Source organism: Phytophthora cinnamomi (genome assembly GCF_018691715.1).
Source record: "Phytophthora cinnamomi strain GKB4 chromosome Unknown Contig14, whole genome shotgun sequence".
Classification (NCBI taxonomy): domain Eukaryota; phylum Oomycota; class Peronosporomycetes; order Peronosporales; family Peronosporaceae; genus Phytophthora; species Phytophthora cinnamomi.
The window spans coordinates 1,040,444-1,101,083 of record NW_027150947.1 but is presented as its reverse complement, the minus strand read 5'-3'; the positions used below and the strand labels follow the sequence as shown (position 1 = coordinate 1,101,083).

General features: G+C 53.6%; 13 protein-coding genes across 16 annotated transcripts; 4 read left to right on the top strand and 9 right to left on the bottom strand.

Annotated features, from left to right (window-relative positions):
* Nucleotides 1-12,684: 12,684 nt before the first annotated feature.
* IUM83_01227 (M96 mating-specific protein family) lies at nt 12,685-14,011 on the bottom strand (the record flags this gene model as incomplete). Its single annotated transcript, XM_067925069.1, has 2 exons — nt 12,685-13,338; nt 13,442-14,011. 2 exons carry the CDS (start codon nt 14,009-14,011, stop codon nt 12,685-12,687), a joined length of 1,224 nt encoding a protein of 407 aa, XP_067797178.1.
* A 1,231-nt stretch (nt 14,012-15,242) lies between these two features.
* Nucleotides 15,243-17,961, bottom strand: IUM83_01226 (putative crinkler (CRN) family protein; the record flags this gene model as incomplete). Of its 2 annotated transcripts, none has more annotated exons than XM_067925067.1 (2): nt 15,243-15,542; nt 17,743-17,961. In XM_067925067.1, the coding sequence occupies 2 exons, from the start codon at nt 17,959-17,961 to the stop codon at nt 15,243-15,245; spliced, it is 519 nt and encodes a 172-aa protein (XP_067797180.1). The 2 variants fall into 2 exon arrangements, with proteins under 2 accessions (XP_067797180.1, XP_067797179.1); XM_067925068.1 differs by lacking the exon at nt 17,743-17,961 and adding an exon at nt 15,638-15,655.
* A 3,075-nt stretch (nt 17,962-21,036) lies between these two features.
* Nucleotides 21,037-26,342, bottom strand: IUM83_01225 (uncharacterized protein; the record flags this gene model as incomplete). The annotated part of the gene is made up of 2 exons (XM_067925066.1): nt 21,037-21,143; nt 26,228-26,342. The coding sequence occupies 2 exons, from the start codon at nt 26,340-26,342 to the stop codon at nt 21,037-21,039; spliced, it is 222 nt and encodes a 73-aa protein (XP_067797744.1).
* A 69-nt stretch (nt 26,343-26,411) lies between these two features.
* IUM83_01224 (Catalase/peroxidase HPI) lies at nt 26,412-26,807 on the bottom strand (the record flags this gene model as incomplete). The annotated part of the gene is made up of 1 exon (XM_067925065.1): nt 26,412-26,807. One exon carries the CDS (start codon nt 26,805-26,807, stop codon nt 26,412-26,414), a length of 396 nt encoding a protein of 131 aa, XP_067797595.1.
* A 1,026-nt stretch (nt 26,808-27,833) lies between these two features.
* Nucleotides 27,834-31,232, top strand: IUM83_01223 (the record flags this gene model as incomplete). 2 transcript variants are annotated; one of them, XM_067925064.1, is made up of 3 exons in its annotated part: nt 27,834-28,757; nt 28,845-29,818; nt 29,866-29,908. In XM_067925064.1, the coding sequence occupies 3 exons, from the start codon at nt 27,834-27,836 to the stop codon at nt 29,906-29,908; spliced, it is 1,941 nt and encodes a 646-aa protein (XP_067797206.1). The 2 variants fall into 2 exon arrangements, with proteins under 2 accessions (XP_067797206.1, XP_067797205.1); XM_067925063.1 differs by having other exon boundaries at nt 27,834-31,232.
* Nucleotides 31,233-33,176: 1,944 nt separating this feature from the next.
* On the bottom strand, nt 33,177-33,551 carry IUM83_01222 (Catalase/peroxidase HPI; the record flags this gene model as incomplete). The annotated part of the gene is made up of 1 exon (XM_067925062.1): nt 33,177-33,551. One exon carries the CDS (start codon nt 33,549-33,551, stop codon nt 33,177-33,179), a length of 375 nt encoding a protein of 124 aa, XP_067797594.1.
* Nucleotides 33,552-34,608: 1,057 nt separating this feature from the next.
* Nucleotides 34,609-38,081, top strand: IUM83_01221 (TKL protein kinase; the record flags this gene model as incomplete). The annotated part of the gene is made up of 2 exons (XM_067925061.1): nt 34,609-34,868; nt 34,961-38,081. The coding sequence occupies 2 exons, from the start codon at nt 34,609-34,611 to the stop codon at nt 38,079-38,081; spliced, it is 3,381 nt and encodes a 1,126-aa protein (XP_067797587.1).
* A 1,861-nt stretch (nt 38,082-39,942) lies between these two features.
* On the bottom strand, nt 39,943-40,338 carry IUM83_01220 (Catalase/peroxidase HPI; the record flags this gene model as incomplete). Its single annotated transcript, XM_067925060.1, has 1 exon — nt 39,943-40,338. One exon carries the CDS (start codon nt 40,336-40,338, stop codon nt 39,943-39,945), a length of 396 nt encoding a protein of 131 aa, XP_067797177.1.
* Nucleotides 40,339-41,459: 1,121 nt separating this feature from the next.
* IUM83_01219 (TKL protein kinase) lies at nt 41,460-44,815 on the top strand (the record flags this gene model as incomplete). The annotated part of the gene is made up of 3 exons (XM_067925059.1): nt 41,460-41,623; nt 41,716-42,277; nt 42,365-44,815. The coding sequence occupies 3 exons, from the start codon at nt 41,460-41,462 to the stop codon at nt 44,813-44,815; spliced, it is 3,177 nt and encodes a 1,058-aa protein (XP_067797532.1).
* A 986-nt stretch (nt 44,816-45,801) lies between these two features.
* IUM83_01218 (TKL protein kinase) lies at nt 45,802-50,345 on the bottom strand (the record flags this gene model as incomplete). Its single annotated transcript, XM_067925058.1, has 5 exons — nt 45,802-45,806; nt 46,030-46,796; nt 48,394-49,299; nt 49,795-50,122; nt 50,198-50,345. 5 exons carry the CDS (start codon nt 50,343-50,345, stop codon nt 45,802-45,804), a joined length of 2,154 nt encoding a protein of 717 aa, XP_067797531.1.
* Nucleotides 50,346-50,695: 350 nt separating this feature from the next.
* IUM83_01217 (putative transmembrane protein) lies at nt 50,696-51,308 on the bottom strand (the record flags this gene model as incomplete). The annotated part of the gene is made up of 2 exons (XM_067925057.1): nt 50,696-51,090; nt 51,161-51,308. 2 exons carry the CDS (start codon nt 51,306-51,308, stop codon nt 50,696-50,698), a joined length of 543 nt encoding a protein of 180 aa, XP_067797525.1.
* A 94-nt stretch (nt 51,309-51,402) lies between these two features.
* Nucleotides 51,403-52,164, bottom strand: IUM83_01216 (putative transmembrane protein; the record flags this gene model as incomplete). The annotated part of the gene is made up of 4 exons (XM_067925056.1): nt 51,403-51,410; nt 51,548-51,563; nt 51,625-51,944; nt 52,026-52,164. 4 exons carry the CDS (start codon nt 52,162-52,164, stop codon nt 51,403-51,405), a joined length of 483 nt encoding a protein of 160 aa, XP_067797524.1.
* Nucleotides 52,165-54,018: 1,854 nt separating this feature from the next.
* IUM83_01215 (putative ferredoxin-dependent glutamate synthase) lies at nt 54,019-58,917 on the top strand (the record flags this gene model as incomplete). 2 transcript variants are annotated; one of them, XM_067925055.1, is made up of 2 exons in its annotated part: nt 54,019-54,132; nt 54,322-58,917. In XM_067925055.1, the coding sequence occupies 2 exons, from the start codon at nt 54,019-54,021 to the stop codon at nt 58,915-58,917; spliced, it is 4,710 nt and encodes a 1,569-aa protein (XP_067797522.1). The 2 variants fall into 2 exon arrangements, with proteins under 2 accessions (XP_067797522.1, XP_067797523.1); XM_067925054.1 differs by lacking the exon at nt 54,019-54,132 and having other exon boundaries at nt 54,202-56,040; nt 56,179-58,917.
* Between the last annotated feature and the right edge of the window lie 1,723 nt (nt 58,918-60,640).

The window sequence follows — 60,640 nt, the reverse complement described above, 5'->3', positions numbered from 1 at the left end:
CATGTCGGCCATGATGGAGCAAGTGACGCTGAAGCCGCCCCATCCAGCCACACCTCCAACGCTGCAATTGTGCCGGAAGTGGATGACCCAAGCGACTGAGCGACGGTATGTTGCATGTTATGCTGATTGATATACTGCATGTTATACTGAATAAGATGCAGCATTTTATACTGCATGCTATGTTGTATTTTATACTGCATTTTATCCTGACTGTATTGCTGCATACTAACATGCTGCCCGATTGTATTGCAGATGCCGAAGATATTCACGAAAATATACTGGGCAACGAGTTGCTAGCTGACAACAACGCGGACGACTTGACCGCGCCACCAGCAAACCAATGAGTTGGCACAGTTCATGAAGTAAAATTGGCTTCATTCCTTCCAAATCCTGCCGAATATCACGCCTGGTCTTCCTTGGTAGCTCTGAGCTGAGACGCTGCTTACGTCGGTAGCGTCGGTACGTGTCATCCACGCGCTGCAGCAGCATTTCGCGGTGGTACTCATTCGAGCAAGCCGCAATATGCTGCCAGAGCACGACCGGCATGAAATAGAAAAACAACGCGACGGGGGAGTCCCCTCGACGAAGTACTTCAGCCGTAGGTCCTGAATATTCTAGTCTCAAGCCGGGGTAGCTGGTTGCATTCTCGATTGGCTCATACGGAGCCATCATGTGCTCGTTGATGTCGGGCTCGGTGACGTCGTCCCAACTCGTGACCGTCATGCTGTGCGAGACAGCGTTTTTCACGTTCCCAGCGCTGCAGTATTGTCACAGCGTACTGCATTCGATAAGCTTTTTTGTCATTTCAACGTGTTAAGTTGCATTATGCAGTTTAATCTGACTACTGATACTTCACTTATGCTGAATAACAACATGTTTGGGTCTATTGCGGAAAAAGCAGCACGCAAGTGATGCCCACAAGCCAGATATGAAGTCAGGCCCCGCCGCCGTGGTTAAAAAACTTTATTGGAAGTATTTGGCCAGGATGCCCGAAAGGAAGGAATGCGGCTCGTGGTGGTCGACCGCTTCTACACTTCAGTGGTTTTAGCCATCCAGCTACTGCAAATGGCTTCTATTGTGTTGGGACAATTACGACAAATCGACTTGGTTATTGCAAACAATTCATTGAGAAGAAGAAGAGCCGGTCTGACTCCATTGCCCGAGGATCTTTCAAAATCGTCAAGTCTCGCTTAGTGCCGAATATGACAGCCATACGTTGATGGGATTTATGTCCCGTACACTTTCTGTGTACTGGTGGAAGTGTCGAGATTGATCGTGTCGTGCGGCAAGATGAGCCGAACCAAGTCGAGGTACCGTGCCCCAGGGTGGTCAAGGACAACCACGCCTTCATGGGAGGCGTGGACGTCCATGACCAGCTACGACTGCAACGATACTCTCTTCAGCGTGCACTAAGGTTTCGCAAGAACTACAAGTCGTTAGTGCTCGGATTGATAGACGTGACTATCGTGAATGGATACATTGTTCACAAGGCGTTTTACAAGAACATGGTGTCTCGACCGCTCACCCACGTGAAGTACATGAAGCAGTTGTACCTGCAGCTGTACCAGCTGCAGGCATCGGACTGAATGAAGGAAATACATTCGGAACACGGCGTTCACCGACCCAAACGGCGTATGAACCAATTTCGACCAGCGCCCAGGCGTCGACGCACACAGCACGTCAAAGTGATGAGTGGTGAAATGAAGGATCACAAGCAAAACGTCGACAGAGGACCTGCAAAGTCTGTTCCATCCTCCGCTCCGGTGCCCAACGCGCTTCTACCACTACCTACATCTGCAGTGACTGCAACAGCACATGGCCAATTTACCTGCGCGCCGCAAAGTTCGCGATGTGGCAATGGCGTGCTGGGATATATGGCACAAGGCGTTGATGAATGGAAACCGGGTCCCTGTCGACAATAGCAAAGTGATTCGGATTCGCATCAAGGCCGATGAAGCCTGGCAAGGTGCACCATCCACACCTGGAACGCCAGCAACGCTGGTAGTGCACAAGAGACGTCGGGCGAGTCAGTAGGGATTAAGCTGCATAATATCGTGTCGTTAATCTGAATACATCAGGATAAAGATGTTTACCTCTCATAGAGTAAAGGTCGACAGCAACCTGCGATTTAGACACGAGCAACCTGTACAAAATGCCACCAGCAACCACTTTTTGACTATAGACAATGTTTATCCCCAAGCGTCGAACTTACGTGCATAAGTACGGTGCCTTCGAACAGTCGTTCACCTCCAGTACAGCGATTGAGTAGTTCGCGGGTGTCCGGGGGCGGTGCTCTCGCGGCGATTGCTCGGCCGGCAGTCCCCGCGCCGTGGCGAAACTTGGCACAACGATTCGTAGTACGTATGCCTTGCTCGCGTTACGATCCAACGTCGAATCACTGTTTTTGACTGGCTTCGATGTGCTATTGTGTGATTGAATAGGATTTAGAGCAGAAGTGTCCGGGGGCGGTGCTCTCGCGGCGATTGCTCGGCCACTAGATGAAAGGAATAAGTGTAGGAGCCTGTATTTATTGGTAGCACATTAGCATGTACCGGTAACGTAGGTACTGTAATACATCTCGCTGAAGTCGACAAGGAGAGCTCGATCCCATGAGCAATTCGAAGGCGATGAGCACGAATACGCCGCGATTGTAGCTGCCAGTCTGGATGCGAAGCTCGGACGTATCGTACACTCGCACGTGATATCTGGCCCTGGTCTTGGGATCAACTGCGGTGTCGTACACTGGTGCAGTGTCATGGTCAACATCACGAGAGCGGATATCCGCATTTGCGCCTCGATGTGCAGCAACTACGTAGACGATGTCCGCGATGTCGCAAATATACTTGGAGACTTGCTGCCGCCTCCATCGGAAGCCGAATGACCCCTTCCGTCACGCCGATGGAGCGGGGAGCTAGCAACTTCGTGTCGACGCTGATATTTCCGTCGATTCTGACCGCTAGACTCGACGGCTCGATGCACAGAAGACCCGGTTGTCCCCTAAATAGCTTTTTCATCACCGTCTCGATGGTAACGGCACCGAGCGTATTTCCCGCAGCTAGTTCTAGGTATTCAAACTACCACAAAAAGTTAGCAAGTAAGATATCAATACTTCTAACTGACAAGACATTACCTGATGCGAGAATCAGAGCAGCGACTTCAATTTGATCTCAAAATGTCGGTCTCGTGACACACGAAACGCTGGGGCATTTGCCATTGAGAAGTCAATGCTGGATATCCATCGTAGTGCCATCGACACTAAACCGAACGTTTGGACGGCCACGTGCCATCGCAGCATTGTGCTCAGCACGTATGTAGCTAGAACCCCAAATCCGACAACGTCAACAGCAATATCCCCCTCCTTCAGACTTGATCTCCGCGTTTGCAGCGCGTGCACCCTGGAACTGCACGTTCTGATCACCGAAAGTGCAGGATTCTTGTAATTTGGGCGGGCGCAGCCGGAAACGTCTTTGCGGCACATGCCTGGATCTTGGGTGAGCCGGCAAAATTAAACAACAGGAAGATCTTGAAAATATTTACCACCTCGTAGGATGGATTTGATCAAAATAAGTATCCAATGACCGTAATGTTAACGCTAAGCGTGAGACCGGACGGATGCCGTCGCCGCCGCTGTTGCTGAGGTCGTCATCGTCTGGTGCCTCATCGAGAGCAACCTCTTCGTCGGTGGTCTCGCGGCGGGCGGTGTCTTCGTCGGCGGCCTCGCAGGTGGCAGTGGCCTCGTCAGCGGCCTCGTTGTGAGCAGAGTCGGGGTCGGTGGTCTCGTGGTGAGCAGACACGCCATCTACCCCGTCGTTACCACCACCTTCTCCGGCAGGTTGAATTGGCACTGCGGACGGTGCGCCTGTCACTGGCGCACGGTTTTCGGGTCAAAGCGATTCATAAAGCGCTTGACCCGGTAGCGTTGAGAACTCTGCTCCAATTTAGCGAATTCTGGTTTTGTTAGGGAATACGACATAATATCACTATAAGTTATGTTATCATCTTCCCGTAGACATGTGTCATAATACCCAGCAGTTCATATTCATACTCTCTCATCTTGTACCGACAACCGCACCCCCCGGCAAACGACAACGCTCTCCGATGTCGGGTGGTTGCGTGTCCATGTGCCAGTATTTTTTCTTCCAGTTCTGGAGTGTTGGTTTCAACACGTTAAGAGTGAGAACAGCGTCACACGTCTTCCAATGCGGGTTTCGCTTCCATTCTTGCATCATTTCCCACTGCACTCTGCTAGGCGTTTAACTCCCATGGGCAAGCTGGAGAAGAGAGGCGCGGGGGTGGGGGGACTGGAAATGAGAGCCTGGGAACCGCACAAGGATAGGTTGAAACCGGACCGTTATCGGTTGGACCGGTCCTACTATAGGGTAGATTTGAACCGAACCGTCCTCAGATGACGGTGGTTCACAATAGTCTGACCGCAACCGGTCCGTATCTGGAAATTATGAGTGCGAGCTGTGGGCTAATTCAGCGGGCGTTTTTGGTAGGTTACGTGGCAAGAGGGGAAGTGTGCTTCCAGGTTCTATCCAGTGGTCACACGATTTGATGGCCGCGGTGGCGTCAAGCTATCTGTACCACGACATTACAAACGGCACTGCAATATACAATCGGTGCCGCGCTTACGACAGCTCCCTGGATTCAAGCTGCGTGTAGTGTACCCCCACAACAAAAGCGTCACCATATTATTGCCAGTTTCATCGCACGATCAATATGGGGCAGCGCTCTAAGCAAGGCTTCGCCACAATTGTATGTTTCTACCGGTACCAGAAAAATGAAAGCAGATGATTGCTGCTCTACATTATTTGGTGATGAGGTATGCTGTTGCGTGTGGCTGCGCTGGTACATTTCAAGGTGAAGTTTGCGAACACCGGGAAATGGTATTTTGCACACAGAAAACTGTGCCATTCACAGCCAAGCATTTCGAGCGCGTCGCTCGGACCCCACCAGTTCTACTCCGACCAAGTTACCAGTAGCTAGAAATGCGGGGGGGGGGGGGGGGGGGGGGCTTTCTTCTTCACCAACATGAGCACCATCACTACACCCACGTCACCAAGCACCGCCTCAGCCAGCAACGGCGGTCCAACATGACGGCAGACGGGGAGCCGTGGATTGCCTCATCTGCCAGGTCCACGACGGATCCCCCGCCGCTGCGTGCGTCGACACGCGCCGCAAAGCGAAAGGCGCCTGCAGCGGAGCCAACTACGTCACGCAAGGGCAAGAAAAAGCTGGTGCGGAAGCCCGCAAGCAAGACCAGCCCGACGACTGCGGTGCAGGGCGAGCCAACTTGAACTCCGAGTGTCCGACCTGCCGCGCCGGGCCCTACCACTGACAGCGGCTTTGAGCCCGTCGTGAGCGCGCCGGCGCATGCCGCCAACGCCGAGCTAGGTGAAGACACTGCCAGTCACGTCATGAGCCAGACTCCGTTGATACTGCAGCCAGCCCAGCGGGCCCAACCGAGCGCGTTACAGCCGTCGGAGCGGCAGCGGTCGACACCGCTATAACCCTGAGCGCGTCCGCCCCGGCTGCACCGGTCGCTTCAACCCCTCGTCGCAGCGGCGGGCATCACCGCCCCGAGGCGACGCAACCTTCAGCGTTGTCACAAGCACCAACCCCAACCGCACCGCCAGCAGTGCTCCGTGAGCTGGAACTGCTTTGCCGCGAAGTCCAACGCCTGTCGAACCAGGTAACCAGCACGCACTCGGTCGGCATCCTGAAGTTTCCCTGTCTAGTCCAAGAAGGCCAAGGGGAACTATGAACCCCCTCGAGCTCATGTACTTGCTGCGAGCCGCATGCTCAACGGGTTGATCCCCGATCAAGGTAAGGCTATGTCTCCATTGTCATTTGTACTAAGTATGCGCGAAGCGGGGGGAGGGGGGGGGTATTTCCGTACGTCGCCAGCCGTGCTAATGGCTGTTTTCAGCGGCCTCGGCGCCCGAGGCCTCACAATAATGCATTTCAGGACGGAGAGTGAGTCTGCCATCCTGGAAACTGGTTCAACGAACGGGAATTTTGCCAGTGATTTCAGCCCATCCGCTGCTCTGCCCCGCACTGCCGTGACCTGCTCCACTTACGAGGAAATCCTGGATGGGATTCATGGTTTGTCCGTGATGGGTGATGCTCTGTGGTATGGCTACATGACTCGGATGACCGATCGATTACGCAAGTTTGTGTCGGGTAACAAGAAATCCGATCCCAACTGCTCTACTGTGCGAGTCCGGCTCACCTTGATGTATGCGAACAAATGGCGTGGCGCTGCGCTCGGACACCTTCAACTGGATGACCCCTCTTGGTGAGGACGCTTTTGCAGGGTGTGGATGCCATCGACATCCGCGCCGCGGAGTGGACCATGGCGCTGGTTAACGCCCTCCACCAGGCCCCTCCGCGCAGAAGCGATTCCGACCTTGACCCCCGGCGCTGGTTCGGCGGTTCGTGCGAGTTATCGAGCACCTGTTCAAGACAGCGAGGCGTACCTGATGACATCCGTGCCCTGATTCCGGTCAATCGGCGGGGTCAGGAGCCCTGCCTTCGCCATCTCGGTTGAGTACCATGCTCGGGCGGTACCAGCGAGCGCTGCGGCCACCCCTTGCGGGTTCACCAATAGCATGACCATATCCCGCGGCGACTTCGTGAGTGGGCGGAGCACGCCTATAGGCGCGACCGCGAGCGCCTAGAGCGCGAACGGCGCGAGCGCGACAGCCGAAACCCCGACCACGACCGTCGTGACCACTACCGCGGCGGCCGGGATTCCGACCGCAACCGGCGCGACCACTACCGCAGCGGCGACGGTCAAGATGGCGGACGTCCGTGAGGAGGCCGAGAAGACGGCGACTCAACATCACTTCGGATAACGGTGCGGCTAAAGGAAACGAATACAAACAGTAAGTCCTTCCCCCTTCGCCATGAGTCACGTCGGCATTCGGCTATTTAGCCACGTGTACGCGATCAACCACCACCGCCTACGGCCATACGGCACACAATATCTCCTCAATTCCCCGATGAAGTCGGTTCTATCAGAGTATATCCAGCGAACGCGGATGTCGCTTCCCGATTTCGTCGAGTTAGTGCGTGGCCAGACCAGTACAGATTATCGGCCCAACAAACAGCTCATTCCCAATGTTGTCCCGGATGTGCGCCGGGATCCGAAACTCAAGCAACTCCAGCAGATCATAGCTGAAGGGGTACATGTCACCCTGAAGAAGCCCCCTCCGCCTCAATCTCGGCCACCTACCAACCACGGCTCAGCCGGGGAGAGGATCAACGTACTGCGCAAAAATATCAGGAAGGAGCAGGATGCGTGGCATTGTCTCGTACTCGACCTGGACATCCTTGACCTCTGGCCCGAGCTGGTACTGAGTCCCTTTGGGGTCGTCGATAAATCCGGCGGTGACCCCCAAACTACTGGCCGCGTCATTCACGATCTCTCATCGCCTGAAGGAAGCTCGGTTAATGATCTTACTGACCAAGAGAGCATACCGCATCCGGATTATCTTCACTGCAACGCCGTGGCGGCCGAGTTCATATGCTGGAAGCGCGAGTTTCCCGACGCTCCCATCAAGCTGATGGTCGGCGATGTGGCTCCGGCTGTCCGTAACGTGAGCATCCACAGCCAGTGTGCACCTATTTACCGGGCAGCTTCCCAGCGAAGACGCGTTCATCATCGACTTGTCTGCTCCGTTCGGCTGGACGGGGTCTCCGGGGATGTACGAAATCGTGGGTGGCGCGATCGCATTCGTTCACGGGAATCCTTCCAGCGTGCACAACCCCTGAGGCTTCTTCAATTATCACTGGGTTGATGACCATATTAACGCCGCGGCCGATATCGGTGCGCGATCGCTGCGTTTTGCAATGACTACGATTCTGGGGGCTGCGGCAGTCAACGAAGACAAATTTACGCCGTGGGACACTAGCCGCACGGTCTTGGGTCTCCAGTTCGATTCGGTCTCAGGGATGGTGTCAATGGCTGAGAACAAGATTCTCAAGGCACGGAGGCAAGTTTCGGCGGCGTTCCACTCCCGCGAGCTTTCCTGGAAGTGCTACCGGCCCCTCTTGGGCAGCCTGCGGCACGTGGCCACCTGTATCCGGGCGGCTCGTCCGTTTCTTCAGCGGCTTCGCCGGCGCGAGCCCCAGCTTACCCGGTTCCGTTTCGTCACCATGTCAGACTCCATGAAGCAGGATCTCCTTTGGTGGTGGCAGATTCTGCATTCGCCATCCTTAAATGGGGTTGTCTTGGGATACTTCAACGGGCTCCCTGATGCTGACGTGGTTGTCGAAATGGATGCTAGCGATGTCGGGCTCTGCGCCTTAGCCACTTCGGCCCAAGCGGCCCTGACCTACCAATTCTCTTCAGCGGAGTTACGACTCATCGCAGACTTCAAGTCCGGTTGTGCCAACGGCTTTGACATCAACTTCCACGAGCTACTTTCCTGCGTCTTCGCAGTTCATGCCCGGGGGCACCGTTGGTCGCAACTTCCCACGCCCTCCGGGCACCCCATCCACATCCGTTTCATGATCGACAACACGTCAGCGGTGGCGTGGCAGAACCGGCTTTCATCGGCTAACCCTCGCGCGCAAGATCTACTTCGTCTGCTTGGCTACTGGTAGAGTTCACTCGGCCTTCGTTTCTCTGCTCAACATGTCACTGGGACTGCCAATGTTCGGGCGGACGCTGGATCACGACTCTCCGCTAACGCTGTGTATGCCTCCCGGTTTCTCTCGCTAACCCGCGGCTGATCGCAGGTCTCCCCGGTACTCGACGCTCACGGACTTTCGATGCTTTGGCGCTCTATCTCCGCCAGCATTCCGTTGCCGACTCCACCTACGCCAAGTACGCCTTCGCGCTGAGGAAGTGGACGGCTTGGTCGTCTCTTCGCGGGATTCACTCTGGTTGCGCGACTTCAGCGTTGATGATCGCGTTGCGGTCGTATCAGATTTCATCATCCACGGTTTCCGGTTTGGTTTAGGCTCCGGTGGCCCGACCCGCGGTTCCACTATTGCGGCCACTCTGACCGGCGTCCGCCACTTTTTCGCAGCGGCCGGAGAGAGCTTTCCAATTACACATCCACACGTTCGCATGCTTCTCAAAGGGATCACCCGTCTCGACACTCCACCTACCCAAAAGGCCCCGGTGTCGATTCGCGTCCTGGAAACGTGTTTCCACTCCCTCAATCTAGCTGACCCCTTTGGTCATGCGCTCTGGGGGGTGGTGTTTCTTGCGTTCTTCTTCCTCTTAAGGTGCTCTGAGATTGTATCTACGACAAATTCATCCTTCAAGTGGTTTGCGCTACGCGCGGAAGATCTCGTGGTAGTGAACTCGCGCTCTCGACCGAGTTTATCGGAAGCAGAGGCACACACCGAACACATCAGATTACGCGGCTCGAAGACCAACCCCAACTCATCGGATGCTGTGTCGATCCGGACATCGTTTCCTCTGCCCAGTGCTTGGGGCACTGCTACTGTTGAAGTCACGCCCAGGTCTCCCCATGTCGATACCGGCAGCGGTTTTCATGAGTGCCTCTGGTGTCCCAACGTGCATCTCAACGGCGCAATTAGCGACAGCGATCAAATGTGCAGCTAGCGCGCTAGGCGAAGACCCCTCCAAGTTCAGTTTACACTCTCTCCGAGCGGGGGTGCGACGCACATGTACAAGGCCGGTGTCGATGGCCTAACCATTCAGTTCCAGGGGCGATGGGTGTCCGATGCATACAAGTCATACACCAGGCTGTGCAAGGAATCGGTGGCAATTATCTCGGAAAGGCTTGTGGCGGGCTCAAAGGAAGATACGAATGTGCATTGAACCCAATGTTGACTTGTGAACTGTGGCTCCAGCACACTCGCCCGTCCTTGAACTTGAGGTGATAACCATTTACACCCGGTACACTCAGACCATAAGCGCCTCGTCCACAGATTATGTGGGCACAGGAGAGAATTTTTCAAAGTAAAAGCACGAGCACGTAAATGCGCTCAAGTGAACCACCCACCCACCAGGCGGCGTTCCGACGTGATGCGCTCTTCGTACGGCCCATTTGACGGCGGATCTATAAAACTTCGCGGCACGTTTTTTCTCCGTCAGTCAGGCCCCCGTCGAGCATGAAACAACTGTACCCGTATTCATAGGAATTTTTGCCTCTGATAGACTAGATATATCTTGTTCATTCAATGCTTCAACCACTCCTTCTCCAGTATACATCACACGAACCACCGACTGCTCTTCTGTAGCGTAAATAGCTACTCGGTTTGTTGTCACTAGAGCTTCTTAGCTGCGTTCGGGGGCGGGACTGGAGATATTACACCAGCAGGTGGTACATACACCGAATAGTCTTCAGCAATCGTCAGGAGCTTCTGAATTAGTCGATTGGTGTCCGAAGGTTTTCGTAGAGTGTATCTTTTGATACTCGCGTTAAAAACCTCGCATGGGTTATTGGTTGTGGCATAACCACCAGATGAGTGATAGATTTGCCATCTCCAAAAGCGACTTCGCAGCCACTGCGTGAAAAAGTACGTCGCGAATCCATGTAGTCTGTGATCGCGCTGCCACTATTGCCACACTCTGGAGCACTCAGATAAGAAATGCCCGTGGTCGAGAGTATAATACATGTCTAGGATTCCACGGTATGCAACAGTATGTACTGAGTCTGGCAAGTGTCGTACGCGTTTTCGCACATTGTATAATACGTGAAAGAAGCACATCAAATACGGACAGACCGTAAATTCTCTGATCTGACGTAGACCATTGAGCTATGTATCTTCAGCATCACCCATGACAGCGTCCAGTCGTAGTGAGAAGTTTGTATGCTCGCGAAAAATACTAGAAAATGTTCCAATAGCTTCACGATACTCGCACTGCGTTCTCTGACTGACAATGAACAAGGCGGCAAGGTGATGACTCCGAAATTTTATCCGTGAATCCACATGTGATGACAGGATAATCGAGATCACTCAGTTTGAATGTTGCGCCCAAGTGGAAAATAAGGAACGGTTTACTAGCTTGAAGAGCAACAATGTTCTGCATTAACTTCAAACTTGTGATCCCTAAAATCAGAGGTTCTTCATCTTGACCGTTACCGACAAACGGACAGCCTTCGTCATCCTCTCGATTCCCATGCAACGTGTTCGCCTCACACGCTTGGGGTTGGTCGTGACTGTGCTGATGCAGTCCGAAGTCCGTCAGGCCGACGATGTCACAACGTATGACACCGCACCGGTGCGTGCCCGACTGGCAGCGACACCTATTTTATTTACAACACAAAGTCGAGGTAGCTAGGCTACCAACCGAGTTACCAACTAACCTCAATACACGTCCGCCCGACACAAACAACTTGAGTTCCGCCCTGGTCGCCTCCCTAGCCACTCGGGCGTACGCCCACGCGCGCCTGCCCTAATCGTTGCAGCCGTCGAAAGACTTGGAAGCCGAGTGCTTCCTGGACGTCCCTCCGGAGTCGTCCACGCCGTACAGTCGTCCACCGAGCCGTCGCTGGTTACACGCCCCGTTCTACTCGCCGTTTCGTCCCTAGCACTCGTTCCGGGAGCGCGTCGTTCCGTTGGTCGGCCTGCTCGTCAGCCGTCTCGTCCTCAACCACTCGCCCGGCTTGCTCGTTAGCCAGCGGATTCCAAACTGCTCGCCCGGCTTGCTCGTTAGCCGGCGGATTCCAAAGTGCTCGCCCGGCTTGCTCGTTAGCCGGCGGATTCCACAATGCTCGCTCTGCTGCCGTCTGGCACGGGAAAGATCTCACTTCGACTCGTCGGGCACGAAGTCCTACGCTCGCGATCCTGTCGTGCGGTAGCTCGTGCAGCAAATCCTGTCGCACACGAAGTCCATTGGGTTCACATACTACACTGACGGCTACTTCAACACCGTCACCCGTCGCCTCATTCGCACCTAACGTATCACTCGTTGCCATGATGCTCGCCTCCTTACACCCATATACAAAAGCCGTTTCTGCATCAAGGTCAGCCAGAAAAGTCTTTGACCGTCGAGCTCCCGAACCTTCGTAACAGAATTATTTGTTCCTTGTAGCCACCTGTTGTACTTTACATCCCTAAGCACTTGGTCACATGTAGGAAAGCCCAGGGCAGGTTTTGGAATTTCTGGTGCACGAACGAGGTTGCTCCAGATCAGTCGTGGCGGTACCGAATTATCATCCATCCGTTCAATGTATTCACGCGGTTCCGGTGTCACTTTTGGGCGTGGTGGTTTGGAGCACTGAACACTTCCACGTGAATGAATCTTGCTGTTATTGAGCACTACCCAACTAGACGACGTTGAGCACTTGCGATTTTCCACACAACAGGGCACTCTCGTCATTAAAAAACCTCAAAAACATGATAGTTATACTTTTGATAAAATTCCTCTCATATACAATTTTGAAGGGTATTTGACTTGGCAAACTCGCACACCCGCTGGCGCCGCCTCTTAGCTCTGAAAATTATTTCAGAGAACACTGCCTCTGCTATTTCATCCAGCTTGAGAAGAACCCGCCAGTGATTGAGAGGCACCAGAGATTTACGTTTCACCTCCAATGATTCATTGGATTATGTACGTATCAAACACGGTTAAACGTAAACACTGCATTTTACATTCTACATTTTGAAGGTATTGTTACAAGGGTGCATTGAAGCAGTATTAAGCTCACCTGGTCGGAATGCAGGTGCCAGCAGTCTAGATACAAGGCTGGCTTAATATGACGGCGCCTGGCGTCCGAACGGAAGATCGCGGGGGTTGCCATCCTTATCCGTGAACAGCCACTTCTCGATCGCCTGCAGTGCCGACGGTGTCTTCTGTGGAGTCGTAGAAACTGGCCTACCAGTTCGCCTAGGTCGCCGCGGGCCGGGCGTTGTTTGCCGTTGCTTGAACGGGAAGAACTGACTCGTCGTCGTCCCAGCAGCTTCTCCGCTGAAAGCACCAGTCTGCGGCGTCGCCTCCACACTAGCAGCCGATGCCGTCGCGTTTGACGCCGGCACTGGCAGCAACCAATTGGCGATGCGGTCCGAGAGCGAGTTGACCTGCTTCTCGGTATCCAACACGCGCTGCCTCTTAACTCTCGGCGCTTCGTGCATCTCCACGTTCACGCACGTGCTGTTGTTCTCGACGCATTCTCGTTTCCGCATCGACGGCGGGAACGACGCTACGGCCGAGAACCTCGTGGACGCCGTGCGTTCCGGCGTCTGCTCAGGCACCACCTCCTTCCCCTGCAGCAGCTTGGGCGCCGAAAACGAACTTCTACTGTCCGGTGCCGCCACCCCCACCAGATTCTGATGTCGCCCCACAAACAAGTGCAACTCATTCGCTTGGTTCTGCAGCAACTCCAATTCCAGCTCCAACGCCGAAATCTATCGATACCAGCAAAAAACAGTACAAACAAAAGTATCAGTACATACCCCCTAATAGTAATAATAAAATAAACAAGCAAATAAATAAAAAATGTCCCCCTACCGGCGAGCGCTGGAACCTGCAGCTGAAGAGGATCTCGCTGATCGTGTCCTTGTCGTGCTTCTGCAGCACGTGCCACCTCTGCAGCCTCCGCTGGTCCTGCAGACTGGCCAATGGGATGACGACGCTGCCCAGCACCTCGTCGGCGCCGATGCGTTCCTCCTGCATCACGTCCACCCTCAGCGTCCCCACGGCGGCCGGGAGTCCCTGGAAGGCCAGCGCCTCGTTCCAGCGCGGCGTGTAGCCCACAGGCCGCTTGGACGTGCACTTTTGCTCCATAACTGTAGTGCTCTGCAACTGTGCGGAGTCGGCGGTGGGCGCCACGACCTCCGCCGTCACGCGCACGTAGGCGCGCTGGCCCGAGAGGAAGCCCGCCTTGAAGAGCAGGTTACGCCCGGCCTCCACCTTGACGTCCAGGCGCGCCGCGCTCAGGCCGCAGTCCAGGCGCTCGTCCACGCCCGTCAAGGCGTTGTAGCGCAGCTCGCGCTGCAGCTGGCGCAGCTGCGCGGTCTTGGCCTGGCGCGCCTCCTCCAGGCGGCGGATGCGCGCCGCGACGTCGTCCACGGCGCTCATGGGGCGGGCAGGCGCGGGCGGGGGAAGGAATGCTGCAGTTGGGGAGCACCTCCGGCCTCGAGTAACGGCGGAAAAGGTCGCGAGGAAATGGGCAAACTCAGAATTTGGGCTATCCGTTGCGGGCTGGTCCGACTTTATTTCGCGCGGGCCAATGGGAGACCAGGAAATCGACTGAACGCAGCCGTTTCGAGGATACGTGCACAGAACGCTGCCGCCTTGGATTTTTTGCATTCCGCGATGCTGTTGGCGTCAATTAAGAAGGATCGATGTGATGCTTTTACAGAGACGGAAGCTTTGACCATGACGGAGAAATACAGCTGACAATTCTCGAGCGAAGTTGCAATAAGAGCGGTAGCTTACCACAAGATGGGGGTTTCTTGAAGGTGTTTGACTGGAGCGATGGTCAATGCGGGCAGGTAGTGGACATTGAAGTTGCTGAAGACAACGTGGACTTTACTGGTTCCAAGTTCTATCTGCGGAAGGAAATGTTGTTCGTGTTGGGGAATTTCAAAGTTTTTACTAGTAAAACTCGGCATAGCTACGGGGAAATTCCCCAACAACCAGTTTATTTTGCTGGGAAGTGCACGCCTGACGAAACCTCGAATACTCTGCATCCCGTCGCGTGTTTCATATTGCTACACTCAACTTCAGCGCAGTTGTCAGCTGCCATCGGTTCACTTACATAACCAACATAATGAGCACAGCGCGTGTTGTATCACTGATAAATTTCAAACCCATTTGTAAGCATCTTTCTTTTTCATCTTGCACGTTGACTAAGTTGTCCTCGAATAATTTCCCGATAGCGCAAGAGTACGTAAGTGTTAGCAAACCCCGTCTCAACAACCAAGCAGATATGTGGTGTCAACCTATTTACGACTCACTGACTCAATCTGAATGCAATCTCTGTAGCACAGTAGACGTCGCGACTTACAGCGGAAAGGCTGGAGGCGTCCCGGTCTCTTCCCCGTTCTCTTTCTTCCCGATCACTACAGGGCTCAATCGTAATCTCTCCATTCTTTTGATGTTCTTTTCTTCCACACTCAAGTGCTTGTCGCTTTTTCTTCATACTTATCTCCACCGCACAGTAGCGCCATGTAACACACCATCTTCTTCGCTTGTAGGAATGGTTTAGCAAGCGTCGACAGAACACTTTCTTCGCATTTGTGTGTTTCGGACATCGTCAGCTGCAGCAAACAAAACCGCTCCTCCGCATAGTCCGTGTAATCCAGATCTACAACAAACAAAACCGCTCCTCCGTGTAGTCCGTGTAATCCAGATCGTCGGCCGCCTTCTTCTTCCCCACAAACTTCCACTTCGCAACCGCATCAATTGCTTCACACGTGCTCGAGGCGGGGATCCAGTAGTCCATCATGCCTGGGTTGTTGATTTGACGAAGCGCCATGTGTAGTTTGCCCTTGGCCTTTTCAATCGGGCTCACGAATAAACGAACGCTTCCACTTGACACGAAATACCGATCGACAGCATAGCTCATACCCGATTTCTTGGCCAAATCTTCCAAGTTCCCTTGTCTCTAGTACAGCAACAGGCAGGTCACCTGTTCAAAACTGCCATCGCCGCCGCTCGAGTCGAATTGTTCTGAGGTTGCTAGTAGCGTGTAAAACGTACCAATGCGCCGATGCGCAAGTTCTTTCTGCTTCAACCCATCAAGACAAAACCAGCAGCTGTCGCGATCAAACCCGCCATCGGATTCCGACTTGTAGATGGCCCAGTAGATGTCGATTTCTTCGTCAAACCACTCGTAGTATCTGCCTTGATCAAACAAACGCGTAACTATTCGTCCCGCTCCACCTGTAAGATAACGGTGCCATACAACCGGAACATTTTTTGACCGCCAAGTAGAAACATATCAAGGCCAATATGCAGCTCTTGCCTGTGCCTGGACTCCCCATTAATATGAACTGGTCCTCGAACTTCGCGCCATTGTCCTCGAATAGCTTCTTTCCGAATGTATTCGCGAACAACTTCAACACACACAAGACCTCCTTCCGCACATAAAATTTCGAACTGGTGAATACCACGATGTCTCTGATCGCTTGAATGTCCTTCACCTTCCCGCATTCTTTATCGCTCCACTCGAATAACTCCAAGAAGTCCCCCGTTGTCGGCAAGTCTCCACTTTTATTGGCTACAGCTTTCGGAGCTCCCACAGATAACAGCCCGTTCAATCTCGCCAGAGTTCGCAACGTCAATGGCACCAATAGCTAGTCAGCATCTGTCTTCCGTTTCTTGTCGCCCTTCCTCACCTCCACCAGAATGTGGAGCGCGTCATCGGGTAGTGGTAGACCGAAGCACTCCGATACCAGACCTTGTGACGGCCAAATTTGTTGAAAGTCTGGCGCATCAGTCTCGCCCCATGCAGGTCCCGCCAGCAAAAAGGGTCTCAAGTTGTTATGGGTCCTCAACCAATCTCCATTCACCCCCGTTTCCTTCGCCACATAGACTCTGACATTGCGTGGACGAACGTCCAGTTCGTTTGCAATCTTCCGAATCATGCCGTCTACGTTCTCGTCGAGCCTAGTCGCAATGGTAAAGGACTTCCCGCGACGTACACCCCACAGGTCAACTTGATATCATGTGCTGGCGGCGTCATCTTTACTTCCGCGTCGTCCCCTTCCATCGCCCCTAAATTTGGTTTTACCCCCTCCTTCCTGTTTCGCAACTGATGAAGAACGAGGAAAACTTGAAGTATGATCACTTTTAATCGTTTTTTTTTCTCGGAAAACCAAGGAATTATGTTCATGGACAAATCCCTGAACTTACAACTGCACAATTACCATCAATCAGTCAGGTGGGGACTATTCGTGTTCAAGGGCGTGGAAGGTAGTCGCGAGAAAAATCTGCACAATGTTGTTATCCCTACTGACTAAAGCTCCCTTGAATTCGGCACCCTGGTGATCTAATGGCTAATGGTCTTATCAGGTCTCTCTGGGAGCCCGTGCGGCGTTTGGTTTGGAGACACAGAAAGCAATGATTTAAAACCACCCTGTTCATGAGAGAAGCTCGCTCATCTTCCGAGCAAACGGGTCCATGTCTGTGTCAACGATTTTAGTATTGATGCATCTCGATCTCGAGTGCAAATATTTAGCCATATACTGACAGAATTTCAATCGAGGTTTCCACTTGTTGCAGCCGGGAGGGGGGGTTATGATCTCATCAATGCTCTTCATTTCCTGTTCGTTGCGATGCAACGAATACTTGCTTCCTCGCCGGTTGTAGATCATGAGAGTTTGTGAAAACGTGCTGGTCGAGCGCACAGGAAGAAAGTACAACAGTATTTTTTCTTGCTATTTCAACCTTGTGAAGCAACATCTTGTAGCGGGCTCACTTATCTTGCCCGAGCCGCTGGGCAGGTCGTACACTCACGCTGCAGGTTGGCACGCGAGTTCCAATCGTCAACACCGTGATGGCCGTCAGAGATCACCTTATCTCCCCCTGCCGGACCGTCCACCGTCGTGTCCGTTCCAATTTTTATTAGGGTGGTTTAATTAACCTCCTGTTGAATAGACACTAGCTTTCACTAACAACTACTCCCTCGCTCCGTACCGAGTTTCATCTGCACGTACGCTCAACACCGTTGATCGTCCACAGATCCCGCACCGCGCGTAGGAGCAGCTCGGGCTCGTCCCATTGCTCTCCCTTGCGTCGAGTACCGCCTACGACCCGGTCCTTGTGTTGCTCGCCGCCTCAGTCGAAGCCTACAGGACACTCACATCCTGCGAAATCTCGTTCTCGTTCGTCTCGTTCACCTCGTTCTCCTCGTTCGTTGTGTGCGTCGTGCACGTCTCGATCGTCGTGTGCGACTCGTTCGTCACGTCCGTCGTGCACGTCTCGTTAACTGCGTACTTCGTGCACGACTCGTTCGCCACGTGCGTGCCGTCCAACACGCCGATTTCCGTCTCCCAGCCTACGCGTCGGCCGGCAGATTCCAAAGTCGCCTGCTTGCGCGTTGCCTGGCGATTCCAAAGCCCCCCAGCCTGCTCGTCGACCGGCGAATTATCAACTTGCCCGCTTGTTCGTTGGCCGGAAAATTCTCGATTGAGCTGCTTTCTTGACCGCTTCCTTGTGGTTCAGCGGCCGTCCTTCAATGTTGAGTCGCCACTGGCGCTGGCCTTCGCCCGTGCGTGCCTCCGATCGTGCCACTCCACGGCATTTTGGCCAAAGGCAGGACGTCGGTCGTCGCCGTCACGAGGTACTAGACCTCTACCGCGGAGCCTATCACTGCCGTGTAGTGATGGGGACGTAAACGACGGGGACTTGCCTTAAGGGAAAAAGGCGCTGAATCTAAACGTCAAGTTAACGTAAGTTTACATCAATATTTACTGTGTATCCTACACAACAGCTTCAGTGATCCCCCTCCCCCTCCCTGAGTCGAGCTTGCTGCCTGCTCTTGCTCACACGACCTTGCTCACCGTGCTGCCGGGGTCTCACCTCGACACGTAGTCCGAGCTTGAGCTGCTTCTCGTGCTTCACCCGCCAGCCCAAGTGTTTTTTTGCTGACCCTATTCGAGTCAAAGCCCGTGACCAACTTAACGCCCAAGTCAGTGCCCAAGTCCGCTCTCAAGCTCGTGCTCTAGTTCGTGCCTGTGCCCCCCATTTGTGCCGTTGGCCGGACGTGCAATCACGTCCACGTCCGAGGAGCTGCCCGTGACGAAATCACCGCAAGCGTCAGGGCCCATTATTGTGCCCTATTATGTTTCGGTGTCAGCTCAATTGGTATTAGTGACACAGCTGTGGAGATTCTTTTGCATCGAGGTGGACTGAACTCAGTTTCTGTGGAGGTGTTTTTTGGAGTTTTCGTTTGAGTAGAGCGCATTACATTGATTGTGGTGTGTAACACCATGACGGACGACTCGCGGCAGGACTCATCAGCACAACTGCATTTATTCGATATGCCGCGCGTTCATAAGGCAGCACATTGGTCATTCGTAAAAGTTGTAACTCCAAGCGCACATCTCCATCCAGTAAAAGTTAAGTGGTCGTCGTCGGGTGCGTCTTCTGCGTACTGTACCGAGTGTAAAGTTTCGTTTTCCTTTAAGTCAGGAAGCAGCGCTGAATTAGAAAACATTTAAGTGAAAAGCACCCTGAGATTTTGATTAAAGCGAGGGGAGTGATGCCACGAAAGTGTGCAGCCAAGCTGGTGTATGAGGCAATCGCTTCTAAGAGGAAGTCTTCGATGCCGTTTCTGTCACCAGCAAAGCGTTCTAAGAAGGCCTCGCCAGCCGAAGAAGAGATGATTACGCGTGTCCTCGTTAACTGGATCAGTAACAACTTGCGGCCGCTGGGTATCATAGAAGATAAGGAGCTCCGCGTTTTTTCAACATTGATACAAGCTCTCAACGGCATCTATGAGATGCCATCTCGTCGTACAATTACCGAGCGGCTACAGCCTTACGCGCAGCAAAAACGAAATGACTTGAAAGCTGGAATCGTTGCAAGCGAATGAAGCTAGCCGCGTCTGAAACGATAAAACATGTAACTAGTTTCCACAAGATTGTAACCTTTTTCAACAAGAGTACGAAGGGAAGTCCAGGTTAAAGGCTCTGCAGAAGACTCCCCAGCCTCTTACTGTAATTGCAGACGTGGCAACCCGGTGGAACAGCACTCATCATATGCTTAGAAGACTTCTAGAGCTTCGGCCAGCACTACACGATTTTCTGGAGTACATACAAACCTCAGTAGGAAAGGAAGAGTTTAGTGATGTCAAGATAGCGCGGCCTACTGGGGAGATGTGGTTCCATATCCAATGCCTTGATAGGCTCCTTGTCAGCTTTGACGGCATGACCAAACTTCTATCTGGTGAAACCTATGCAACTATGCCGCTTATAATACCCAGTCTCAGACTACTTGAGATGCGCTTGCAAAACAAAAAAGTGTTTGCAAAAGTCGCCAGTGGGCACGAAGGTGAGCCATACTATGTATGGACCTACGCTTAAGCGGATGCACTTGGTTCGTCGATTTTTTCTGGTTCTTCTCCGTAAGCGCTTTAGCAGATTACCCGCGGACGTCAAGTCCCGTTGTCTATGAGACCCTCAGTTTGCTCACGGAAAATACTATTGCGATGACGAAAAAGCTGCAGCGGAGTTGTTTGTAGAAAACGAAGCCTTGCGTCTTGCTGGTGCTGTTGTCGTTGATGTGGATCTTAGCATGAGTGTGGATATGAGTAGTGAGGATGAGGATGATTTTACAAGTGAGCTACTTGGCTTAACCCGCAAATCATCAGATCAGGAGCATGAGTCTGCGGAGGATGTGACACTGCGTGACAAAGTGAAAGCTGAGATAAAGATCTACTTCGACATATGCGAGCTTCTTGAAAAAAAACTAGAGTCAGACCAGAGCACGTGAAAAGACAAAGCCAACTAAGCTCGAAAACCCTCTGAAGTGGTGGAAGTCCAATGCAGGTGATTTTCCGCTGTTGTCCCCGGTAGCAAGAAAATATTTTGGAGTTGTTGCCACATCGGTCCCATCTCAGCGCTGTTTTTCAAGTGCTGGTAATGTCATCACCTCTCGCCGTAACAAGTTGACTGGCGACAACGTACGAGACATCATTTTCCTTCACAATAATCAAGCAAGTAATACGGGGGATGATGAGAGTGATGTCTCGAGCAGCAAAAACTCCGGTCCCATAACACAAAAAAAACTTTTCCGATAGTAGTATAGTTATTAAACCATTATCTGTTCCCAACCTCAACTTCGAGAGTAGGTAGCTGTCTAAATATCAATAAATACGAATGCATTGGTCAGTATAATTACGATGCGGCATGTGTCAGCACTTCTGCGGCCGAGCGCAACGCCAGCATACCTGCCGTCGAGCGCGACGTCAGGCGCCACGCGCCTTCAAAGTGGGTACACGATAACATTTTTAACATGTTTGCAAATTCGATATTACGTGTGATGAACATAAATATTATGCCTCCTAAACTTGATTAAGTACGAAACGGGAACTCACGTAAACGCCAACGGGAATCGACGGGAACGGGAACAAAGCCAATTCACGTAAACTGGGTTTACGTCCCCATCACTACTGCCGTGCCGTCTTCCGGCACGTCCATCTGCTCCTTGCTGTCGTCCGCCATCATCGTGCAGCTCAGGTGGATCCATTGCACGGGCCCGCCTGTTACAATCCGATAAACACAACGCTATAGCTATTGAATGCACCTTTATGAATAGCTCATTTACTTCCTCAAGTGCAATGTTTTAGACATTAAGCTGCTGCAATTAAGCTCCCACCTCCGTGTCTTGTACGAATCGAACGACCAATCGATTTCATCTTTGTCAATGCTCGCGCATCCCCACTGTCATTTTGGGAAATTTTGTTCACCCCGATACCAATATCACTCACGTCACTAAGCCGTGCTAAAGCACGGAGAAGCTCTGGATTTTATGCTTCTAAGCTACACAACCTCTCTGTTTCTGCCAGTACCTCTTGTGTTGGCGTGAATGGGCGATCCGTGTTGGCGTGAACGGGCGATCCGTGTTGGCGAGAATGGGCGATCCCGAAGTTGGTGGTTCTGGTCCCGGATATCACCACTGACCCAAAATAGCCGCCTACCTCGCTGAGCAAGCCCAAAAGAGAGTAAGTTTGGTTCACATTGCGCCGAGCCACGGCGTCTTTGTCAGACCACTATGAACAGAACCTCTACGAGTGAGAAGAGTGCCACCACGCTGATGAATGAAAGAAAGGCAAGCAGCCAGTTGATCATAGAAACTTCGCTTTAACCCCTCCAAACCGGGAGCCCGAAAGAACATCTAAACTGCATATGCAGCGTAATTAGACTTGGGGTTTGTATACAAAAATGGTTAGGGGACCGCCGGAGCTATCCTGCCGGTAACAATAGCGTGCTAGTCGTGCATATCGACAGCTTAAGAATCACCTAGTCATTCCTCCAACCTGAATAATGCAGCTTACCGCGGAAAGTGACAGGGCACTCCCCCTAAACCGCCGAACAGAAACCGCTGGCGCTGCTGTTCCCATTTTCTAAAATTCTGAAATCAAACTTCCCATACTGAAGCCCAAGATAAAAGTTGGGATGTCACCCCCAAACATAACGCAAGCTCCTGACTCGTCTGTATGGGTTCTATGCACAATACAAAAGTCAAGTGAAGAAGATTGCCAAACACACGCAATCAAGTTGCACACTTGATCTTACGTGAAAAGATGCCGCGCAAGATGCAGTTTGGGATGGGAATATGTGCGACCCGGGCGAGAGTCAGGAGGACGTGTACAAAGACACCATTTCCATGCTTAGGTTCAACGTGCTCTGCACACACGACAACTACGCTATGGTGGACGGAGGCACACTCATCAACCACTTCCTGCATATATTCAACTTTAAAGTCAGCCTAATATGCAGCTTACCAACTACGGGCTTGTGTGGCGCCTCTTTGTACTTACAGGAGTTTCTGGTGTTGAAGGTGTTCCCGGGGCAGTCGCGTCTGCTTTGCGGCGAACTCGGATCGGCTTCGCGTCCTCCACCGGAATCAGCTTCCCTTTGGCCCACGCCTTGTGCCAGATATCCCAGCACATCATAGCCACCCCGCGCACGTTCCTTCGAGCCCGCATACATAGAAATATCGGTCCCAGATCATTGCAGTCGCCGCAGAAGGACGTCGTCGTAGCGCCGCGCTGAGTGCTGGTGCGCAGGGCGGAGCAGACCTTGCATGCACGCTGCCGTCGCATCGCCTGCGTGCCTTCATTGCGCCACTCGTCCACCTGGCGCGCGGTGTGGACCGAAGGCGGGCCTACACCAACAGGGATGGGTTCGTAGTCGGGAGTGGCTGGCGGTAGCTGCGTCCCGAAGGTGTTGCCCTCGTACATGTCGGTAGGTTGAAGCTGGCAAAGCTGTAGGTGGAGCTTGATCATGTACTTGACATGCGTCAGTGGGCGCGACTCCATGTTCTTGTGGTAGGCTTTATGGACAATGTATTCGTTGACCATCGCCAGGTCGATCAAGCCCAGCACCAGCGACTTGTAGTACTTCTTGAAGCGGAGCGCACGTTGCAGTGAGTAGCGCTGCATGCGCAGTTGATCGTGAACATCCACGCCCCCCATGAAGTCGTGATAATCTTTGACTACGCGGGGGCACGGCACCTCCACCTGCTCGGCGCCATCTTGCCGCCCGACTCTGTCAATAGCGGTGCTGCCACCCGTACACAGGAAATGCACTGGTCGCGAGTCCCACCAACTGATAGCCGTCATGTTCGGAACGAGCGTCGACCGAGCAATCTTGAATGAGCCTCGCGGAATACTGGCTGGTCGCGTCTTCTTCTTCTCAATGACTTGTTTACAGTAGCCTAGCCGGTTCGTCATTATAGTGCCCACACAGTAGAACCCCATCAGCAATAGCTGAATTGCTAAGGCGACAGACGTGTAGAAGCGGTCAACAACAACTAGCCGCATTCCTTGCTTCCGTGCCTCAGGTCCAAACACCTCCAGCAGGTTTCGCACGACTGCAGCAGGCCCGGACTTCATATCCGGTTTGTGCGCGTCACTGGCGTGTTGCTTTTTGCCGCAGTAAACTTCAAAACTGTCCATATGCAGCATAGTGGAGCACAATATTGGAATTAATAAGCTGCATAATACAGCACAGTCTAATTGAAAAACCAAAAAAAAAACTTACCGGATGCAGTACGCGGTGACTGCACTGCACAACATAAACAGCTTCGTGCCCCATTTGTGCGGCTTGTCCTTCATGTAGACTCGCATCTTGTTGAAGGATGAACGACTAGGTAGAACAGCTTCGTCAAAGGCCAAATGCGATGGCGCAACGTATCCTCGTGCGAATGTCCTTTGCAGAACCTCCACCACCTTCCTAATCTTCCACGCTCGGTCTGTTTGAGCCCTGGCATCGCTGTTCGAGTTGAAATGGAGATTGCGGGAAATCTCCATGAAGCGGTCGCGGGAAAGCACTGTCCCAAAGCTGCCGCGAGAGATGGCCCCGACGTCAGTCGTCTTCCAGTGGTTGGCCAACGTCTCTCGATTCGGCGAAATGGTTCGCGCAACCAGTAAACCAATGAATCGACAGAGCTCGTGGGGCATGATCGGCTTCATCGTTTACATGTCATGCTGGACGTCGCGGCGTGTCTTGCGAGGTAGATCAGCATTCCGCCGTTGTTTCTTCCGGTACCGCTGGTAGGATTCATCAATCCGGTGCAGCAGCATCTCGCGATGATACTCGTTGGAGCACGCAGCAATGTGCTGCCACAGAACCACAGGCAAAAAGTAGAAGAAGAGTGCCACCGGAGAGTCACCATGCCGCAGCGCCTCAGCCGTCGGACCAGAGTAGCTTTGCCGCAACCCTGGATAGCTGCCAACGTCATCGACGGGCTCGTACGGAGCCATCATGTGCTGGTGGATGTCAGGTTCCACCACGTCCTCCCAGCCCGTTGCTGTCATGCTACGCAATACCGGGTTCTTCAAATTCCCGGCAAGCACTTGGTCCTCGCCGCCAAAGCTTTCCAAGAAATTTTCTGCAAAAAGAACTTCAGCAGCAATCTCGGCCTCGGTCTCTTCGGGGTCATCAGTAACATCTTCCGGTAAGCACCAAGCCGCCACGTCTTCATCAGATTCGTACTCGCCATTTTCCACGTCGTCTTTCTCGGCCTCATCTCCTGATTCAATACTTCCAAACTGACCACTAATGTTCGTTTCAATGGCATTCAGGTCGTCGTCGTTGTCTGCCAATAGCGCGTTTCCCCGCGCGGTGACTTCGGCTTCGTCGTCATCATCGTCTGCAGCAAACCACGACCAACATAAGTTAGTATGCAGTATACAATGCAGGATATCGTACAGCATACCATACTACATAGGATGCAGCAGAATATGCAGCATAGCATGCAGTATAATATTCATCATAACAGTGAGTATAAGATCAACAAACCTTTCTCTTCATCCCTTGAGTCAGCGGGGGAAGCCGTATCGCCGTAGCTGTCTCCACAATGAGGAGACGTCGCAATGAGCTCCGTCGTGGTGGTGCGACAAGCACGTGTGGGCGTTCTTGGCAACGCACCAGATGCCGTGTCAAGAGAGCGTCTTGCCGATCGTCGAGCAGCTCGCTTCCCGGGTGCACCGCCTCGAACAGAGGTTGGCGGCGTAGCCGGAGGGGCCGGTGGCGTCACCTCCGCCGCAGTTGAGCCGTCACGGCCAGCAACAGCGCCTTGAGGTGCTTGAGCCTCAGCTTGAGCAGCTTCGACGGGAATAACAGCAACTTGGGGCGATGTGGGAACTCGCGCTGATGCGGAGGCGCGTGCGCGAGCAGCGGGCACTTGTTCACGAGATGGTGCAGCTTCGATCTCAGCGCTATAGTTCAGCCGCACAACCTCGGCGGCAGCAGCCAGTTGGGCGTCTCCAGGGGCACCAGGTGCAGCAGGTGTGGGAACACGTGCGGTGTTCCGCAGCACTACGTATAATGCCCACAAGACGTTAGAGCAGTTTCAACAGCAATAATGAAATAAAGACATACCGTTTGCGTAGTATTCCAGCACAGCTTCCTCCCCGCTGAAGAAATGCATGCCTTCCTTTTCGCTCAACTCGCATCCTGGCCGAATGTAGTAGTAGCGATCGTCAAGGCTGCGCCTCGGGGGCGGTTTGCGCGTCCAGCCTTGAGCCTTGAGCTCACGCCACACCGACTTGAACGATAGGTCGCGCGCCGTCACCTCGCAGTCCCGCAGGATCTTGCCTCTCGGCTTCACCATCTTCCCGTTGTCGACTTGAGCCCTCCGCGCGCAAATTCTCGAATGAGGCAGATTCTGAAAAGGCGGGGAGTGGTCCAAGCGATTGCAGACCAGTCGTTGGGTGGAGTGTCACACAAAACCTCGTAGAGCTGATGCAAGTCAAGGACAGTCCTTTCTACCCACCATAACTAATAATCCGAATTTTGAAAAAAAACTTGTCGTTGTCCGTGTGCAAATAAAAAGGCGGGTACAGAAAATAAACAACACCTTATCTTAAAGTTTGTATACCCTTGTTGCGGGGGAAAGGACACCAATACAAAATTTCAAGTCAAAAATCGCTTAAACTGCATATATGCAGTTTAAGCCTTCAAATCTATGCTGCATTATGCAGCATCCGGTTTGGAGGGGTTAATTATGCTACCGCACTTGCACTGCGGTGTACAGGGTCAACTGTATTAGGATACCTTACACGCGCCGCCGCCCTGATTAGTAGCTGCTCGCGTTGAAGTTGTCGGCTGTCATGACCTTGGCTCACGCCGAAGAGAACACGTGCTTGAAGACGCCCTCCTCCCAAAGCGAACAGCTGCACCGTCTCCTTCAGCTCAGGCGCCGCCAGCAGCGCCAGGTCCGTGTCCATCATGTACACGTCCTTGCCCTCCGCTTCTTCGACGGGTACCTCGGTCCACGTCTCGTTCAGGAGCACCTGAAATTATTCGTTCGACAGCGTGAGCGAGTCGCTGCTGTACGAGCTGCTATAGCCCAGGGTCTTCTGCTGCGCCACTCTGCGCGAACGTCCAGCCAGAGCCACCGCCTCGTACGGAGACACACCCAGGGTCTTGATGTTGTCGCGCACGGAGATCAGTGTCGTGTTGTAGTACTCGTGCGGGGCCAGGATCTCCGTGCCATTCCCGTTGTTGGTGCCCATGAAGTCGATGGTCACCTTGCTGGCGTCGTCGAGGGCCACCTGGCCCGCTAGTTGGCCGTCGACAGTGTCGGGTACGACTACTTCACGGGCTCCAGCGCGGAGATGATCTTGTCCACACCGGCGTTCACCGGCCAGTTCTTCTGCTGCGAGAAGCGACGTGGCGTTGCTGGGACCTGACAAGCATGCCTGGATAGCTGGGTCCTGAGACGCCTGTTAATAGCCACACAATTCTGGCGTTACTGATACTGAGGCTTGGCAAATAAGCATGAATTACTGAGCACGGAGACGCCTGCTTGCAGCTACGGGCGTGCGGGAGATCATAATATGATCGAACAAGGCAGCCTCGGTTATGGAGTATGGAGTCGAAGGATTGTAATGACATTGATCTATTTGTAGTGCGTCTGTTTTACATGTAGCCGGGCGGATATCTATCGTAACCCCCCCCCCCCCCCCCCCTCTCCCCTCATATTATGCGCTACAAGCAACATCCAGATTTTTTGTCACGCGAATGTCGCCCCTAAAAGACACAAGCAACACGCACTGGATAATATACTATCTGTCCATGTATAAGACCTAACAGGTTCTTCCCGATACATTATTCTTTTGTCATATTATAAGAGATTCAGGGATCTGTGTTTATATAGGGACTAGTACGCGTACTTGTGTCCAGGCCCTCCGAAAAAATCGTTGTATTGCCTCTCCAATACAATTTTTCACAGTAAATAACTTATTTATGAGAAAAACCGCTTTTCTTCCAGTAAGGTATTGGTGTCGATTCTTCGCGGTGGGAAGTAAGCTAGGAGGGGACCCATCGAACCAGGGCCTGGACATAATAATACAATTTTTGCGAGGACTTGTACTGCTATGACTATTACGGATAGTCATGGCCCTGCAATGAAAAATGTATTTACCATGCCCTGCTGTCTCGGCGGGCATGTAGGCAAGCAGGGTGTGGGTGAGGCGTTTCCAGGCGCAGCGGTCTTGAGAAAGCTGGCGGAGTCGGTGCGACGGCGTCCTCTCCAGCCAGCGACTGGACTCCAGGCTGATACCCAAGTTGAAAGAAATCAGTTGGCGGCAGATCAAACGAGGCTGCAACCAAAAGTCAAAACTTGCCTAGTTGAAGTCCATTTCAGTGTTCAGTGTGGTCGACAGCTTCACCGTTCACTTCGGATTTCGCCACCGAGATCGCAACTGGGCCAAGCTTCAATGGATACCACCACGTGGGACGCTCTGCGAGAGATCTACCTTCTGCGCAATACATGTCACCGCCAGCGCCACGTCAATCGGCGCGCGTATGAGCGGATGGTGGAGATCTATGTCGTGCTTCAGACGTCCGGATTGTATTTTACCGACTCCTCTATGCGGCGGCGAACTGCTGTGGCCGAGAAGTTCTCGACAGCTGTGGCCAAGTTTCTGCAGTACCTGAAAAACCACCAAGACATGAACGCGTTCGTTCGGTTCTACAGGTTCGTGACCAAAGAGGAACAGCGCCTCATGATCGTGGAGGAAATCGATCAGATCTTCCGGGTGCTGAATAACGCTGAAACCGTGACGACAGACGCCGCAGTTGCTGCGCCCAGGGGAACAATGAGGCTGTTCGCGGAGCGTGAGAACATGCGCGGCGACATTAGACGTACTCACGACCAAAGCCTGGATGATGCAGAGGAGACTGAACCAGGAGACAATCAGGATGCACTGACTCGAGACGCAACAGACACGACCGATGAGGTGGTTGGAAAAATTCCAGGTACTGTCGACAATGTGGTGGAAGAGGAGAAGACAAAGGAAAACGAATCAAGCTACCGACAGTCTGCACCGATGCTCGAAGAGGCGATTGAAAATCTAAGTTGTCTCCAGCTGAACGATACGGTCGAGGAAACTCCAAAGGATGAATTTAGCAAACAGCACTCGGCATCATCTTTGCCAGCCACTACCGGTGAGATGAATGAGGAGACCGACTTGCCGTCGATGCACTCATCCGTCCCACTACTGATTCATTTGCTGGATGCTGGCGATAGAACAGCACAGCAAAAGGAAAAGACCCTGCTGGATCTCATGTCCATGTGCGCCACCCACTCGGTCCGTGTGCAGGTGTACAAGGCCAATGCAATTCCTGTACTCATGAACTTGGTACGCAGCGGCGAGACATTTCACACTCAGCTGTATTCCTTGCACTGCCTGAGTTGGTTCACATTTTCATTTTTAATGCCTTGTGAGTCCGATTTCGTGGAGCTTTACAATCGTGTTCGCGAGCCTACGCACGTGGAAATGCTCTCTCTTCTGCATGACCTTCAGCCCAGCGATGACGAAGAGAAAGAGCATGCAGCGTTGCGGTGCTCGTGCATGACAACGCGTGGGGCTGGACACTCACTGTGCCAAGTTGGAGTGCTGCCGCTACTTATCGGTCTACTGAGAAATGGTGCCACCAACCAAGCACTGTGGGCAACAGAGACGCTGCGGGTTCTAACCAGCGATGACGAAGACAACTGCGCCGCAATTATTCGTGGAGGGGCCATTCCTCCACTAGTTGGACTTTTGCGAATTGGAACCGATATGCACATACAAGAAGCAGCCTGCATACTGGGAAACCTGGCTGCGTGCTCCGAAGCAAGCCGGGTTAAAATCGCTCGTGAAGGCGCGATTCCTCCCCTCGTGGCGTTTATGAAGTCCATTACAGATGAGAAGAACCAGTGGGCGGTGTATGCATTGGGGTGGCTCTCGCTGAGCAGCGAGGAAACCCGCGTAATGATCGCTGAGGAAGGTGCTATCCCTCCTTTAGTTGAGCTTCTCCGGGTAGGAAAGCGCGCTCAGAAGCAGTGGGCCGCATTCACGCTCGGGAATCTCGCTCACACCGACGCGAACCGAGAGGAGATTACGCTACAGGGTGCCGTCACACCGCTGGTTGAACTACTTCGGTCAGGAACCCGCATGGAGAAGCAGCGAGCAGCGTTTGGGCTGGTGAACTTAGTGCATGGACATGACGAGGCGGCGCGCTTTGACGAGTTTATTATGGCCCTCATCGACCTTGTAGAAGTGGGATCTGACACCCAGAAGGAGGACGCAGCGTACACACTAGGGAATCTAGCCTGCAGTAACGACGACAGACGTGCGAGGATCGCGAGTAATGGAGGAATTGCACCGCTGGTGAAGCTCCTCGCGACTGGGAATGGCGAGCAGAAGCAATTGGCGGCGTACGCCCTGAGATGGATTGCTCATGATAACGATTGGAATCGCGCAGCAATTGTCAATATCTGTTCCACCGAGATCAACACCCCAATTGATGATGAAGCCACGCAACTGCACGATGCTGCACCTCGGGGACAAAAGGAGGTGGCTAAGTTGTTGTCGGATCTCAAAGCTGGCGTTAACATCGCAAATGGTATCGGTTGGACGCCACTTATCATAGCCTCCCAGCGTGGCCACGTTGACATCACGACGCTACTTCTAGAAAAAGGAGTTGATGTGAACATGACAACCAGTGGCGGCCGGACAGCTCTAGCACTTGCTGCGGATGAAGGTCACCTAGAAGTCGTTCGATTACTTTTGAGCCACGGTGCAGATGTTAACGCATCTGACGCAGAAAATCAAACGGCGTTGATGAAGGCTGCGAACAGGGGCAACGGCGAGATTGTACGCCTACTTCTAGATAATGGGGCAGCCATTGACGTGACTGACAGCTCCGGTCGGTTGAACTGCCCGTGCAACATCCGACGGATTCTCCGAGACTACCAAGCTGATCATTCAACGACAAGAGGCGACGGAACCAACACTACGATAAGAAAACCAGACTGGTTCATTCCAAGTCGAGAAGTCCGAAAAGACCAACAACCTTTCTCCACTGGCTCGTTTGGTAAAGTCTACAAAGGATGGTGGCTGAGTACCAGGGTTGTAATCAAGACTGTTACCGTCGCCAACGAGAAAGAGAGCCGCACCTTCCATCGAGAAGTGCGTATCTGGCAGAAAGCTCGACACCCGAACATCGTTCCCTTCTTCGGTGCCTGCGACGAAGGTTCAACATACTTCTTCGTGTGCGAGGAGGCCAAGAATGGCAAGCTGCTCGACTACCTGTACCACGCAAGGGAAGAAGGTCGGTCGCTGGTGTGGCGAAAATTGCTGGACGCCGCACTCGGATTGCACTTCCTGCACGAGAGACGCATCGTGCACAGCGACCTCAAGTGCAACCAAATCCTCGTGAGCAAGGACGGCGTGGCCATGCTGACGGATTTCGGTCTGAGCTTCTTGACGACGGAGCAGAGCGGAGACGAAGAGACCGTGGGAGCCATCCGTTGGAAGGCACCCGAGGTGATCCGCAAGGACAAACCTGTGGCGCCAAACGCGCAGTCGGACGTGTACTCGTTCGGCATGTGCGTGGTGGAAGCTGTGACGAGTGACGTGCCGTGGGGTCAGAACATGCTGGATGCGGTGGTGAAGTTTCACGTGACTCGGCAGATGTTCATGCCCCGGCCGAAGGCGTTTGTAAACGATGCGCAGTGGGAGTTGGTGCTGGGTTTGTGCGCGTTCGATCCGTCGGAGAGAATGAAGTTGTCGGATGCGATCGAGATGATCCGAGGTTTCGCAGAGGAAGAGGAGCGGCTTCAGGGATGAAGGAGGAAGTGGGTGATGATTTGAGTGATATTAGTGTTGGCGACGATGTTCCCCACCCTTAGGTTTCTTGTGCTCCGAAACTTCGTAAAGCATACCGTTTAACCATGGTGCTGTTCGAGTGAAGATGGATCTAGGCCACTGATCATCTCATGAGACGATGAAGTGAAACGGAAGTCTGATCATCCAGATGTAAGCTCGCACCAATGTACTGTAGAATACATGTAGTGGAATAGCTGAAATCACCCCATTGAGCGTCTAGTGCAACGGCTCGGTATGGCACTTTAGCTGGTCTCAAAAGAGAACATGAATGAATGGAAGCGAGTGGAGCGATCTCACGAGCAGCAGTGATTTAAGCAGTCTAATACATCCGCTTTTACTTTTGTATGCAGGTCTCCATTTTTAAGGATCTCGCTTTCAGTTTCCACAGTCGACGTACATGCCAGAGCCGACGACGACTGGTCATCACTGTCTGTCTTTTGATTTTTCTAGTCCTTCGTCACCTTCACCACTAATGTGGGTCACGCCATTGGGTATCGGTTCGCCGAAGAACTCCGATAGTATGCCTCCATCGCTGAACATTCAACTGCGCAAATGTTGATATCCCTACTGAATGTGCTGCTCTAATGCTCCCTTGAATTCGGCTCCCTGGTGATCTCACCGATCTTATCAGGTCTCTGTGGGAGCACGGGCGGCGTCTGTTCTAGAGACGCAGAAAGCAATGATTCAAAACCATCTTGTTCATGCCCGCTCATCTTCCGAGCAAACGGGTTGATATCTGTGTCAACGATTTCAGTATTAATGCTTCGCGATCGGAATGCAAAACACTAGTCATCTACTGACAGAATTTGTATAGAGGTTTTCGCTTTTTGCAGCCAGGAGGGGAGCGTTAATGAGCTCATCAACGCTCTTCATTTCACCGTTCGTAGTGATGCGACGAATACTTGCTCCCTCGTCGGTTGTAGATTATGAGAGCTTGTGAAAACTTGCTGGTCGAGCGTTCAAGAAGAAAGTGGTATAATAGTCAGCAACATTAATTTTTGTTGCTACTTCAACCTTGTGAAGCAACATCCGATAAACACAACACCATAGCTATTGTATGCACCTTCGTGAATAGCTCATTTACTTCCTCAAGTGCAATGTTTTAGACATTAAGCTGCTGCAATTAAGCTCCCACCTCCGTGGCTTGTACGAATCGAACGACCAATCGATTTCATCTTTGTCAATGCTCGCGCATCCCCACTGTCATTTTGGGAAATTTTGTTCACCCCGATACCAATATCACTCACGTCACTAAGCCGTGCTAAAGCACGGAGAAGCTCTGGATTTTATCAGTTCTGCTTCTAAGCTACACAACCTCTCTGTTTCTGCCAGTACCTCTTGTGTTGGCGTGAACGGGCGATCCGTGTTGGCGAGAATGGGCGATCCCGAAGTTGGTGGTTCTGGTCCCGGATATCACCACTGACCCAAAATAGCCGCCTACCTCGCTGAGCAAGCCCAAAAGAGAGTAAGTTTGGTTCACATTGCGCCGAGCCACGGCGTCTTTGTCAGACCACTATGAACAGAACCTCTACGAGTGAGAAGGGTGCCACCACGCTGATGAATGAAAGAAAGGCAAGCAGCCAGTTGATCATAGAAACTTCGCTTGAATTATGCTACCGCACTTGCACTGCGGTGTGCAGGGTCAACTGTATTAGGATACCTTACACGCGCCGCCGCCCTGATTAGTAGCTGCTCGCGTTGAAGTGGTCGGCTGTCATGACCTTGGCTCACGCCGAAGAGAATACGTGCTTGAAGACGCCCTCCTCTCGAAGCGAACAGCTGCACCGCCTCCTTCAGCTCAGGCGCTGCCAGCAGCGCCAGGTCCGTGTCCATCATGTACACGTCCTTGCCCTCCGCTTCTTCGACGGGTAACTCGGTCCACGTCTCGTTCAGGAGCACCTGAACTTATTCGTTCGACAGCGTGAGCGAGTCGCTGCTGTACGAGCTGCTATAGCCCAGGGTCTTCTGCTGCGCCACTCTGCGCGAACGTCCAGCCAGAGCCACCGCCTCGTACGGAGACACACCCAGGGTCTTGATGTTGTCGCGCACGGAGATCAGTGTCGTGTTGTAGTACTCGTGCGGGGCCAGGATCTCCGTGCCATTCCCGTTGTTGGTGCCCATGAAGTCGATGGTCACCTTGCTGGCGTCGTCGAGGGCCACCTGGCCCGCCAGTTGGCCGTCGACAATGTCGGGTACGATTCCTTCACGGGCTCCAGCGCGGAGATGATCTTGTCCACACCGGCGTTCACCGGCCAGTTCTTCTGCTGCGAGAAGCGACATAGCGTTGCTGGGGCCTGGCAAGCATGCCTGGATAGCTGGGTCCTGAGACGCCTGCTACTAGCCACTCAATTCTGGCGTTACTGTTAATGAGACTTCGCAAAAAAACATGAATAACTGAGCACGGAGATGCCTGCTTGCAGCTGCGGGCGTGCAGGAGATCATAATATGATCAAACAACGCAGCCTCGGTTATGGAGTATGGAGTCGAAGGATTGTACAGTGTATCAACCGAGAATGACATTGATCTATTTGTAGTGCGTCTGTTTTACATGTAGCCAGGCGGATATCTACTGCCTGCCCCCCCCCCCTCTCACCTCATATTATGCGCTACAAGCAACATCCAGATTATTTGTCACGCGAATGTCGCCCCTAAAAGACACAAGAAACACGCACTGGATAATATACTATCTGTCAATGTATAATACCTAACAGGTTCTTCCCGATACATTACTCTTTTGTCATATTATAAGGGATTCAGGGATCTGTGTTTATATAGGGACTAGTACGCGCACTTGTATTCAGGCCCTCCGAAAAAATCGTTGTATTGCCTCTCCAATACAATTTTTCACAGTAAATATCTTATTTATGAGAAAAACCGCTTTTCTTCCAGTAAGGTATTGGGGTCGATTCTTCGCGGTGGGAAGTAAGCTAGGAGGGGACCCATCGAACCAGGGCCTGGACATAATAATACAAATATTGCGAGGACTTGTACTGCCATGACTATTACGGATAGTCATGGTCCTGCAATGAAAATTGTATTTACCATGCCCTGCTGTCTCGGCGGACATGTAGGCAAGCAGGGTGTGGGTGAGGCGTTTCCAGGCGCAGCGGTCTTGAGAAAGCTGGCGGAGTCGGTGCGACGGCGTCCTCTCCAGCCAGCGACTGGACTCCAGGCTGATACCCAAGTTGAAAGAAATCAGTTGGCGGCAGATCAAACGAGGCTGCAACCAAAAGTCAAAACTTGCCTAGTTGAAGTCCATTTCAGTGTTCAGTGTGGTCGACAGCTTCACCGTTCACTTCGGATTTCGCCACCGAGATCGCAACTGGGCCAAGCTTCAATGGATACCACCACGACGGACGCTCTGCGAGAGATCTACCGTCTGCGCAATGCATGTCACCGCCAGCGCCGCGTCAATCGGCGCGCGTATGAGCGGATGGTGGAGATCTATGCCGTGCTTCAGACGTCCGGATTGTATTTTACCGACTCCTCTATGCGGCGGCGAACTGCTGTGGCCGAGAAGTTCTCGACAGCTGTGGCCAGGTTTCTGCAGTACCTGAAAAACCACCAAGACATGAACGCGTTCGTCCGGTTCTACAGGTTCGTGACCAAAGAGGAACAGCGCCTCATGATCGTGGAGGAAATCGATCAGATCTTCCGGATGCTGAATAACGCTGAAACCGTGACGACAGACGCCGCAGTTGCTGCGTCCAGGGAATCCATGAGGGGCTTGAGAACATGCGCGGCGACATTAGACTTACTCACGACCAAATCCTGGATGATGCAGAGGAGACTGAACCAGGAGACAATCAGGATGCACTGACTCGAGACGCAACAGACACGACCGATGAGGTGGTTGGAAAAATTCCAGGTACTGTCGACAATGTGGTGGAAGAGGAGAAGACAAAGGAAAACGAATCAAGCTACCGACAGCCTGCACCGATGCTCGAAGAGGCGATTGAAAATCCAAGTTGTCTCCAGCTGAACGATACGGTCGAGGAAACCCCAGAGGATGAATTTAGCAAACAGCACTCGGCATCATCTTTGCCAGCCACTACCGGTGAGATGAATGAGGAGACCGACTTGCCGTCGATGCACTCATCCGTCCCACTACTGATTCATTTGCTGGATGCTGGCGATAGAACAGCACAGCAAAAGGAAAAGACCCTGCTGGATCTCATGTCCATGTGCGCCACCCACTCGGTCCGTGTGCAGGTGTACAAGGCCAATGCAATTCCTGTACTCATGAACTTGGTACGCAGCGGCGAGACATTTCACACTCAGCTGTATTCCTTGCACTGCCTGAGTTGGTTCACATTTTCATTTTTAATGCCTCGTGAGTCCGATTTCGTGGAGCTTTACAATCGTGTTCGCGAGCCTACGCACGTGGAAATGCTCTCTCTTCTGCATGACCTTCAGTCCAGCGATGACGAAGAGAAAGAGCATGCAGCGTTGCGGTGCTCGTGCATGACAACGCGTGGGGCTGGACACTCACTGTGCCAAGTTGGAGTGCTGCCGCTACTTATCGGTCTACTGAGAAATGGTGCCACCAACCAAGCACTGTGGGCAACAGAGACGCTGCGGGTTCTAACCAGCGATGACGAAGACAACTGCGCCGCAATTATTCGTGGAGGGGCCATTCCTCCACTAGTTGGACTTTTGCGAATTGGAACCGATATGCACATACAAGAAGCAGCCTGCATACTGGGAAACCTGGCTGCGTGCTCCGAAGCAAGCCGGGTTGAAATCGCTCGTGAAGGCGCGATTCCTCCCCTCGTGGCGTTTATGAAGTCCATTACAGATGAGAAGAACCAGTGGGCGGTGTATGCATTGGGGTGGCTCTCGCTGAGCAGCGAGGAAACCCGCGTAATGATCGCTGAGGAAGGTGCTATCCCTCCTTTAGTTGAGCTTCTCCGGGTAGGAAAGCGCGCTCAGAAGCAGTGGGCCGCATTCACGCTCGGGAATCTCGCTCACACCGACGCGAACCGAGAGGAGATTACGCTACAGGGTGCCGTCACACCGCTGGTTGAACTACTTCGGTCAGGAACCCGCATGGAGAAGCAGCGAGCAGCGTTTGGGCTGGTGAACTTAGTGCATGGACATGACGAGGCGGCGCGCTTTGACGAGTTTATTATGGCCCTCATCGACCTTGTAGAAGTGGGATCTGACACCCAGAAGGAGGACGCAGCGTACACACTAGGGAATCTAGCCTGCAGTAACGACGACAGACGTGCGAGGATCGCGAGTAATGGAGGAATTGCACCGCTGGTGAAGCTCCTCGCGACTGGGAATGGCGAGCAGAAGCAATTGGCGGCGTACGCCCTGAGATGGATTGCTCATGATAACGATTGGAATCGCGCAGCAATTGTCAATATCTGTTCCACCGAGATCAACACCCCAATTGATGATGAAGCCACGCAACTGCACGATGCTGCACTTCGGGGACAAAAGGAGGTGGCTAAGTTGTTGTCGGATCTCAAAGCTGGCGTTAACATCGCAAATGGTATCGGTTGGACGCCACTTATCATAGCCTCCCAGCGTGGCCACGTTGACATCACGACGCTACTTCTAGAAAAAGGAGTTGATGTGAACATGACAACCAGTGGCGGCCGGACAGCTCTAGCACTTGCTGCGGATGAAGGTCACCTAGAAGTCGTTCGATTACTTTTGAGCCACGGTGCAGATGTTAACGCATCTGACGCAGAAAATCAAACGGCGTTGATGAAGGCTGCGAACAGGGGCAACGGCGAGATTGTACGCCTACTTCTAGATAATGGGGCAGCCATTGACGTGACTGACAGCTCCGGTCGGACCGCTGCAGAGATAGCTCGGTTGAACTGCCCGTACGACATCCGACGGATTCTCCAAGACTACCAAGCTGATCATTCAACGACAAGAGGCGACGGAACCAACACTACGAGAAGAAAACCAGACTGGTTCATTCCAAGTCGAGAAGTCCGAAAAGACCAACAACCTTTCTCCACTGGCTCGTTTGGTAAAGTCTACAGAGGATGGTGGCTGAGAACCAGGGTTGTAATCAAGACTGTCACCGTCGCCAACGAGAAAGAGAGCCGCACCTTCCATCGAGAAGTGCGTATCTGGCAGAAAGCTCGACACCCGAACATCGTTCCCTTCTTCGGTGCCTGCGACGAAGGTTCAACGTACTTCTTCGTGTGCGAGGAGGCCAAGAACGGCAAGCTGCTCGACTACCTGTACCACGCAAGGGAAGAAGGTCGGTCGCTGGTGTGGCGAAAATTGCTGGACGCCGCACTCGGATTGCACTTCCTGCACGAGAGACACATCGTGCACAGCGACCTCAAGTGCAACCAGATCCTCGTGAGCAAGGACGGCGTGGCCATGCTGACGGATTTCGGTCTGAGCTTCTTGACGACGGAGCAGAGCGGAGACGAAGAGACCGTGGGAGCCATCCGTTGGAAGGCACCCGAGGTGATCCGCAAGGACAAACCTGTGGTGCCAAACGCACAGTCGGACGTGTACTCGTTCGGCATGTGCGTGGTGGAAGCTGTGACGAGTGACGTGCCGTGGGGTCAGAACATGCTGGATGCGGTGGTGAAGTTTCACGTGACTCGGCAGATGTTCATGCCCCGGCCGAAGGCGTTTGTAAACGATGCGCAGTGGGAGTTGGTGCTGGGTTTGTGCGCGTTCGATCCGTCGGAGAGAATGAAGTTGTCGGATGCGATCGAGATGATCCGAGGTTTCGCAGAGGAAGAGGAGCGGCTTCAGGCGATGAAGGAGGAAGTGGGTGATGATTTGAGTGACTTTGGTATTGGCGACGATGTTCCCCACCCTTAGGTTTCTTGTGCTCCGAAGCTGCGTAAAGCATACCGTTTAACCATGGTGCTGTTCGAGTGAAGATGGATCTAGGCCACTGATCATCTCATGAGACGATGAAGTGAAACAGAAGTCTGATCATCCAGATGTAAGCTCTCACCAATGTACTGTAGAATACATGTAGTGGAATAGCTGAAATCACCCCATTGAGCGTCTAGTGCAACGGCTCGGTATGGCACTTTAGCTGGTCTCAAAAGAGAACATGAATGAATGGAAGCGAGTGGAGCGATCTCACGAGCAGCAGTGATTTAAGCAGTCTAATACATCCGCTTCTACTTTTGTATGCAGGTCTCCATTTTTAAGGATCTCGCTTTCAGTTTCCACAGTCGACATACATGCCAGAGCCGACGACGACTGGTCATCACTGTCTGTCTTTTGATTTTTCTAGTCCTTCGTCACCTTCACCACTAATGTGGGTCACGCCATTGGGTATCGGTTCGCCGAAGAACTCCGATAGTATGCCTCCATCGCTGAACATTCAACTGCGCAAATGTTGATATCCCTACTGGCTAAAGCTCCCTTGAATTCGACACGCTGGTGACCTCAATGATCTTATCAGGTCTCTGTGGGGGCACGTGCGGCTTCTGTTCTAGAGACGCAGAAGGCAATTATTCAAAACCATCGTGTTCATGCCCGCTCATCTTCCGAGCAAACGGGTTGATATCTGTGTCAACGATTTCAGCATTAATGCTTCGCGATCGGAATGCAAAACACTAGTCATCTACTGACAGAATTTGCATAGAGGTTTTCGCTTTTTGCAGCCAGGAGGGGAGCGTTAATGAGCTCATCAACGCTCTTCATTTCACCGTTCGTAGTGATGCGACGAATACTTGCTCCATCGTCGGTTGTAGATTATGAGAGCTTGTGAAAACTTGCTGGTCGAGCGCTCAAGAAGAAAGTGGTATAATAGTCAGCAACATTAATTTTTCTTGCTACTTCAACCTTGTGAAGCAACATCCGATAAACACAACACCATAGTTATTGTATGCACCTTCGTGAATAGCTCATTTACTTCCTCAAGTGCAATGTTTTAGACATTAAGCTGCTGCAATTAAGCTCCCACCTCCGTGTCTTGTACGAATCGAACGACCAATCGATTTCATCTTTGTCAATGCTCGCGCATCCCCACTGTCATTTTGGGAAATTTTGTTCACCCCGATACCAATATCACTCACGTCACTAAGCCGTGCTAAAGCACGGAGAAGCTCTGGATTTATCTAAGCTACACGACCTCTCTGTTTCTGCCAGTGCGTCTTGTGTTGGCGTGAATGGGCGATCCGTGTTGGCGAGAATGGGCGATCCCGAAGTTGGTGGTTCTGGTCGCGGACATCACCACTGACCCCAAAATAGCCGCCTACCTCGCTGAGCAAGCGCAAAAGAGAGTAAGTTTGGTTCACATTGCGCCGAGCCACGGCGTCTTTGTCAGACTACTATGAACAAAACCTCTACGAGTGAGAAGAGTGCCACCACGCTGATGAATGAAAGAAAGGCAAGCAGCCAGTTGATCATAGAAACTTCGCTTTAATTATGCTACCGCACTTGCACTGCGGTGTACAGGGTCAACTGTATTAGGATACCTTACACGCGCCGCCGCCCTGATTAGTAGCTGCTCGCGTTGAAGTTGTCGGCTGTCATGACCTTGGCTCACGCCGAAGAGAACACGTGCTTGAAGACGCCCTCCTCCCAAAGCGAACAGCTGCACCGCCTCCTTCAGCTCAGGCGCCGCCAGCAGCGCCAGGTCCGTGTCCATCATGTACACGTCCTTGCCCTCCGCTTCTTCGACGGGTACCTCGGTCCACGTCTCGTTCAGGAGCACCTGAAATTATTCGTTCGACAGCGTGAGCGAGTCGCTGCTGTACGAGCTGCTATAGCCCAGGGTCTTCTGCTGCGCCACTCTGCGCGAACGTCCAGCCAGAGCCACCGCCTCGTACGGAGACACACCCAGGGTCTTAATGTTGTCGCGCACGGAGATCAGTGTCGTGTTGTAGTACTCGTGCGGGGCCAGGATCTCCGTGCCATTTCCGTTGTTGGTGCCCATGAAGTCGATGGTCACCTTGCTGGCGTCGTCGAGGGCCACCTGGCCCGCCAGTCGGCCGTCGACAGTGTCGGGTACGACTCCTTCACGGGCTCCAGCGCGGAGATGATCTTGTCCACACCGGCGTTCACCGGCCAGTTCTTCTGCTGCGAGAAGCGACGTGGCGTTGCTGGGACCTTGCAAGCATGCTTGGATAGCTGGGTCCTGAGACGCCTGCTAATAGCCACACAATTCTGGCGTTACTGATACTGAGGCTTGGCAAATAAGCATGAATTACTGAGCACGGAGACGCCTGCTTGCAGCTACGGGCGTGCGGGAGATCATAATATGATCGAACAAGGCAGCCTCGGTTATGGAGTATGGAGTCGAAGGATTGTAATGACATTGATCTATTTGTAGTGCGTCTGTTTTACATGTAGCCGGGCGGATATCTACCGTAACCCCCCCCCCCCCCCTCTCCCCTCATATTATGCGCTACAAGCAACATCCAGATTTTTTGTCACGCGAATGTCGCCCCTAAAAGACACAAGCAACACGCACTGGATAATATACTATCTGTCCATGTATAAGACCTAACAGGAGCTTCCCGATACATTATTCTTTTGTCATATTATAAGAGATTCAGGGATCTGTGTTTATATAGGGACTAGTACGCGCACTTGTATTCAGGCCCTCCGAAAAAAAAATCGTTGTATTGCCTCTCCAATACAATTTTTCACAGTAAATATCTTATTTATGAGAAAAACCGCTTTTCTTCCAGTAAGGTATTGGGGTCGATTCTTCGCGGTGGGAAGTAAGCTAGGAGGGGACCCATCGAACCAGGGCCTGGACATAATAATACAAATATTGCGAGGACTTGTACTGCCATGACTATTACGGATAGTCATGGTCCTGCAATGAAAATTGTATTTACCATGCCCTGCTGTCTCGGCGGACATGTAGGCAAGCAGGGTGTGGGTGAGGCGTTTCCAGGCGCAGCGGTCTTGAGAAAGCTGGCGGAGTCGGTGCGACGGCGTCCTCTCCAGCCAGCGACTGGACTCCAGGCTGATACCCAAGTTGAAAGAAATCAGTTGGCGGCAGATCAAACGAGGCTGCAACCAAAAGTCAAAACTTGCCTAGTTGAAGTCCATTTCAGTGTTCAGTGTGGTCGACAGCTTCACCGTTCACTTCGGATTTCGCCACCGAGATCGCAACTGGGCCAAGCTTCAATGGATACCACCACGTGGGACGCTCTGCGAGAGATCTACCTTCTGCGCAATACATGTCACCGCCAGCGCCGCGTCAATCGGCGCGCGCATGAGCGGATGGTGGAGATCTATGTCGTGCTTCAGACGTCCGGATTGTATTTTACCGACTCCTCCATGCGGCGGCGAACTGTTGTGGCCGAGAAGTTCTCGGCAGCTGTGATCAAGTTTCTGCAGTACCTGAAAAACCACCAAGACATGAACCCGGTCGTCCGGTTCTTCAGGTTCGTGCCCAAAGAGGAACAGCGCCTCATGATCGTGGAGGAAATCGATCAGATCTTCCGGATGCTGAATAACGCTACAACCGTGACGACAGACGCCACAGTTGCTGCGTCCAGGGAATCCATGAGGGGCTTGAGAACATGCGCGGCGACATTAGACTTACTCACGACCAAATCCTGGATGATGCAGAGGAGACTGAACCAGGAGACAATCAGGATGCACTGACTCGAGACGCAACAGACACGACCGATGAGGTGGTTGGAAAAATTCCAGGTACTGTCGACAATGTGGTGGAAGAGGAGAAGACAAAGGAAAACGAATCAAGCTACCGACAGTCTGCACCGATGCTCGAAGAGGCGATTGAAAATCCAAGTTGTCTCCAGCTGAACGATACGGTCGAGGAAACTCCAGAGGATGAATTTAGCAAACAGCACTCGGCAGCATCTTTGCCAGCCACTACCGGTGAGATGAATGAGGAGACCGACTTGCCGTCGATGCACTCATCCGTCCCACTACTGATTCATTTGCTGGATGCTGGCGATAGAACAGCACAGCAAAAGGAAAAGACCCTGCTGGATCTCATGTCCATGTGCGCCACCCACTCGGTCCGTGTGCAGGTGTACAAGGCCAATGCAATTCCTGTACTCATGAACTTGGTACGCAGCGGCGAGACATTTCACACTCAGCTGTATTCCTTGCACTGCCTGAGTTGGTTCACATTTTCATTTTTAATGCCTTGTGAGTCCGATTTCGTGGAGCTTTACAATCGTGTTCGCGAGCCTACGTACGTGGAAATGCTCTCTCTTCTGCATGGCCTTCAGTCCAGCGATGACGAAGAGAAAGAGCATGCAGCGTTGCGGTGCTCGTGCATGACAACGCGTGGGGCTGGACACTCACTGTGCCAAGTTGGAGTGCTGCCGCTACTTATCGGTCTACTGAGAAATGGTGCCACCAACCAAGCACTGTGGGCAACAGAGACGCTGCGGGTTCTAACCAGCGATGACGAAGACAACTGCGCCGCAATTGTTCGTGGAGGGGTCATTCCTCCACTAGTTGGACTTTTGCGAATTGGAACCGATATGCACATACAAGAAGCAGCCTGCATACTGGGAAACCTGGCTGCGTGCTCCGAAGCAAGCCGGGTTGAAATCGCTCGTGAAGGCGCGATTCCTCCCCTCGTGGCGTTTATGAAGTCCATTACAGATGAGAAGAACCAGTGGGCGGTGTATGCATTGGGGTGGCTCTCGCTGAGCAGCGAGGAAACCCGCGTAATGATCGCTGAGGAAGGTGCTATCCCTCCTTTAGTTGAGCTTCTCCGGGTAGGAAAGCGTGCTCAGAAGCAGTGGGCCGCATTCACGCTCGGGAATCTCGCTCACACCGACGCGAACCGAGAGGAGATTACGCTACAGGGTGCCGTCACACCGCTGGTTGAACTACTTCGGTCAGGAACCCGCATGGAGAAGCAGCGAGCAGCGTTTGGGCTGGTGAACTTAGTGCATGGACATGACGAGGCGGCGCACTTTGACGAGTTTATTATGGCCCTCATCGACCTTGTAGAAGTGGGATCTGACACCCAGAAGGAGGACGCAGCGTACACACTAGGGAATCTAGCCTGTAGTAACGACGACAGACGTGCGAGGATCGCGAGTAATGGAGGAATTGCACCGCTGGTGAAGCTCCTCGCGACTGGGAATGGCGAGCAGAAGCAATTGGCGGCGTACGCCCTGAGATGGATTGCTCATGATAACGATTGGAATCGCGCAGCAATTGTCAATATCTGTTCCACCGAGATCAACACCCCAATTGATGATGAAGCCACGCAACTGCACGATGCTGCACCTCGGGGACAAAAGGAGGTGGCTAAGTTGTTGTCGGATCTCAAAGCTGGCGTTAACATCGCAAATGGTATCGGTTGGACGCCACTTATCATAGCCTCCCAGCGTGGCCACGTTGACATCACGACGCTACTTCTAGAAAAAGGGGTTGATGTGAACATGAAAACCAGTGGCGGCCGGACAGCTCTAGCACTTGCTGCGGATGAAGGTCACCTAGAAGTCGTTCGATTACTTTTGAGCCACGGTGCAGATGTTAACGCATCTGACGCAGAAAATCAAACGGCGTTGATGATGGCTGCGAACAGGGGCAACGGCGAGATTGTACGCCTACTTCTAGATAATGGGGCAGCCATTGACGTGACTGACAGCTCCGGTCGGTTGAACTGCCCGTGCAACATCCGACGGATTCTCCAAAACTACCAAGCTGATCATTCAACGACAAGAGGCGACGGAACCAACACTACGAGAAGAAAACCAGATTGGTTCATTCCAAGTCAAGAAGTCCGAAAAGACCAACAACCATTTTCTGCCGGTTCCTTCGGTAAAGTCTACAAAGGCTGGTGGCTCAGCACTCGAGTCGTAGTCAAGACTGTGATCGTCGCTGACGAGAAAGAGAGGCGCACTTTCCATCGAGAAGTGCGTATCTGGCAGAAAGCTCGACACCCGAACATCGTTCCCTTCTTCGGTGCCTGCGATGAAGGTTCAACATACTTCTTCGTGTGCGAGGAGGCCAAGAACGGCAAGCTGCTCGACTACCTGTACCACGCAAGGGAAGAAGGTCGGTCGCTGGTGTGGCGAAAATTGCTGGACGCCGCACTCGGATTGCACTTCCTGCACGAGAGACGCATCGTGCACAGCGACCTCAAGTGCAACCAGATCCTCGTGAGCAAGGACGGCGTGGCCATGCTGACGGATTTCGGTCTGAGCTTCTTGACGACGGAGCAGAGCGGAGACGAAGAGACCGTGGGAGCCATCCGTTGGAAGGCACCCGAGGTGATCCGCAAGGACAAACCTGTGGCGCCAAACGCGCAGTCGGACGTGTACTCGTTCGGCATGTGCGTAGTGGAAGCTGTGACGAGTGACGTGCCGTGGGGTCAGAACATGCTGGATGCGGTGGTGAAGTTTCACGTGACTCGGCAGATGTTCATGCCCCGGCCGAAGGCGTTTGTAAACGATGCGCAGTGGGAGTTGGTGCTGGGTTTGTGCGCGTTCGATCCGTCGGAGAGAATGAAGTTGTCGGATGCGATCGAGATGATCCGAGGTTTCGCAGAGGAAGAGGAGCGGCTTCAGGCGATGAAGGAGGAAGTGGGTGATGATTTGAGTGACTTTGGTATTGGCGACGATGTTCCCCACCCTTAGGTTTCTTGTGCTCCGAAGCTGCGTAAAGCATACCGTTTAACCATGGTGCTGTTCGAGTGAAGATGGATCTAGGCCACTGATCATCTCATGAGACGATGAAGTGAAACAGAAGTCTGATCATCCAGATGTAAGCTCTCATCAATGTACTGTAGAATACATGTAGTGGAATAGCTTAAAATCACCCCATTGAGCGTCTAGTGCAACGGCTCGGTATGGCACTTTAGCTGGTTTCAAAAGAGAACATGAATGAATGGAAGCGAGTGGAGCGATCTCACGAGCAGCAGTGATTTAAGCAGTCTAATACATCCGCTTTTACTTTTGTATGCAGGTCTCCATTTTTAAGGATCTCGCTTTCAGTTTCCACAGTCGACATACATGCCAGAGCCGACGACGACTGGTCATCACTGTCTGTCTTTGATTTTTCTAGTCCTTCGTCACCTTCACCATTAATGTGGGTCACGCCATTGGATATCGGTTCGCCGAAGAACTCCGATAGTATGCCTCCATCGCTGAACATTCAACTGCGCCAATGTTGATATCCCTACTGAATGTGCTGCTCTAATGCTCCCTTGAATTCGGCTCCCTGGTGATCTCACCGATCTTATCAGGTCTCTGTGGGGGCACGTGCGGCGTTTGTTCTAGAGACGCAGAAAGCAATTATTCAAAACCATCTTGTTCATGCCCGCTCATCTTCCGAGCAAACGGGTTGATATCTGTGTCAACGATTTCAGCATTAATGCTTCGCGATCGGAATGCAAAACACTAGTCATCTACTGACAGAATTTGCATAGAGGTTTTCTCTTTTTGCAGCCAGGAGGGGAGCGTTAATGAGCTCATCAACGCTCTTCATTTCACCGTTCGTAGTGATGCGACGAATACTTGCTCCCTCGTCGGTTGTAGATTATGAGAGCTTGTGAAAACTTGCTGGTCGAGCGCTCAAGAAGAAAGTGGTATAATAGTCAGCAACATTAATTTTTCTTGCTACTTCAACCTTGTGAAGCAACATCCGATAAACACAACACCATAGCTATTGTATGCACCGTCGTGAATAGCTCATTTACTTCCTCAAGTGCAATGTTTTAGACATTAAGCTGCTGCAATTAAGCTCCCACCTCCGTGTCTTGTACGAATCGAACGACCAATCGACTTTATCTTCGTCAATGCTATCACACTCCCCAGTGTCATTTTCGACAATTTTGCAGGGTCCTTCACACCGATTCCAATGTCACTCAAATCATCACCCACTTCCTCCTTCATCGCCTGAAGCCACTCCTCTTCCTCTGCGAAACCTCGGATCATCTCGATCGCATCCGACAACTTCATTCTCTCCGACGGATCGAACGCGCACAAACCCAGCACCAACTCCCACTGCGCATCGTTTACAAACGCCTTCGGACGAGGCATGAACTTCTGCCGAGTCACGTGAAACTTCACCCCCGGATCCGGCACGCGCTGACCCCACGGCACGTCACTCGTCACAGCTTCCACCACGCACATGCCGAACGAGTACACGTCCGACTGCGCGTTTGGCGCCACAGGTTTGTCCTTGCGGATCACCTCGGGTGCCTTCCAACGGATGGCTCCCACGGTCTCTTCGTCTCCGCTCTGCTCCGTCGTCAAGAAGCTCAGACCGAAATCCGTCAGCATGGCCACGCCGTCCTTGCTCACGAGGATCTGGTTGCACTTGAGGTCGCTGTGCACGATGCGTCTCTCGTGCAGGAAGTGCAATCCGAGTGCGGCGTCCAGCAATTTTCGCCACACCAGCGACCGACCTTCTTCCCTTGCGTGGTACAGGTAGTCGAGCAGCTTGCCGTTCTTGGCCTCCTCGCACACGAAGAAGTATGTTGAACCTTCATCGCAGGCACCGAAGAAGGGAACGATGTTCGGGTGTCGAGCTTTCTGCCAGATACGCACTTCTCGATGGAAAGTGCGCCTCTCTTTCTCGTCAGCGACGATCACAGTCTTGACTACGACTCGAGTGCTGAGCCACCAGCCTCTGTAGACTTTACCGAAGGAACCGGCAGAAAATGGTTGTTGGTCTTTTCGGACTTCTCGACTTGGAATAAACCAGTCTGGTTTCTCTTGTTTGCTGATGGTAGCGCTTAATGTGATATCGCTATTGGCTTTGCTTGGCTGGGTAGCTGGGTGTCGTTGCAGGATGCGCTTTACATTGTTTCTGCAGTTTAAGCCTGCGATTTCGGTAGCGGTATGGCCAAAACTATCCTTAAGGTTAACATCAGCATCGCTATCCAGGAGAAGGTGGACAATTTCATCATGATTTCGGTACGCAGCCTTCACCAATGGAGTCTGGCCCACTGCATCCGCAATATTTATTGCGGCACCATTGTCCAAGAGAGTACGAGCGATTTCGAGGTTTCCTTCTTCCGCCGCAAGAAACAGCGCTGTGCGGCCGTCACTCGTTTTTGAGTCTACTGCAGCACCCTTCTCAAGTAAACAAACAGCAATCTCCACGCGCCCTCGTTGAGCCGCTGCAACTAAAGGTGTCCACCCAGCACCATTTTGTGCGTTGATTTCCGCGCCCTGGTCTAGCAGGAAGCGTGTTGCCTCGAGTTGGCCTTGGTAAACGGATTCATGAAGTGCAGTATCTCCGTCGCTATCCCTAAAATTGATGTTCGAACCTCGGAATACCAAAAGTTTGGCTGTCTCGATGCGGCCGAACCCCACAGCAACTTGAAGAGCTGAACATTTGTTGTTCCTGGCATGTTGACATCTGCACCATGGTCCAGCAGCAACAGTGTGTACGCTGCATTTTCCTTTCTCGCAGCACTGTGGAGTGCGGCGTCATGGTATTCGTCCTTAGCGTTAACATCGGCGCCGACATTTAAAAGTTGTTTCATAGTATTCATGCGCTCGTGCTTCGCTGCCAGCGTCAATGGCGTTTGCCCATACGAGTCCGACAAGTCAACATTGGATCCGTGATTAATGAGAGTCTGAGCTTCCTCGCTATGGCCGAAAATTATTGCGATCGCGAGAGGTGTCGACCCATCTTTGACTCTAGCGTCGACGTCGACTCCTGTCTTTAGAAGAGCGTTCACAACGGCAGTGTGACCGCTCTCCGTAGCACACGCTACAGCAGCGTAGCCTTCGTTGTCAACTTTGCTGGTATCAGCTCCCTTCTCAAGCAGAAGTCTCACGACATCGATATGGCCGAACAACGACCCACGTATCAAAGATGTACACCCTTCGATTGTAGCGTGGTTGACGTCTGCGCCGTTCTCCAACAACAGCTTGGCGACCTCGGTGTGACCCCAATCTGCCGTACAGTTGAGAGCTGTATACCCTTCTGAATCAACCTTATCGATGCGAGCTCCATTTTCCAACAAAAGGCGCACGACATCGACATGCCCAGATTCGGCAGCAGCAAGTAGGGGCGTCATCCCTCCTTCCGGAAGTCTGTCGGGGTTCGCTCCGTTCTCCAGCAGGAGCTTCACTACTCTAAGTCTGCCTTCCTTGGCAGCAGCAACTAGAGGTGAGCAGGTGGGCGGATCGATTCTAGCTCCTTTTTCTAGCAGAAGTTTGACTGTATCAATATGCCCGCATTAGTGAGAGCCGTGCACTTTTCCTTATCGGTCTTTTCAATATCAGCTCCTTGCTCCAGCAAGAACCGCACGACTTCAGCCTGTCCTTCCGATGCAGCATAAAGAAGAGGTGTGTCGCCTTCGTCTGAGGCTCCTTCAATATCAGCTCCATTCTCCAGTAAAAGTTTCACAACATTGAGGTGGCCATCTCCCGCAGCTAGTGTGAGGGGCGTGAAGCCTTCGTCATCAGGTAAATCAATGGCAGCTCCCTTATCCATCAGGAACTTCACGGCATCAGCACGTCCCGACCTGGCAGCAAAAAGGAGGGCAGTAGATCCGTACTGGTTCTTGTGATCGATGTCGGCTTCCTTCTCCAACAGCAGCTGCAGCATATCGATGTGACCATTCTGGGCCGCGATCAACAGCGCCGTATTGCCATTCTCGCCAGTCTCTTCGATATCTGCTCCATTCTCTAGCAGGAAGCGAGCAACATCGACGTTCCCGTGTAGTGCAGCAAATATGAGAGGACTGTCGCCTTCATTTGTTGTCACGTCCGTGGCAGCACCACGCTCCATTAAAAACTTCAAAATCTCGAGGTGACCGTATTCGGCAGCGATGAAGAGCGCAGTGCACCCAAACGTGTTGGCTCGCTCGAGATCCGTCTCCTTAGCTGCTAGAAGCTTCACGACCTCCATGTGACCATCCATAACTGCACGCATCAAAGGCGTGTTGCCGTACTTGCTCGCCTTGTGCTCGTCCTCTCCGGTTTCCAGCAAGAACCTCACAATTTCTGTATAGCCCCCAGCAGCAGCACAGGCGAGTGGAGTGGCTCCTTCTTCGTCGGCCTTGTTAAAGTCAGCTCCACTTTCTAGAAGCAGTCTCACCATCGCGACATTGCCGGTCTCCACAGCCTGGATTAGCGGCGTCACCCCATACGAATCTGGTCTGCGCCGTTGTCAATCAGGAGTCGAACGCCGTCGAGGAGGTCGTCGTCGACCATGAAATGGAGCGGAGACCAACCCTGTTCATCGGTTGCGTTCACATCGACGTCCTTCTGCAGCAAAATCGCCTTCATTGCCTCGAGCTCCCATCTCTAGCGACTCCAAGAAGGGACTCGTCATCGCGTGCATTTTCACTGTTCGAGCTCATGCTTGTCGTCCCGACGGCGTCTTCAGAAATGAGCAAGAATCTGCCCTCAGTACACTGGGTACCTCCCGCTTGCGTGTCTTTCGCGGCCTTCAAATAATCGCTGCTACGCTGAGAATTGGCCATGCAGCAGTCTTTATCGTCTAGTGAAGGTTTGGTGATGCAAATGCATGCTGTATTTGTTGTACCGGTAGTTGAAGTGGGCATACTGTGTGGACAATTGTTGATATATACGTTGACGTCCTTCAGCAGTGAACGTAGCCTGGCAGAGTGCTACGAGCTCTGAACATGCACCTGCCGACGTGGTAGGCGTCGACGTGCGTGGCCATCTGAGCGATGGCGCAGGGGCGACACAGCACTACCGCAATCGTGTCTTGGAGGATGTTGCCCGGGATGGAGAACAACTTGCGCATTTTGACGCGGAGGCAGGCGATGCTGACGGTGGTGAGCACTTCCGCCAGCGCACAGAGCAGCAGCAGAAGAGGGTTGCCTGCCGATGCGGCCACCAGCCCCAACAAATACAGCGCCACATGGGCGATGAGAATGAAAGAGTAGCGAGCGATGCCAAGGCGAACAGTGATCTGCGCCACGGAGATGACGGGGCAGCAGTACGCCATCAAGCCTGGTACAATATAAGAGAGGTCGTAGAGTTAGGGAGGGCTGAGGAGAAGGTGACGATTCTACGTTGATAAGGTACCATTGGGGATGAAGTCGTCACAGCAGTGGAAGAAGCCGTTGCTCCATTCCCCAACCGTGATGCCGTTGTGGTCGACTCCTTCGCCGAGTTCGAGCTTGTTCGGGTAGACGAACGAGGTTGCTGGCGTGGTGGGTGATTGGTACGTCATGGTTCCTGCCTGGACTTGGACTGGTGACAGAGTAAATTTGGTTGTGTGAGCGAGGAAGCTTTTCCGTCGAGGTGGCGTCGATTCTTCGCGGTGGGAAGTAAGTTATCGGCTAGGAGGGGGCCTTCGAACTAAGAGCCACCGAGGAAGAGGACAACCATGTTGGACCTGTATCTACCAGTTCTCTGCAGGAAAAGGCTCGAACATGGATGTGAGCCGTACATCTGTATGCTCGCCTTTAGAAATCTGTGCGAGTCTCCGACTCAAATGTAGAAGTGTGCGATAGAACGAGCATGGACACCTTCTGTATTTCCCGGCTCCTGTTCAACTGTTCAAGTCTTAGGGCTGGATGTTCACTGATGCACGTAGCCTCCGAGCGTGGAGCGAGGGCCGAAAGAGCAGGTCCCGGGTTCGTAGGAGCCCACATGGGCAACCATCTGAGTGATAGTGCAGGGCCCACACACGAATGCAAGTAGAACGTCTTCGGCGATGTTGCCTGGGATGGAGAACAACTCGCGGATGTTGACTCGGAGGATGAGGATCCCGATAGGGATGGCCACCCACATCACCGACGCCAAACCAGCGGCGAAGCCAATGTAAATGATCAACGGGAACTCCAACGAGGCTGAGAGATGGCCCAGCAGGTAGAGACCCACGTAAACGCCAATGACCAGTGAGTACGGAGCGAGTCCGAGGCGTTTGCTGATCTGCGCCATCGACACCACGGGACACAAGATCGCCATGAACCCTGCGAAGAACAAACAGTGGTTCGATAACCATGATGAATCGAAAGTAAGGTCATGCATTTGAATTCGCACCGTTTGGGACGCAGTCATCAAAGCAGTCGAAGAACTCATTCTTCCAGGCGCCCAACACAATGCCGTTATGGTCGGTGTTTCGTCCGTGCTCCAGCAAAGTCTCGTGGAGGTAGAAGTCGGTATCAACCTCGAGTTTTGAATCCATCATGCTTCAGACTCGTGTCGGCGTCGGGGAGGATTCAATTGTGGTCGAGGCGAATGCCCAGGTCCACCGAAGCTTGGAGTGGCTTCAATTGCTGCCTCTAGACTCCTTCCATTGTAAAAGCGGATGCGAACAGAGCAGGATACTGTGAATCTCGACGTTTTCTATTCGTTCACGCGCACGACACTACCGTCGCTGTGGTCCATGAAGAGTAAACGTTCAAGTTCTTCTCAACTACACCATACCTCTCTGTCGCTCTCGCTGCCTACCCGAATGTGTACCCCGGTAGAGTCGACCGAGGCAAAATGGCAAAGGTGTTGACCTCGAAAGACTCGGCGTGCGCAGCCATCTGCGAGATGGCGCAGCAGCAGCAGAAGGTGGAGGCGAAGATGTCCTCCGTCAGCGACCCCGGGATGGAGAACAGGTAGCGCATGCGGAAGCGGATGCGAATGGTGAAGAGCGCCACCAGCGCGCCCATGATCACGGCGAGCGTGCTCACCACGTCGAACTTGGTGACCGCGGCGCCAAAGACCAGCGCGTAGACCGACAGGTACGAGAAGAGTACCGTGAAGAAGTTGGCGATGCCCAGCCGCGCACAGATCTGCGCCATGGACACGCCCGGGCAGAAGAACGACGTGATGGCTGGAAGAAACAACAGAAGCACACCGTTAGCTGAGCTCAACAATGCTCCTGTCACCCTGACGAGAAGCTGCGCGTGCTCACCGTTGGGGACGCACATCGTGTAGCAGCTGCTGAAGAGTCCGGTCTTCCACTTGCCCACGACGAGGCCATTGTGGTCGACGCCTTCGGTGGCGGGCGTCGGTGCCATGGGCACGCTCGCGTCGTCGGCCTTGCTGGGCATATTCGTCGTCGCCTACCAAGCTCCTGTACTTTAACCGAATGCGCGGCCCTGCATCGCCAGCAGCGGCACCGCTGTATCTTGGTTTGCGACTCTTCATGCGGATCCGCGCCCGGTCGAGCATAGCGACGCTTCCAAGGCGGCGGCCGGTGCAGCACGGCGCTTCCTGAGCGTCCAGACGAGTGGAGACAATGGAGATCGGCTGTAGAATGCAGGATGCAAGCAAGCCTGACAGCAGCGACCGACAGTCGATGGTGATGAGCTGCGGTCAAGAGTGCAGCCTTCCAGGCTCTTCGACGCCCGAGCCTTCCAGACTCCTCGACGTCCAAGCCCAGACACTGACGACACTGGAGCCCTGAACACGACGACGGCAGCGGCGCCACGCGTGTTTGAACTCGGCGGCGAGCTCGCCTGGTTTCTTGCTGCTGCAAGTTGAACAAGCGCGTTGTTCACTGGTCGTCAATCCCCGTCGATCGGCAAAAGATAGACGGAGCGCTGCGAGTGAACTGCAACCAGGTCAAGTTCAAGGCGGTAAACCGTAGACAAGGCGAAGGCGGCCATGACTGTCACAGGCGGCGAATCTCGGCCTTGAAGCTGCGGCTTCACACGTCGCTGCACCTGCTCGCTCCGGTTGTCTGCCCAATGGCCGACTGCCGTGCGGCCACCGCGCGCGAAATATTGGACCAGCAGGGCTTCCCGGTGCCGCGGACAGCATGTCAGCTGGACGACCGACGAAGGGCAACTACAAGCGCTTGAAGCTGCTTGACGGGGCAAATCCCCCGCGCCCGTCGCATGTGGATCTTGAGCGCTTGAAGCTGGTTTAACGCCTCTACAACATCTGCAATCTGGCTGGGGCTGGCGCAACTTGGCGCGGCTGGGTCCAATCCCTCCTGCGCACGTTGAGTTTGTGTCTGCTGCTGTCCCGGAGCTTGTCCGCTTGAACCTCTGCGCGCCAGCCAAACCGAGCTCCGTTGCCTCCGCCGCCCCCACCACAACCTTTGACGACCACCTCTTGCAGTTCGGAGCAATTCACTGCGCTCTCTCATCCTGGCGCAAGCTGCTGCAATCAAGTTGGCCCGGTTGCAGTTGCAAGAGCTCGCTAGATCGCCGCCACCTTGCGATCTGTTGCAAGTCAAGCCAAGTAAGTGCACCGGATGCACCGGATGCACCGGAATTGTCCTCAACGCCCCGACGGCAGGAAGCCAAGTCTCCTGTTGCACGGCAACGGTCCAGCAGAGATGGCTACAGTGCAGTACCGTACCTCGCAGAGTACAGTATCCGCTCTGAGACCGCATCAGGGCCGCCGGCGATGAGCATGGACGGCTGCGCCTTCGAGGGGCGTTTGTCCAATCGCGGCCACCTTGAGCAGCGCAAAGAGGGGAGGGGGCTCGCCAAAGCCTGTCCACTCACTGCGCCTGTGCATCAGGCAAGCGCGCTTGATGCGGTCTGGGGACCATTTCCTGGCCGTGCTGGGTGTCGTGTGGACATCCCGCTCGTAGCAACATAACTCGCCGCTTAACAGGGGCATACTGAGACCAAGTGAACCGCGCCATCTGGTCCCACATCGCCCCGTTTTGCGCAAGCACGAGGATGGGCTCCCCAGTGAGAAATCAACCGACGTGCAAGGCCAACACCGGCAGATACACTCCCAGGCCCTCCCCACTTCCCACAGCCCACCTCAGCCACCTCCCTCCCACCGCCACACTCACTATACTAACACAGTCATCTCCAAACCCGGCATCCTACCATGCTGGGTGTACATGTAACCGCACACCACCATCCCACGTGTACTGCTTTAACAACACAACACAAAGAAAAGGCAAGATCGCCGCATGTTCATTGGTCCGTTCCTTCACCATGGCCCTTCTTTCCTCCCGCACTTCCGCATCTTCTGGTGGTGTCCGCCATACAAACGCGCATACAAACCGCCACGCGCTGCTTGGGCTCAAGCGCCGACGGCCGCCCAGCCTCGTCATTCCGCAATCTGCGCCGCGCCCCGCACCCGCAGCCCACAGAGAGAGAGAGAGAGAGACTCGGCCCATGTTCCGCCTCCACCGCCGCCTCTCGCCCGCCTCCTCCAGCCGCCTGACGGCGCTCACACGCGGCTTCCGCGTCCTCCCGGGCGAGGGCGCCGACAAGCGCGCGCTGTTCCAGCGCCAGGGCCTGTACCGCCAGCTCGAGGAGAAGGACAGCTGCGGCGTGGGCATGATCGCCAGCCTCAAGAAGCAGCCGTCGCGCGCCACGGTCGTGCAGGCCAACGAGATGCTCGTGCGCATGTCGCACCGCGGCGGCTGCGGCTGCGACCCCGCGTCGGGCGACGGCGCCGGCATGCTCGTGGCGCTGCCGCACGACTTCATCGCGCGCGTGGCGCGCGACGGCGAGTTCGGCGCCGCCGCCAAGGCGCTGACGCTGGAGAGGGAGAAGTACGCCGTGGGCAACGTGTTCTTCAACAAGAGCGCGCCCGACGACATCCCGCGCGCCAAGAAGACGCTGGACGACATGGCCGACGCCATGGGTCTCAAGGTCGTGGGCTGGAGAGCCATGCCCACCACGTCCAACACACTGGGCGCCACGTCGCTCGCGTCCGAGCCCCACGTCGAGCAGGTCATGGTGCTCAATGAGAACCCGACGCTCTCGGGCGACGACTTCGAGAAGGAGCTCCTGCGCCTGCGCAACGTCGTGACGGCGCAGAACGAGAAGAAGTTCTCGGACTTCTACGTCAACTCGCTGAGCAACCGCACCATCACGTACAAGGGCCAGCTCACGCCCGAGCAGCTCTTCGAGTACTACGACGACCTGTCCGCGAAGGACTTCACGTCGTACGTGGCGCTCGTGCACTCGCGCTTCTCTACCAACACCTTCCCGTCCTGGGACCGCGCGCAGCCCAACCGCATCATGTGCCACAACGGCGAGATCAACACGCTGCGCGGCAACAAGAACTGGATGTACGCGCGCGGAGGCACCCTCCACAGCTCGTACTTCGGCAACCGCACGTCGGACCTGCTGCCCGTGTGCTCGGACTCCAAGTCGGACTCGGGCAACTTCGACGCCGTGCTCGAGATCCTCACCAAGGCCAGCTCGTGCAACCGCTCCCTGCCCGAGGGCATGATGATGATGATCCCCGAGGCCTGGCAGAACGACCCGCTCATCGCCCCGCACAAAAAGGACATGTACAAGTACCAGTCGCTGCTCATGGAGCCCTGGGATGGTCCGGCCATGATGGCGTTCACCGACGGAAAGTACATCGGCGCCACGCTGGACCGCAACGGCCTGCGCCCGAGCCGCTACTACGTCACCAAGGACGACCACGTCCTTCTTTCGAGTGAGATCGGTGTACTGGAGCACCTGCCGGAGAAGGACATCAAGTACAAGCGTCGCCTGGAGCCCGGCAAGATGTTCCTGGTGGACTTCGAGCGCGGCATGATCGTGTCAGACGAGGAGGTCAAGAAGTCCGTCAGCGAGAGCCGCCCGTTCAAAAAGTGGCTTGACGAGAACCTGGTGTCGCTCTCGGAGCTTACTGCCACGAAGAAGGAGGCCCCTGCTCAGCTTCGCCGCCGCCCGAACTACGCGGAGCTCAACCGCCGTCTGAATATGTTTGGTTTCACTACCGAGACGATGGACCTGCTTATGATGCCCATGGGCATTAACGGCAAGGAGCCTCTGGGCAGCATGGGCAACGACGCGCCGCTGGCGGTGCTGTCGGAGCAGCCCAAGCTGCCGTTCGAGTACTTCAAGCAGTTGTTCGCGCAGGTGACGAACCCTCCGATTGACCCCATTCGTGAGGAGCTGGTTATGAGTCTGATGTGCCCTGTGGGTCCGGCTGCGAATGTGCTGGATGCGAGTGCGGAGCACGCCAAGCGTCTGATGGTGGAGCACCCGGTGATGTCGAACGCTGAGATGGATGCGCTGAAGAGCACCAACAATGCTGACTGGACGCCGAAGGTCCTGGATGCTACGTTCGCTGCCGGCAGCGGTGCTCGTGGTCTGGTTGAGGCGCTTTACCGTCTGTGTGAGCAGGCTACGGATGCGCTTGTGAACGAAAAGGCTCCTATTATCGTGCTGTCCGACAAGCTTGCCGGCGTGAACCGTTACCCCGTTCCGTCGCTGCTTGCCGTCGGTGCCGTCCACCAACACCTCCTGCGAACGCAGCAGCGTACGAGCGTGGCCCTTTTCGCCGAGTGTGGTGACGCCAAGGAGGTGCACGACTTCTGCACCCTGCTGGGTTTCGGCGCTGATGCCATTAACCCCCACATGGCGGAGATGGCTCTGAACAAGATGAACGACGAAGGCCTTTTGTACGCGCACTCCAAGAAGGAGATGGCGAACTCCGAAGTGTTCGACAAGTACCGTGCGGCTGTGGGCAAGGGTATTCTCAAGGTCATGTCGAAGATGGGCATCTCTACGCTTCAGTCGTACAAGGGAGCTCAGGTGTTCGAGGCTGTGGGTCTGGGTGAAGATATCATCAGCATGTGCTTCGAGGGCACGAACTCGCGTATCCAGGGTACGGACTTTGAGGCGCTGTACACCGATATTTCGCGCTTCCACGAGGCCGGTTACCCGCTGCATTCGGACATGCTACCCTTGATCCGTAACCCGGGCAGCTACCACTTCCGCAACAACTCGGAGGTGCACTACAACTCGCCCAAGAACATTGTGGCTCTGCAGCGTGCTGCTCGCGAGAACTCGCGTGAGGCCTATGCGCAGTACGTCGAAGAGACGAACGAGCTGTGCAAGCGCGTGAACCTCCGTGGCCTTCTGGACTTCAAGTTTGTGGACGAGGACAAGATGCCGAAGCTTGAGGAGATGGAGACCGTCGCTGATATTGTGAAGCGCTTCAACACGGGTGCTATGAGTCTGGGCAGTATCTCCCAGGAGACCCACGAAGCGCTCGCTATTGCGATGAACACTCTTGGCGGACGCAGCAACACAGGTGAAGGTGGTGAGGATGTCAAGCGTTTCACGACGCCTGGTGGCCCGCCCAATCTTCGCCGCTCGGCCATCAAGCAGGTGGCTTCGGGCCGTTTCGGTGTGACCATGAACTACCTGACGAACGCCGACCAGCTGCAGATCAAGATGGCCCAGGGAGCGAAGCCTGGCGAGGGTGGTGAGCTGCCCGGCCACAAGGTCAGTGAGTACATTGGTTCGATGCGTCACACGACGCCTGGCGTGGGACTGATCTCGCCGCCGCCTCACCACGACATTTACTCTATTGAGGATCTTGCCCAGCTAATTCACGATCTCAAGCACTCGAACCCTTCGGCGGAAGTGTCAGTGAAACTGGTGTCTGAAGTTGGTGTCGGTGTTGTGGCTGCTGGTGTTGCCAAGGCAAAGTCGGACCACATTACCGTGTCGGGCCACGACGGTGGCACTGGTGCTTCTTCGTGGACGGGTGTCAAGAACGGCGGTCTGCCGTGGGAGCTGGGTCTTGCCGAGACGCAGCAGACGCTTGTGCTGAACGACCTGCGTTCGCGCGTGAAGCTGCAGACGGATGGTCAGCTCAAGACTGGTCGCGATGTGATGGTTGCTGCTCTGCTTGGTGCTGAGGAGTTCGGTTTCGCCACGGGCCCGCTGATCGCTCTTGGCTGCATCATGATGCGCAAGTGCCACCTGAACACGTGCCCTGTCGGTGTTGCCACGCAGGACCCGGAGCTCCGCAAGAAGTTCCAGGGCCAGCCCGAGCACGTGGTGAACTTCATGTTCATGTTGGCCGAGGAGGTGCAGGACTACATGCGCCGTCTGGGTTTCCGCAAGCTGGACGACTTGATTGGTCGCGCTGACCTGCTCAAGGTGAACCAGGACGCGCTGCACTACAAGAGCCGCAAGCTGGATCTGTCTCCGCTTTTGATCAACGCCAGCACCCTGAACGAAGGTGCTGGTGTGAAGAAGGAGATGGAGCAGGAGCACGAGGTTGAGAAGTGCATCGACATGCGCCTGATCGCGAAGGCGAAGGATGCCCTCGAGAGCAAGACCCCGGTTGTGATTGAGGACGTAGCGACTAACCTGGACCGTACGCTCGGCGCCACGCTGTCGCACGAGATCTGCAAGCGCTACGGCGAAGAGGGTCTTCCCAACGGCACGATCCACTTGAAACTAACGGGCCACGGTGGCCAGAGTTTGGCGTTCGGTCTGGCGAAGGGTGTTCGTCTTGACCTGGAGGGCGACTCGAACGACTACGTTGGCAAGGCTCTGTCTGGCGGTGAGGTGTCGGTGTACCCAAGCCCGGATTTCTCGGAGCGCGCCAACCCGGAGAACGTGATTGTCGGTAACGCTGTGCTGTACGGTGCCACGAGCGGCGAGGCTTACTTCTCGGGCAAGGCCGGCGAGCGCTTCTGCGTTCGCAACTCTGGCGTGAAGGCCGTAGTGGAGGGCGTGGGTGACCACGGCTGCGAGTACATGACGGGCGGCCGCGTGGTCGTCCTGGGCTCTACCGGACGCAACTTCGCAGCCGGTATGTCTGGCGGCATCGCCTACATCTTCGATGAGGACAGCAGCTTCCAGAAGAAGTGCAACATGGGCATGGTGGGTGTGGGCCCGCTGGCCGAGACGGCGTCGGACGCCGAGATCCAGGAAGTCAAGGTCCTGATCACCAAGCACCTCGAGCGCACTCAGTCGCCCAAGGCTCAGAAGATTCTGGACAACTGGGACGCTGCTGTGACCAAGTTCATGCGCGTCATGCCGTCCGACTACGAGCGGGTGCTGCTCCAGCGCGCGGCAGTCGTGAAGGAGACCAAGCAGTCGGCTTCTGCCTCCGCTTAAACAAGCCACACTTAAGATATGTATGATGATATGGGCGACCCAGGACAAAGGCCGATAGTAAAGAGCATGAAATCTATAACCAAGGTAATCGGAGATCAGCTATGAGGTTACAACTTAAGTGCAGCATCGGTTTGCCTTCACCACGACTCCAACGTTACCTGTTGTGATCACTGTTTTCCAGACGCTGTCTCGAATGCATCTGGACCACTAGCAGATAGAACTCCAGCACGGAAGAGTACTCTAGAGTGGCATTTTCGCAGTCGTTTGCCGCGTTTGGACAGGCAAACGTGTCACTGCCAGATCAGCCCCGAGTTATACGCCGAAGTCACCACGTTGAGCGTCGTTACTTTAGGCATCCTGTGATTGATGAGCATACTGCACCGCCAGCACAGTTTGATCCGCAATAGGTTTAGCGACTATAAGAAGAAACGGGCTCTACGTAACTAAGGTTGAACTTAATTAAGTATTAGCGAAAGCCGTATTGCAGATCTCAGCGCAGCCAAGCAGGAATGTGGCTGACTGCCTATCACGACTCGATTGACTCAATCGGAAATTCCGATTCAGAATGCGATCCTTATAACCCGGTATACATCGCGACATACACTTAAGTTGTGAATCTGAGCCAGTCCCAGTAGGCGTCAGTAGTGTGCGCGCCGCTTCGGTGTTGATTTTACGAAGCGCCATGTGTAGTTTGCCCTTGGTCTTTTCAATCGGGCTCACGAAGAAATGAACGCTTCCACTTGACACGAAATACCGATCGACAGCATAGCTCATACCCGATTTCTTGGCCAAATCCTCCAAGTCGCCTTGTCTCCAGTACGGCAACAGGCAGACCACCTGTTCAAAACTGCCATCGCCGCAACTCGAGTCGACATGTTCTGATGTTGCTAGTAGCGTGTAAAACGTACCAATGCGTCGACGCGCAAGTTCCTTCTGCTTCAATCCGTCAAGACAAAACCAACAGCTGTCGCGATCAAACCCGCCATCGGATTCCAACTTGTAGATGGCCCGGTAGATGTCGATTTCTTCGTCAAGCCACTCGTAGTATCTGCCTTGGTCAAACAAACGCGTAACTATTCGTCCCGCTCCACCTGTAAGATAACGGTGCCATACAACCGGAACATTTTTTGACCGCCAAGTAAAAACATATCAAGGCCAATATACAGCTCTTGTGTAACGGGGTTACACGCACAAGTGGCTACAAGCCATTTGTGATTTTAACAGATAAGATATCTGTTAAAAGTTTTAGATACTTCCTCACTTTGGTGTAAGTCACACCAATGGATACATTGAAGTGGGCCACCACAGTGAGTGGTCCACACATACCCAAAGATCCTATTGGTAGAAAGCAGCATCTTTCTACCAATCAGAGACATGCATATTAGCGGGGCTCTGACAGCCAGCCGCTGTCAACCCTTTCATAGATGAAAAACAGTTTTAGCAGATTTTAGAGGAAGATCAATTTACAAACAATACAGTTCTTATTTGACCTAACCTAAGTCACTTGGAGTCTTATCTGATTTAAATTATATTTGTGTATTCAAATATAATTAACTCAAGTAATTACTAGGTACTTACGCTTCCTCATACACGTAGCGCAACGTGTAAGCTAAAGTAGTGAGTCAAGTTAGACCCACTACACCTGGTAGCACTTTGTAGTCCGCCCAACGACCGACTGCTTGACGTTCGTACGAGGAGTACGAACGCGGATCTGAGAACCACA